This window comes from Mercenaria mercenaria, chromosome 14 (genome assembly GCF_021730395.1).
Source record: "Mercenaria mercenaria strain notata chromosome 14, MADL_Memer_1, whole genome shotgun sequence".
Lineage (NCBI taxonomy): Eukaryota > Metazoa > Mollusca > Bivalvia > Venerida > Veneridae > Mercenaria > Mercenaria mercenaria.
This window is the reverse complement of record NC_069374.1, coordinates 52,133,779-52,204,393: the sequence shown is the minus strand read 5'-3', so window position 1 is coordinate 52,204,393 and position 70,615 is coordinate 52,133,779. Positions and strand designations below refer to the sequence as shown.

General features: G+C 35.8%; 1 protein-coding gene across 1 annotated transcript; it reads left to right on the top strand.

The window, feature by feature from the left end:
* The first annotated feature begins 19,525 nt into the window (after positions 1-19,525).
* Positions 19,526-66,242, top strand: LOC123527597 (protein dispatched homolog 3-like). Its single transcript, XM_053522627.1, has 18 exons — positions 19,526-19,671; positions 25,634-26,183; positions 29,550-29,686; positions 30,425-30,818; positions 33,894-33,990; positions 36,515-36,786; positions 39,504-39,664; positions 40,339-40,481; positions 41,414-41,592; positions 43,581-43,745; positions 44,355-44,539; positions 44,946-45,117; positions 53,530-53,811; positions 55,082-55,122; positions 57,688-57,828; positions 58,538-58,670; positions 59,494-59,654; positions 60,695-66,242. The coding sequence occupies exons 2-18, from the start codon at positions 25,661-25,663 to the stop codon at positions 61,064-61,066; spliced, it is 3,558 nt and encodes a 1,185-aa protein (XP_053378602.1). The 5' UTR covers positions 19,526-19,671; positions 25,634-25,660; the 3' UTR covers positions 61,067-66,242.
* The last annotated feature ends 4,373 nt before the right edge of the window (positions 66,243-70,615 follow it).

Here is a 70,615-nt window from a genome sequence, read left to right as displayed (position 1 = left end):
ATCTATTAATAAGGAATATGCTATAATAATTGTATGCAGTTTTTAAGCGTTGAAGTAAAACCTGCAATAGCATGCGGTATTAAATGCAGAGAAGGGGATATTCTGGCCAGTCAGAATTCATATATTTATAGTTTATATAATAAACATATAGACTGACGAGGCCTATGTGATGCATGTATATATTTTTTTCATATATTCAACTAATTTTATATAAGTACCATTTAATTCTTAGGCAAATCGTAATATATTGCTAGTAAGTTCTGCGTAAAGTTCCCATACAAAGAAAACACGAAATCCCATCAATATTTTTTTCAGCCTTAAGAAGATAATTTAAATAGGATAGTTGTAATAGTGACACAAAATTGTTATATATACTCCAGACAGACATATGCATATGGTACATTAACCCACTTTGCTTTGCCTAAATCACGGGGCGTCATGGGGGTAATTGGGACATTTATATGAAGGGAAATGAAAATGCCATTATTATAGTAGGGCAATTGTCTTGCGTAGGTTCCCATAATGCTTAGCAATATGTTAAACATGGCTAATGGTATTTTCCCGTTATCAATCAAAATATCCCTGTCATTACAATAATAACAATCCTTAGAGCAAATGAACAATAATGGAGGCAAGCTGTTGCTACTTTGCTCTGAGATTTGAAATCAACTCTTATGTTTTTAACACGTATAACTATATCAAAATACTTCTTTGCACACAACTTGTTAATAATCCAGATTTAAACCAGATTTAACTTTTCCCACATAAAAGAGAAAAAAGAATTTGCGCTGCTCCGAAAGCGAAGCATGCCCTGCCTACTCTTCCATAATTAATAATTTATAAAAAGTATAAACGCTAATAGCATTTAATTATTCTTAGATATAATCAAAAACATTCTGCACTGAAATTGAAGGGTAGCCTGGTTTGAAAAATATCGTTATTATATTATGTCATATTACACTTTTAAACACGAGACTGAAAAAATCAACAATCGCCATTGTTTAAAAATTATCACTGCCAGCACACAGACTGGTTTGCTAAAAAAAAATCAGGATAAATGATATCTACGACTAGACTGGTTCTGATTTATACGTCTAACCAGGGGTAATCAATTACCAGAAATTAATTACATTTTCTCGGGTAATTGAATGTAATGCGTACTTGAACATACCTTTAATAATAAATAATATCAATTTGTTGATTACATTTACATGTAGTTATTTATTACTTTAATTTACATTTAAAGTGTTTCTAGTGCTAGTAATATGTCAAGTCTAGTCAAAATATTTATTGGCATAAACATATTTACATGTTTTTCGCCAAAACTATCATTTGGCGGTTTGCTAAACAGAAGTAAATTGAAAAGCATGACAATTTTTTTACAAACATGGCAATACTAGTCATAGCATGAATATAAGAAATATACAAATGTATGTACCGTATTAAACACATTAACTTAAATTCTTTAAAATTAAAATCAATTAAATTGCATCATGTATAACAGTATAATAACTTTACAGTATATATATAAATTAAGTACATCAAACATTATCATTTCTAGCCCTCATAGCAAGATAAACAAACTTCGCAACAGAAACAGACTTTTTTGATGTAGACATCAGTTTTCTAAATTTCATCATATTTGGCCATGTATAATAATACCTGTTCAAAAGACGTGATCTCAGATCTCTGTATAAAGGACAAACTAACAGAAAATGAAACTCTGATTCAACTTGATTCAAATTACATCGACTACATACTCTTTCAGATCTAACAACATTTCTATAACGACCTTCTTCTTTATGAATAAACTGTAATGTTAATTTGCCAAATTACTGACTCCAGGTTTATATCGATATGCCAAATAAAACTCGTAATTTCGTAACTTGGTTATCAAATAAAAAAATAAAATAAATGAAAAACAATAATAAAGAACAACAACAACAACAAAACAAACGAAAAAAAATAAAATAAATAAAAAAACAATAATAAAGAACAACAACAACAACAACAAAACAAACGAAAAAAAAAACGGTGTATTTTCATATCTTAAAATCATTCAGATAAGAAATGGAAAGGAAGAAGCCTAGTGATTTTAATGTTCCAACCACAATGAAAGATTATTTTCCAGCTTTATTACACTACACCGAATAAACTCGAACCTGATATTTCCTGAACTTGAAAATGATGCGCTTGATGCTATAGTTGTTAAGAACTTTCGCAGACTATTATGGCTTATTTTTTATTATGTTTATTAACATTAAATTTACGCTGAAAGTCTCTACGAATATCTGGAAGAATTTTGTTTAACACTGCATGTACATGTTGCTTTTTCGAGGGTTGTTCAAATTATATTTATAATAATATACCTCCAACAAACATAGCAAACCTGAAGCTGTTATTCAATATTTTAGTTGGACCTTTTAAAAAATAAGTTTGTTAATTTAAGGCGTAAGAATTCCGGCTAATGTCAGAAACATGTAGGCTTGACTCATAAACATACATCACTAAACTGTCGCGATCGCGTGATCGGTACCCCGACATGCGTGATGATGTTTCGATCGGGCTTTTCGGCATACCCCGCATGTGTACCAAATTATGTGCACGCAACTAGCCCGACTGAAACGAGTATAAGTCAGGTGAAGTATGCGCACCGGGCGAAATCGGGACACAAACGAGGCACCTAACATCGTCTTACCGTCAAAAGTATTTATATTTTCATGATCATGTTTTTTTCAAACAATAAAAATATTTTCATAGAAAACAGAAAAAAAAACGGTTTCATTGTGACATTCATAAATTTATATATTTAACTGGTGCATGTAAATATAACACAATTTTTTTGTCATTAGTTTCTTGAAAATCAAAAATAGGATATGCATTGGTATAGAATGTCTTGTCAAGTTATCAAACTGTTTTGGCAATTTCATCTTAAAATTAAACTGTGTTATCTGGTCAAATATGCGGAATGTTTGTTTGTTAAGTTTTATGGTTAACGCGGTTTTTCAACAGTATTTCATGTAACGGCTGGCAGTAGACTAACTAGTTTTCTTGGATTCTGTGCCAGTACAAATCTGTTCTCTGCAAGTAACTGCCAACTTCCCCACTTGAAGCAGAGGTGGAGGGCGAATGATTTAAGACAAAATCGAGCCGTCTTTTGAAAATGATTAGTTTTTGTTCTCTGGTTTATTAATTGGCAGTGACCGTTCTGCTCAGTATACAAATCGAAATTATAATATATATTTTTAGACGCTGGGTATAATTTGACTTGGTTAATTATCCTTGTTAGATAACGTATGAAACCTTGCTCTTCCTGGTTTTTCTCCATCATTGAACCTGGAACAACTGATACGTATTAGACCTTCCTGATTTAACGAACTTGAAATTAATAATAATCTGATTGGAGATACCTCTTCAACAACAATTATTTGAATCCGTGTCGCTATAGTGCTTTATTGGCAAATTAGCAATTTACCCGGTAGGCAGTCTAGGTTAGCCGCCACCAGTAATTATTGATTATTAACCATCTGTTGCTACAATCTGTTTGACCAGTATCATTAGCATTGCAGAATGCCAGCACGCATTACACTCAGATCTGTAAAAGATCTGCACTGGTCGGTATGACAGATGAACTTTTCAGGAGAAAGTGCTGCCAATGTATCAATTAGTAAATGCACATATGAGCAAGGAAGAAAATGTGTGATAGATATTCATACAAAAACATAACTTGAAATATATTCACTCGACAAAGCAATACCCGCTGAATCAAAGCTATATGCAGATCTTTTGTAAGTATAGAAAGCAACCAAGCAAAATAATGTCAGAGTTTGTTCATAACAGGTAATGAAATACACAATTTTTGTGCCGGTGTAATGAAGTATTTCGACCCCCATAGAATAATGACCGGTCACTATGACTCCCCCACGTGAAGTAAACTGAACCTCACGAAGAATATTGACTCCCGTAAAAAAAACGACCCCCGGTCATTTGGTCAAATTTAGTGATAACTCATGTATCTAAGGCCTAATTGCTGCATATTATGCCCCCACTCGGGGGATAGGGGCATACAGATTTGCCCTTGTCCGTCCGTCCGTCTTGACCATTAGCCCCAGATACCATCACTTGACACAGAAATCAGAACATTCCGCAACGGGAAAAGGGATTCTATTTCTAGACGTTGTATCTTGGTGTATACATTTTTTTTTCAGGAAAATAACAATTCACAATACGTTCACAAAACACACCAGTGTCAATAATCCCTGCAAACTTCGGTATGAAGTAATTCTTCAGAAGAAAACTGCACAAGAAACTGCTAGCATAGAACTTAGTATTAATAAAGTTGCAATACTTAGCAGTGGCAGTAAAGTAAGGTAGCGGCAACAATAGAAAGTAGTAGTAGTGGCAGTGGTAGTGGCAGTGGCAGTAGCAGCAGCAGCAACAGAAGCAGAAGCAGCAGAGGAATAAGTGACAGCAATAACAGCAGCAGGAGAAGAAGAGGTAGATGTACAAGACGTATTAGTGGAAGCAGGTATAGAAGTATCAGTAGTAGCAGTTGTAGTAGTAGTAGTAGAAGTAGTAGTAGTAGTAGTAGTAGTAGAAGAAGAAGAAGTACATGTAGTAATAGCAATAGAAGTAGCGGCACTAGTAGTAGTAGTACAATCAAAATGTTAACTATTGGTAATGGAGGGTATTAGAGTTGTAAATCTAGTAAAATTGTCCGTTAGGTTTGGCGGGGATCACTTTTTAATAGATATTATCGTCGAAAGTCTTTTTAGGAGCCGGTGTTTTACACGGAAAGAATAACTTTTTTTAAATAGAATAATGCCCGGGAATCGATATTGTATGAGAGTTCGAATGTAGTAATTTCGGCAGTGAGTATTTTACATGGAAGGAGTCACTTTTTCTATAGAATAATAACCGGGGTCGTTATTCTATGAGATTCGAAGGGAGTCGTCTTTAGGGAGTCAGTATTTTACTTGGAGGGGTCAGCTTTTCTATAGAATAATGACCGGGGGTCGTCATTCTATAGAGTTTTCAAAGGGAGTCAATTTGTAATAAGGGGAGTCAATATTTTACAGGAAAGGAGTAACATTTTCTATAGAGTAATGACTGGGGGTCGTTATTCTATGGGGGTCGAAATACTTCATTACACCGGCTTAAGTGAAATTCATATAATGCAGATACATGGATCCATTATCACAAGCGACTAGTACAAAAAGCAGCATTCACAGTCGGTATTGGAGATTCATTTCCTATCGTAATTCCCTGCAATTCTCATTTTTCCCAATGGCCATCAAAATAATAGAATTCCCTCCTATTACAGACTGTGTCTTTGAGGACTGGACTTGAATTTGATGTACTGTAGTATTTTCAGCAACCGTTACTGTCAAGATGATCAGTATTAAGCATGAGCAGTATTAAAAAATAGAAATTTAAGATAGCTGCTCAGTGTCACTCTAAACAATACTAATTAAGTTCTACACACAGAGACTGAGGCTAACTGTCCTTTCCTTTGTTACTTATGGTGCTCAGCTCAAGAATAAATGTCCCTTGAACTTTATAAACAAAACTGTTATCTGACCATCAGACGCCGAGCTATGAGATAATGAGACTTGTGAACAAAGTACAACATATATAATAGTACAAAGACGCATAACAATTAAAAGTACTGCAATTTAAACAAATGAGCCAGGGTACATCGCAAAGCATATTAAACAGCATTTATGGGGTAAGCCTAAATTTGTAAAGTGTAATAAGGATCTGAACAAGAGATATTGCATGTCTGGACCAGGAGAAAGCATTCATTCTTGAACTGATCAGTCAGTGAGTTCCGGGCATACTGTTCGCAGTTGTATATGCCAGAACGATAAATTGGCGAGTGTTCTGCATAATTTCCTTATTTCTTATACTTACCTTTCGTTTGCTATTAATAGCAGAGCTACCGGCGCCGCGAAGCGGCGCCGACAGCGTCGCATTACGGTTAGACGTATGAAAAAGAAAATGAACAGAGAGATCTAACTGTGTATACTATCGAGTTGAAAATTCGTGGTACTTTTTGGAATCGGTGTTGTTCGGATTTTTTCAAGTACATTATGCACATAGTAATTAATCAGTAAACACGTCAGTAGACGCTTACTGTTTACGGTTGACAAAAGCGTCTCGCTTACTGCTTTGAATATTAGCAGAGCTACCGGCGTCGCATTACGGTTAGACGTGTGAAAAAGAAAATGAATAAAACTGTGTACAGACATGACTATCGAGTTGAAAATTCGTGGTAAGTTTTTGGAATCGGTGTTGTTCGGGTTTCTTCCAGTACGCAATGCCCATAGTAATTAATCAGTAAGACGTCAATAGACGCTTGCTGTTTACAGTTGACAAAAGCGTTTCGCTTACTGCTTTGAACGTTGAATAAAAATGTAAATGAGCGCCTGATAAGAAGAATTTAGTGCTAAATACATTTTCTACGAAGAAAGAAAGGTAAAATACAATATTTTCAATGTGAAACGATTTTCGTCACGCTACCGCAACTGAAGTTTATTATATATACTTATATTTGTGTTGATGACGTCATACTTCCACACTGGTGCAGTGGTTAGCGAGGTCGCGTTGAAATCCAAAGGTCGGGAGTTCGATCCTCACCAGAAGCTTCTTTTTTTTTTTAATTTCTTTTTTATTTCAGGTTTTTTTATTTTATTTATTATGGGTTTTGAAAGTATTGTAAAAATAATAAAGTCATTCATGTGATATTTAACAAGTGTTTTGTTAGTGATGTCAGGTTCCAATGTAGTACTGTCTGTAGCCTACAGTAGTCAGTAGATAAAACTTTTTTTAAAAAAAAGGTTTTTGGATCAAAATTTACAGGCATTGAACTGTGAAAAGCACAAAATGCTCTTCTCCCTGTTAACATATATTTCATCCACAAGCTTAAAAATCACTGACCAGAGTTTATTACTAGGAAAAAAACTATTGACTATGAATTATCAATAAACATCAAAAAGGCTCCTACTAGTATTTACCATTCCTAATCTGTATCAGTTGTGCTAAAAGATTAACCATAAAAATGTTAACTTCGCAGTTCAGTAAATAAAACAGAAGTTTTCGAGAATTTCGGCAAAAAAGTGATTTTCTCTGGGTAAAATTCTCATCATTTACATGTACAAAGCTAGACTTTTGGTTTTTAAACAAGCTTTGTACATGTAAATGATTTTCATTCTCCCATACCAGAGGTCTATCATAGCAGTATTTTGCCTTAAAGTTGGACACATTATTCCTTCTAAAAAGAACTGTAACTTTCTTTAGATTTAATCTTAATGCATTCTAGGACATTCATTCAGAAATCAGGAATTATCATTAATTCATGAAAATTTTAATAGATCTTAAAGAACATAAACTTCCTAAAACGGATCCATAATTCCAGGTCATTCCAGCAGCACTCCTTTAATTTTCAAGGGGCACTGGTGATTTTTCAAGGGAGCTCTGCCTTCTAGGTAGCACCTAAGTTCATATTAGCAGAGCTACCGGCGCTGCGAAGCGGCGCCGACAGCGTCGCATTACGGTTAGACGTGTGAAAAAGAAAATGAATAAAACTGTGTATAGAATTACTATCGAGTTGAAAATTCGTGGTAAGTTTTTGGAATCGGTGTTGTTCGGGTTTCTTCCAGTACACAATGCTCATAGTAATTAATCAGTAAGACGTCAGTAGACGCTTGCTGTTTACGGTTGACAAAAGCGTTTCGCTTACTGCTTTGAACGTTGAATTAAAATGTAAATGAGCGTTTGATAATAAGAATTTAGTGCTAAATACATTTTCTACGAAGACAAGAAAATAAAATACAATATTTTCAGTGCAAAACGATGTTCGTCACGCTGTCATAACCGAAATTCATTATATATACTTACATTTGTGTTGATGACGTCATACCTTCACATAGGTGCAGTGGTTAGCGAGTTCGCATTGAAAACCAAAGGTCGGGAGTTCGATCCTCACAAGAAGCATTTTTTTTTAATTTTTTTTTTTCAGTTTTCTTTTTTAGTTTTGGAAGTATTGTAAAATAGTCAGTAGAAAAACCTTATTTTTTCAAAAAACAAAAAAAACAAATATGTTTCGGGATCAAAATATACATGCATTGAACTGTGAAAAGCATTTATTTTATGTTTTTCGGTGGTTTGTCGAAATATAACGGTGAATTATATCCTGATAAACTCACTGGCCACTCAGTGAAAATTATCAAATCTGATACATGGATTAATGTCAAAAAGTTTACCGAGCGTACTGAAAGCCGGAAACAATATGACGATGACGTCGTTAAAATGACGTCATCTTTGCGATGCTTCCTGATAAAATTTCCCGCAAATTTCGACATTTTATTGAAATAAACACAACAAAAGTAGAGTTTTAGACATAAGATAAACAGAATAATTGTTGGTATCGATGTAATATCACGGTAATTTCACTCGTGAACACCAAAAGTTGTTATTTTCACTCGTGGCTGCGCCACTCGTGAAAATATCACTTCTGGTGCCCACTCGGTGAAATTATAACGTGATATTACACCGAAACCAACAATTACCCTCTATATAATGCTCTTCTCCCCGTTCACATATATATCATCCACAAGCTTAAAAATCACTGACCAAAGTTTATCACTAGGAAAAAAACTACTGATTATGAATTATCAGTAAACATAAAAAGGGTTCCTACTACCATCCCTATTCTTTAGTGCTAAAAGATTAACCATAGACAGCTTACTTAGCAGTTCAGTAAATAAAACAGGGCTTTTCGAGAATTTCGGCACATTTCTCTAGGTAAAATTCTCATCATTAACTTTTAAAGATGGCTAACATTCAGTCAGAAATCATAAATTATCATTAATTCTTAAAATTTTAATAGATCTAAAAGAACATAAACTTCCTAAAACAGATCCATAATTCCAGATAATTCCAGCAGCACTCCTTTAATTTTCAAGGGGCACTGGTGATTTTTCAAGGGAGCTCTGCCTTCTATGTAGCACCTAAGTTCATATTAAATTTTGTTCGAGAGCATTTACCGTTCGAGAAACGAGAGTTGGTTCCTACAGTAAAAAAGTAGCAATTATCACGCGGTAGGGTTAGAGTGCGAAATGGAGTCCATTTCGCGAAATGGACTTCACGTCTACGAAATGGACTTTTATTATTTATTACGACTATAATTTTCAAGACATCTGTATTTTCTAATATGATAGATAAGAGTTAAACCTACATGGTCATTTTTGATAATGTATCTTATATCTAATGTATCTTATATTCTATCAATGATCTCCCCCAACAAGTCGCCTCCAAGACACGACTGTTTGCAGATGACTGTATAGTGTATCGGCAAATTGACTCTCCAGCAGACTCGCTCATCCTTGAAGAAGACTTGAAGAACTTGGCTGCATGGGAAAAGAAGTGGGGAATGTCATTTCTTCCAGAAAAGTGCAGCATTCTAAGAGTACATAGAAAAAGGAAACCATATATTCACAACTACACTCTCAAAGGTCACATCTTAACTACGGATTCTGTAACAAAATATCTTGGAGTACACCTTACATCAAACCTCTCTTGGAACACCCATATCGACAAGATCAGTAAAAAAGCAAACAACACCCTTGGCTTCCTCCGCAGAAATCTTCGTATCTCCAATGAATCAGTAAAAAGTAACACCTACACCTCATTAGTTCGACCTCACTTAGAATACTGCAGTTCTGTTTTGAATCCATACACTACCAACCTGACAAGCAAACTGGAAATGGTACAGAGAAGGGCGGCGCGGTACGTCACCAACCGCTACCATAATACCAGCAGCGTGACATCCATGATGGACCATCTGGGATGGGAAACACTGGAAACAAGACGATCAAAGGCACAGCTCACCATGTTCTTCCGAATTGTTAGTAACCTTGTAGACATCAGAGAAGAAGACTACATGACACCTGCGAAGTCATCCACTCGCTCAGCACAATCTCTAAAGTACAGGCCTATCTCAACATCTACCGCCTACTACAAAAATGCATTCTTCCCCAGAACCACCACTTCCTGGAACAGCCTACCTGCATCCACTGCAGAGGCCCCCGACTTAGTATCCTTTAAGCGGCGGCTGGCCAACCTCTCTATTTAATTTTGTTTAGGGTCCCAGCTGTAAGTAAACCATAGATGATCCTCGAGGCTGTGTCAGCAGTGGCCACCATAACTGAAGAGGCTTGGGGTGAGGCAGGCGAAAACGCAGCTGGGAAAAACTGTTATATTCTTCTATCTTTGAACTTACTTACTTATTTCTAACTTTTCTACTTTTCAACCCACTTCTTACTTTTTCTGCCTAGTAACTACCCATCACATAATAGTCAAGAGTGACTGCGCTGATGTAACACGTAGATGTAGATGTAGATATCTACCTAATTCAATTTCAAGAGCATGTGAACTTAGTCTAAAACATATAAAGTGTTTATGTAATGTATCAATTTTCAAAACATCTAGATAAGTTTCATAACAAAATTCAGTTTTGTATTTCACAGAATAGTCATAATTTTGGCTAACTACTAATAGAAACATGCCAGTTTTGTACGTACTGATCTCGTAGACGTCTTTTTAGACTATTGAAGTAATTAATATTTTCATCAAAATCACTTAAATGTATGAATATCCTAAATTTTCTAACAAAAAGTTCATACAATATCCCCAACTTTTTCTATCCGTGTTGTTACATAGTTCAATGTACATAGTGTTAATAGATGTACCAGCATCCTTTTTAATTTTTAACCAGAATTTAATTGCTCTTTCCTTAGCTAAATCAGACAGTGGAAATCTACCAAGTTCATCGCAAACAGCTTCGTTTGGTGTTTGTTTTCGTACGCCTAATATTTGCTTACAGAATCTAATATGTAATTTATCTATTTCCTTATAGTTGTATGCCCCCAAACTTCTGCACCGTACAATATAATTGGTACAATCATACAGTCAAATAGGTATAATTTTGTTTTAATATCTAAAAGAACTCTATCAAACTAGGTCAAAAGATTATGATACGCTTTTAAAGCTTGGTCTGACATTTTCTGATCCACACCACTTTTTTATCCTATTTCTTAACATGAATGAAAATATTTTCGACATAACATTAACTAGAGTAATTCCTCTATAATTAACAGGATTATGCGTATCTTCTTTTTTGTAAATGGGAACAATGGCACCTTTAGTCCATGCCTCCGGATATATACCTGTATCGTAAATTTTATTAAAAATTGTACATAAGTAAGGACTTATAAATTGTTATACATCAATGAAAAAATCTGTCACATTGTTGTCTAAATCACAGCTTTTATGTTTCTTTAAAAAAAGAAATAGTTTTAAAAATTCATCAATTGTAAAAGGCTGATCCAATTGGTCGATATATAGTTTTTCATCTCGAGACTGAGCAAACGTATCCGCATCAAACTGACTTTCTGCAGATGTAGACATGTTAGCAAAATGGTTCTTTAAATCTTCAATGTCGGCATCAGTATTTACAATCTTTTATTTACTTTTAAATTTTTTAATATATCTCCAAAATTTTCTTGGCGAGCGGCGACCCATATTAGATAATTTACATTTTTCTATAACAAAATATATAAGCACATCTAGCTTTACGCTTTGTTTTGTTACATTCCGACTTGATGAAAAGGACAGTTTATTATTTTCAGATGGATTTAACTTGAAATTAGTCTTGTTTCGTAGGAAGTTGTTTTGCAATACGACAATAATAGCATTTCAATACGAAAGCAACACTACATAGTACATCTTCTATCTGCTCAATACATGTTGTGAGTTAGCTTATGTTGCCTTTTGAGATAATAAACATATTGCTTACATACTAATTTACAAGTTATTTGTCGCATTATTTCAACGCTATTGCTTTATCATATGACACTAAGTACATGTAATTGTTTATTTATCTTATTAACAGGCAGGTACTAGTAAAAAAGGGCTGAGCAAACTGAAACTGGCCGTGAACAGAGATATCTTGTGGATAATGAATCAATGAGTGTTGAGTTAAGGTTTTGGTGTTGTGTCGAGATGATCAACAATAAAAACAAAGTTCTACGACATAAATCGTACCCCAGACTAGTGTTAATTTCCCCTGACTATGGCAAAGACTGTATCGATTGTACTAAACCTGGTTCCTATTCATCAGTTTGGTGAATAATTGCAGTGTTATCTCTCCTAAATATACCAACAGAGACAGCGTATCCAAATGTAAATGGTAGCAAATATATTGCCTTCCAGTCCCTGAACACTTCATTCAGGCCACCGTTTGCAGATCCAGAAAAGGGCGTATAACCATTATGCAGGCAAACACGTCGGTACCTAAAAGAAATGCTTTTGGAAAAATGCATTCCAACATCAGAGAAAATAGTGGAAATCATTTTGTGTCCCTCATTTATGTTCTTCGTCAGTCAGCTCAGCAATATGAAGTTATTACACAGCCACAAAGAGGTTTTTAGCATCTAGCACACACTCTTTGTTCCGGTCTCCAAACAGATTCGAACCGTTCGTAAATGAGGATGTCCACATGCCTGAAACAGATGCCGTAATGGGTTCTGATCCGAACGGACAGTCAGACAATTATGAATATTCAGATACTTGTGGTGAACCATACATACGTGAACAGCTCAGGGAAACCGATAATCATGACATTGATGAAGAAATCATGCCGTCGTCTTCATCAGATAAATTTGAAAAGAATGAATAGCAACCACAGACGAGGAACTTAAACATGAGAAAACCCAACTGTCTGAGGATAGATAGATAGATAGATAGATAGATAGATTTATTTCGATAATTGAGCAAACATAACATAGTTACAATACATGCATATAATAAAATTTATAATCACATATATAAGTTGTCATATGAAGTAATGTGTTATAAACTATGTCAGGATGACACAAGAAAGAGAAAAAAATCTCTTATTTCCATTTTGGTCCTTGGTACCAATGGTCTGACATAGAGAGGCATGAAACATTAACATGAATATATATAAAAAAAATTACTGAGTTCATTATTATAAAATAACGTATATGTTATGCATATGTAATTACAATTGCTCAAATTAATTAATTTATGATTCTTAATTAAACGAAAGACATATGAATAAATAGACACCAATATCATATCAATATCACAGTACATTGTGAAAATATAATTTCTTTAAAAAAATGCATTACAACCAGGGACTAGATAACAGAAAGAACACATAAGTTCAGCAACGAAGCTTATCGTTAAGAAAGTGGTCCTTTACCGCCCTTTTAAAACTAGATATGTTGGGCAGTTGTCTTATGTGGGGAGGCAGCATGTTCCATAACTTGCAGCACAAGTAGGAAAAAGACTTTAGACCAAAACCTTTAACTTTCGGTGGCACAAATGACCCATTTTGGCTAGATCTAGTTTGGTATGCGTGAACAGAATCCTGTTTAACGATATGATGACCCATGTAATCAGGGGATTGACCATTTTTTATTTTAAAAACATGACAAAGAGTAATTTGTTCAACTCTTCTGGAAACGGGTAACCAGTCTAGGGAAATAAAAGGATGTTGTTCAATATGACATCTGTGTTCCAAGTTCAATACAAATCGAATCAATTTATTTTGTGTAACCTGTAGTTTGTCCTTCCAAAATTTTGTTAAACCAGGATACCAAAATGAACAAGCATAGTCAAAATGGCATTGAATAAGGGATAAAACCAAAAGTCTTTTAGTATGTTCATTAAGATAGGCCTACCTTCTATAAAGAAATTTTAACCTGGCATTAGCTTTCTTAATAATGGAACTAGCCATAGATTCACCAGTTAAACTCTGATCTAAGGTTGCACTCAAGTATTTGACAGCTGAGGTAGGATTAATATTTTGACCATTACACTTTATATTAAGGTCCCTATTTGTCCTAAGTATAGGCTTGGAACCAAATATAATAGATTCAGTTTTACCCAGATGTAGAGACAATTTATTATCAATTAACCATTGACTAACCATTTCAAGATCTTTAGCTAGATCATTTTCAATAGATGACTTAGTTTTACCGGAGACCATTATAGCACAATCATCAGCATAGAGTAACAGTTTATTTTTAACCACTGCAGACATATCATTCACATAAATTAAAAACAAAAGAGGCCCTAGTATTGACCCTTGCGGGACACCACAAGTAATTTTACAAGGCTTAGAAAAGGTTCCAGAGACATCTACAAGTTGTTGTCTGTCAGAGAAATATGATCTGAACCAACGTAATACATCAGAGACGAGATAACATTCAAGCAAACAATTCGTTTGAATCACTGGAATGAAAATACGATTGTTCCAGACGATGAACACGATGAATTCTCAGGTTGGCCTCTCGGGAACAAATTTATGGACCTTCAAAACACCACCAAAGTCTTCAAAGAAACCTAGGTAATACTGGACGAAATTCCATGTGGAAGGAAAGACTTTGTTTTCGACAACACAGGCATCATTGAAAACCGAAAATTATGTAAACAATCAGAAATATGGGATGAATTTGGTGCGTGGAAAAATGCGTGTTCAACACTATCAGTCTTCATATTTATCAATAGCAAGCAGACTGACTGCAATCGTGAAAAGACAATGAAAATACTGTAAGGGAAGGCAGATAAACAAGAAGCGCGAATATATACTACTAAAACCATAACCGAGCGAGGAATTGATTTTGATTGTGCATAGATTATATAAGACACTTCCTACCTCTCCAAGTGGGAAAAATCAGTTTGAAAAGAAGAGTAACTTGGTTAGGTAACAGCCCAGTGGTGGGAAAATGATGGTGATTATAATGATGATAGTGAGATGAGTTTGAAGATGACTGATGGCGATGACGCTTGTTCTTGTTATAAGAACAAAACGGACAGTAAAGGATGGATTAAGAGTCAATTGAAGTTAGAATAGCGTGAAAAATGTTGAGCGAACAATGAACAAAAAAGACCAATAATGACAACGAGAAACAAAGATAAACCAAATGGAAAACGTTAAAGTGGCGATAAACATGGAATCTCGTGAGAATTATCACACGCACAATTCAGCGGATCAAAATAATCTGTATCGAAGAATAACAAAAAACTCATGTATTTGTTAAAATTGTAAAACATATAAGCGTTTTCAGCATCCTGTACACTGATGAACAAATAGAAGACATAAAAGGATTTATTATAGAGATTGTGGGTGTGTAGATAAGACAATCTTTGAGATTACCATGTCATCCCTACATGTTACAAATACCTTTTAGTAGTAAGGAGAAAAGCAAATGACCAACCAATATGTTCTGGACCAGCATTTGTTCATACAATTTCCTCGGCGGAGATATACTCTTCTTTCATGCACAAAATTGCTGACAATTTGTGTGACCCAGAGAAAGCTTTTCTTATAATTAGTAATGATGAGGGATATGCATTCAAATCAGCCAGTTAATCAGCCATGTTTCCCTGGTTGCACTCACGTTTTGTGCACGCACCATCTGAAACAAAATATGAAGAGAAAGATAGCCAGTTATTGATGAGGTATTGATGGAAAGCAAAGACATAGATACATACAATAAACGAGTTGGAAACGTTCAGACGAAAATTGATCAGCTTCATATGTATTCTACTGGAAACAATCTAGATCATATTTTGACAATAAAGAGTTAATTTTACTCAACGAACATGTACTCAAACTTGCTGAAAACAAGAAACATCCACCAATTGGACTAACAATTATTCGAAAAGTGCAAATCATATTTTAAAGTCGACAACAAAATGAAAAGCACAAGAATTACCAAAATTTATTGAAACAATGTACATTATAATAGAAGGTGAAAAATTGAGCGTGCTAGGGCAATAAGAAACAAAGGAAACTATTAGTTACATTCAACACACATCTGCTCGACATCAATCGCTGGACCAATATGACCTAGGAACAGCAAGACAGAAGGATAAGTAAGTCTTTTGAAGAACACTGCAAAATAAAATTTCTACCGACAGACATAGAACGGTCCGAAAACCACCGTTAGACGGCCAGAAAAAAAAACCGTGAAGAGAAAACGTTTAGAACGGTTAAGAATTCCTGCTAAACGTAAATGTTTATAGGACGGTCTGCATGACAGACCGACCCTGGTGTGAAGAACACTTTGATTTTTGACTGAAATTTATTAGCGTTCATGTCATTATTCATATAATATTGCTTTGAATATACAAACAGTAGATTTTCATCATGTACGTGTCCATTAATATTATCTTATTTTTGTAACGTCATTTCATTAATGCTACCTTTTGCAGTGATGTGGTTCATGATTATAAGATTCTTTCACTGGTTGTAGGTGCAGATGGGAATTTCCGGCCTCGAGGGTAACTGTTTAGGCGGTAACGAGGTTCCTACCGAGTTACCGCCTAAACAGTTACCCGAGCGCCGGATATTCCCATCTGGACCTATAACCAGTGACAGAATCTTTTTCTTGCATACCGATATAAAGATATAATAATAAAAATAAAATCGGTCGAACGGCTTTCTTTTTAGAACTATTTCTTATAGCAGCGTATTTAAACAAAGCGCGGGAAATCAACGTCCGTAAACAGGAAAGACGTCATGACGTTTCAAAGACAAATAACAATGTTTAGTTCCGGTTTTGTTTTATCAGTTCCAGCGTAACGTTATGATTTTTTTTTTATAAAACAACGTGTTTTGAATCGAGAAATATACTATCAGGAACAAAGAGGAACTGTCAATGTATTGGATTTTTATTCCGTTTTTCGAAATAAAATATAAATAACTACATAAATCTTCTACATATATGTAGTTCGTAATACGTCATTTAAAGCACGAGAGTCATCTTACACCCTGGGGTGTAAGATGGATTTTTCCAGCACCGGTAAAAATACAGGAAATCCCCGTCTGGTATGCAAGAAAAAGCCGATATAGGACGGTCTAGCTGACAGATCGGTCGTAGCAGTCGAAAATATTAATTTGAATTGTGCATGAAATCATTGAACAATTCTACTTGTGAAGGTTATGTTACTACATACATCAACCGAATATTTCAGTAGGCCTGTATAATTATGTAAAATATTTATGTAATATGTAGCCGAAGATGTTTCTCTGAATACATGTTGAATTGAATGATAAATCTGAAGAAAGATATTTATTTAAAAGATACTGTTAACATTGAAATTAAAGTCACAGTTAAGAAAATAAAAGTCCGTTTCGTAGAAGTTTGACAAAGAAAATACTCATTTCGGTGGCAGTCTTAATAAATATTAAAAATTATGTTCTTAGTAAGATAGATATATTATTAAAGGTGACCGACATATAGGTTTACCACTTATTTTTCATATTCATTTGAGAAAATACCGCTATCGTTGAACCTCAAGTCACAATTACGATAATAAAAGTCCATTTCGTAAAATTTTGACAAGAAAATATCACTTTCATATGACGCGGTCGCAATAAATTGTAATTATCATCATCACCAATATCATCATCTTCAGTGATCGCCTCACTTTAAAAGAGTTTGTATATACTCGCGATTTGATTAAAATACTGTACATGCGCAGCCGCAAGGTACAACTATCTACATACAAAAGACTAAAAGTCACTCAATGTCTTAATATTTCCTAAAACAGCCTTAAAGCTCTGTAGCGTGGGCTGATTTACGGCACATAGAGACAGGCGGTTCTAAAGGACAACTGGAGATTTGGTTGATCTGTTGGTTGTGGATTCTGGCTGATCTTGATTGCCATGGAGGAGGAACAGGAATAATGTTAACAATATTATGTCTAATTTTGTACAACATAGTTACTCTGGACATACTGCGTCTGTGCTGAAGTGTGTCCCAGCAAATGATGTTTACGTCAGTTATATTTTGTGTCTTCAATGATAAGGTACTGTATCAAAAGGCTTTGCGAAATTCAACAAGTTTTCAAAGTATGACTGTTAAACTGACTGGTCCATAACTTGAACTTAGATGCTTACTACCCTTCTTAAAAAGAGGTGTCACCTGTGCTTTTCTCCACATGGCTGGTAGTGGTTCACATTGAATAGACTGATTAAAAGGTGTTGATATTTAAGTTTCACATAGTTCTTCTCTGCATTCCTTTAACAACATGGGTTTTATACAGCCTATACCAGGAGACTTCGATGTTTCCAACATGGACAGTTTTTCCTAGCATTTTCAGGAGTTATCACTATAAGTTGTTCAATGGTTTACTGAAAGGCTTATCTTCAATACTGGGTATGTGGGATAAGTCTCATCTGTGAAAACACGTGCAAAAGGCGTTAGCAAGTTCAGCTTTTTATGTGTTGGACGACGTTAAGCTACCAGTCACTACTTTCAAGATCCCTTATTCAAGATTTTGTTTTTAGTTGAGCCCGAACATAATTCCTGAACGATTTAGAGTCTGAATTGATATTAATTGCAAGTTCCATTTGGAAGTTCAACTTAGCAGTCCTACATGCTCGTGTTGCCTTGTTACGGACTGTCAGCATAGTTTTGAAAGTTTTGTTTGACACGGCACATTATATAGGATTTCCATGCTTTCTTTTTCTCATGAATTGCTAGTAAATCCTCTCTATTTAACCAAAGTTTTTTCGACCTGTTTGAGGGTTTTATCCAGTGTACATGTTTGTCAATCGAAGCATTTATGGCAGACAAAAAATCCCAGAATTCTTCTATGTAATCACATACAATTTTTCGCCAGTTATCTTTCTAGGTCTCTCACATAGACTTTTAATCACCCTTATAAAAGTTTGGACGTGGATGTTCACTTAGTTTCTGCATACATGTAAATTTAAATGAAAATTGTGAGGCATGGCCACTAGCACCGTTTGGCGTAAAATTTCGAGATCAGTTAACATACCAAGTTCGTTTGTAAAAGTCAAATCACACTGCGACAATGATTGTCGCACAGAATGCCTAGTATTTTTACGCACATGTTAGTACAGAAATAAGTTCTTATTAAAAGTTTCAATAAACAACGAAGAACTGTGCTCAACACTATCGTTTTACGTATGACTGTAGTTCTAAATTGCCTGTTCAAACCACCATAATTATATTCACCGACTATAAGAATGTGAATCCTTCAATTTAACTGCCTTTGTTAAAAGTTCATTTAGCTTCAGATTATTATCAAACGACGATGAAGGGCTTCGATATACATTCCTTGTCAGTAGATTGTCACCATCTTTAAAGTTTAACACGGATCCAGATAGATTCGTCAAAATGAAAACTATTTCACCTATCTAATACTCGTCCTTCTAGAGTTGAACGAATAATATAATCATAACCGTCTGTAACAAATATTTCAGTAATAATAATATTAACAAAAGTGACCAACTTATAGGTTAACCTAGGTCATCTATCATATAAGTTTAAGAAAATATAGATATCAATGAAATTAGTGTCACAAGGCCACTTAGTAGAAGTTAAGTCAATTTCGCGAAATGAAATCTATTTCACGAAATGGACTCCATTTCGCACTCTATCATATTCTCACGAAACAAAGTTTTTACATACCACCGCTTAAAGGAAAAATAAACAAAAGAAAAACGTCAAAACAAAGGTCTTTGTTTTAAACAACCTTATTTGAGTCCATGGGCAGACATGCAATATCATTTATTTTCAACAAGTTCACTTTACTATAATTTTTGTAAGTATTTCAGTTGGATGTCATTTTTATTAAGAAAATCTGTCAAGAATTTCTCTTCCTCATTCATTACTCATTTTAACCAAATTGATTTTTGATTGTTTAGAGAGTAATAGAGATATTCAAATTATGACACAGAAACAACATATTCATAGCGATTTTTCTAGAGCGAAATAGCAGGGTGCAGTGCCCTGCCTTTTTTCTTAGCGGCACCCTTCAGCATACATGTCGTACGTCCCGGATTGTCCGGGATTGTCCCGGAAATGACATACTCGTCCCGGTGTCCTGGACAGTATTGAAATGTCCTGGAAAATTAAAAATACAGAAAACAAAAATAACCCCCCAGAAAACTAGATTTTTTGGTCTCTAAATTGTTGAATTTTACATTAATAAAACACAATAAACAGTCCCCGGTGTCACATTGTTTATTCCTAATTATCCGATATCAGTTTCATGCCCTCGAGCGGGACACATGTTGATTAAACCAGCTCCGATCAACACTCGTATTGAACGCGCCCCGCGATCTTTTGATGACCCAGATTAATTTACAGTCAGCTATTTTGATATTTATGAATTGACAGAATTATGCAATCAATAACAGTTTTATGATAATTTAATATTAGGAACAATAGCCGAAAATCTGGTTGTTTTTAGCACGTAGGCGGTGAAGCTACATGTATCCTTTATGGAAGAAATGGCTGAAAATGGTCAGTTAAACGATAATTATTTTAAAAGGTTGTTATCTTTTAAAACGTAGATTGATTGTCACACATATTCTAAATTAAAAGTTTGACTATTGAATGCCTTTGCCGATCGATCCATGAAAATTGACCCAACCCGAAATATTTTATATCGATTTTATCTAGGCTACAAGATTTATTTTATTCCTTTGAGGATTCCATTTTATTAATGATTAGATAAACGTTTAAGCTTTAAAATGATACCAAAAAGCTGGATTCTAAATCACGATGACCAGGTTAATTCTTCGTATGTAGTAAGTCTCCTAATTCTGTTCACCTTGGGAACGCAACCAATTCACGTGCCGAACTATAGAGGTGAATTACCCTATTTACCTCCCTTAGAAAGCTAGACGACATTTGCAGCAAATTATTCCTAAGCGAGTGAACAATGTTTATCTCCCGAAACTACATGTAATTTTATGATATTTATGCAAGAAACAGACGAATATTAATGTCACGGTGTATGTCCCAGACAAAGGGTAAAAATCCCGGAAATTTTAACTCAGAATCCCGGAAATGTCCTGAAAAATTATGGCATGTATGCCTTCAGCCCTAATCGCCTCCCTTTGCCTTTCTTCACTGCCCTTTCATCACCGTCATTTGACCATTCAGCAGTTAAATTAATTATATCTAATGAAACTACCAATCACCTGTCAAAATATCAGATGTTCCAGATAAATGTCAGTCGATATGCAGACCTATATGACACTCGCAGACTACACACAGGTGCAGTGTATAAATTGCACGATGTGTGTAATACTATGCAGTAACGGTATACCGTAATTAAAAGATTACAAGACAATGACTGACTGAATCATAACAAATAGCAATTAGAGAGGTCTGGAATCAAAGCAAACTGCAAAACAATAAAAAGGAAAAAAATAATTTTAGAACAAAGTCTGCTGCTTATTAAATTAATTATCGGCAATTAGCGTGACACCTTGTGTCAGTTTTGTTGTTCACAGTTTGATATTGTTCAAGATAATACTCGATCTTTAATTTGTATTATAAATAATAACTATGATTTTTCCATATTTCCTTCATCAAAGTACAATTAAATTTTTATGAAATTAATTTTGCTTAAAAAATAAACCATTCGATCTTTTATGAAATTTAATGGCAATGTTAGATTTTAGCATAGACAGTTAGTGCGAAAAGTAGTTTCCCTTCACCAAAATGGCGAAAATCGTAAACAAACTTATTTTTAAGTTGGAAAATTGTCTATACTTGTGTATAATATGCACCCATGATTCGGTGGTGGGGTGGGGGGGGGTTGAGGTGGCCTCTGGGTTAAAAAAAAACAACAAAAAATATGTGCATTATACAAAAGTATCAACGGCATGTTCAGTAATATAATGAATGTACATTTATCAGAAAGCTTGCAATAAATTTGAATGAAAAACCATTATACTTACTTGTCTGTATGACATGATTATCATTGATATAATAATAAATACTTGCATTTTGTTTTATAATTGCATTCATTATTTTTGTCTTGCAAGTTTTCTTGGTTAGAAATACCATAAAATGTTAAGTTCTGCTTAAAGATTGTATTGCATAATTTACAATGTAACCTACAGTATAATAACTTAAAATGTAGACATTATAACCCCAAACCATGGATCTACCTTATGATTTTTGTAAAAGGATTGCAACACACTTGAAAATGCACCCTGCCCCTTTTTAGCATTAGAGGTCTAAAAAAATCCATATATTCAGGCTAAATGAGATAAAATATGCAAGTGTTTGTTAGTTTTCAATTACAATTGTTAGCAGAAATAAAAGGAAATGTGGGGCCAAACAAAAAAGGGAGTGTCCTGGTAACCGGACCACTACTAGACTCAAATTTCGATGTACTATATTAGTATGCATAATATGAATTAAGGCAAAGCCTCAAAGCGAGCTCACTGAAATCGGGTTTAACTAAAAAATATATATTATAAAGAAACTATTCAACAGAAAGTGAAGACTCATGAGAACCTATTCACTTAAAAACAGCAAGTTTACATTTTTGTGTCATCATACCTGTTTTAGTGATTATCATACTTTACTTTAAATTTATGAGAAGACGGTATCATGGTGACGTCTTTAACTATTCGCCGCATTCTCATGGTGGTTTTATAGTTATTAATGACAATATTTTCCATTTTCTGTCCATTGTTTTATCTTTTAAAAAAATGTAATCAATTTACTTAGAACTGGAAACCTTCCTTACATGATTTTTGAGTGATGAATAATTTTAAGCAAAAGTATGAAGTTCTGTATTAACTGCGGAGAGAACTACTTCCTGTCCGCTAGGAGCGCCTTGTTAGTGTCCGGTGCGAAAGTTTTGAAATCAAACACTAAGTGTGAAAGTGACCTTGCGTTACCATAAAGCTCGATTCTTGAGCTCACTATTACTAGGGATTTTTATGCCCCCAGCATCTACTGATGCGGGAGGCATATAGCGATTGACCTGTCCGTCCGTTTGTCCGTCTGTACGAGGTTAACCAAATGGGATCGTTTCGTCTAGCATCAATACCCCTTACCAGAATGACTTGATACTAATGCAGATGTAACCTGTGACCATTCCTTATCTTCAGACATCACCTTGACCTCATTTTGGACTTGGGTGCAAAATCTATCGACAAGGATGCCACTTGGGGCATCAAGCGTGTATTGAACGCAGCTCCTTGTTTAAAATTTATCTTAAAGTTACTTTATGGTACATTTTATGTAAACATTTTTATAAACAGACAGGTCATCGGCAGATAGAGCTTAAAAGCCCAAGCTTTTCTACAGCATTGGCACTTATATAGTTACTTGGCATTTTTGGGTAGTTCTGCCTATCTTCAGGTGGCAAGTTTTGATTTTTTATCAGAAATGTCTTGAAGTACCCATCTTGCAGTAGGAGGTTAAATTTAAAGTGGATTTAGGGTTTTATACCATCAGACTATTCTGAAAGGTTGTACATAATATATGTCATGTACCATCAACATGACCATAATGTCAATACATCAGGCCGTAATTAAAAAATTGTTTCTTTGCAGTAACAAGACCCAAAGTTCTTTTCTGTGGTTAGGTAGTTAGGTAATTTTTTTGCATATACTGATATAGGGATAAACAATTTTTTCATTTGACTGGCCAGCAAAAAAAAGTTAGGTGGCAGCGATTTTCTCATGTAGGTCGTGTTACCGCAAACAAATATTTCTGTAATGATAATCCTCAGTATTGCGTTCAAGGATGACTGCCAAAGTTAATATCACTAGTGTTGTTTTGTAGGGTAACTTAATTTTATTGTTAATGATAATTAATAGTTACTATGGCGTAAAAAAAATTGTTTCTGGTATCCCGACCTACCCTAAATTTTTGACCCAGCCCTAAATGTTTTTTTTGGCCTTGGAGAATATTTTTTCAACTTTTTAACAAAACCTTTTAAAGGTTGCAAAACTTCACTTTTTATGCTTTAAACCTGGTCAGTACTTACTGATGCTCTAAATGCATAACCCTCTTATTTGTATTAATTTTTTGACATAAAAATAATTTTCGAAAAGTCTCACTTAATAAAAAAATTTCAAAAAAAATAAATTTCTAACCTACCTACATTGTACCTTAATTTCTTTTAGCATGTTACTGGAAACAAAGATATTTTTTTAGGCCTAAAGATACCGATAGTGATATCCTATTTAAAATTTTGCCAAAATACATATCATGCGTACATTACTTTGCTATCAAATACATAATTATTCAGTTTTGAACTGTCTATGGACTGGGCTTGTGGTGGCTAGGGCTATCTTGAATTAATGATGACTTCATCCACATTCATTTGAAATCATGAAATGTGTAGAGATGAGTAGTTTTAACCCTTACCTTGCTAAATTTCTATAAGGAACTTGTACATCTTTCAATTTTGACAGTACCATTAACTGTTAAAAGGGGTGTTTTACCAAAACAATACTGACTGAATGGCGAACAACGCAGGTTTTGATCAGACAGCACAGATGTGTAAGCTGATCATGATCTACACTGGTCACAAAGGCAGAATCAGTTGTGTCCGGCATGATAAGGATTAAAGATAGATGTCCCTAATTGAAGAAGAGTTGGTATTTGGTTTTGGGGTCGACTGGTCAGAGGGTCATGGCCGAAATGACATTGACAATGTAAAAGGTCAAAGATCAGTAATTGAAGAAGTTTTGGTCCAAAAAAGGCCGTATTTAGTAGGATAATTGTCAGTGATCACCAGATAACCTCTCTTGTTTTCAGGTACAGTAGAACAAAGGTCAAGGTCACAATACAGCTGTTACAGTAACTGTTAGTTAAAGATAGAAAAACACTTTTTATGCCCCCGGCATCTACTGATGCGGGAGGCATATAGTGATTGTCCTGTCCGTCCGTTCGTTCGACAGTCCGCCCGTACGAGGTTAACCAAATGGGACTGTTTCATCTAGCATCAATACCCCTTACTAGAATGACTTGATACTAATGCAGATGTAAACTGTGACCATTCCTCATCTTCAGACATCACCTGATCTCAGTTTGACCTTGACCTTGAACTTGACCTCGTTTTGGACTTAGGTTGCTTTGTATCGACAAGGATTCCACCGGGGTATCAAGCGTTTATTGAACGCAGCTCCTTGTTTAAACTATTGGAGTATGTTTCAGCGTATGACTGTCAAACTTCATAGGATGATTACTTGCGATAAGGAAATGACCACTGTTATTTGGGATTTGCTTGTCAAATGTGAAGGTTGTTGTGACCTCCAGGGTAAAAATTGTTTCTTATTATAAATAGGAAGAGAATGGTTGGGTTATGGCCATTGAATTATTGTCAGAAGATCTATGGTCTTAAGTCGAAGGGAATAGTCATAGTGCTTTCAGTAGTATGGAGCCTTGGTGATTTTGGCTGAAGGACACTAAATAAGCTGTTGAAATAACCCACCAACATTTAAAACACAAGCCATCTCTGAGCAGTAAACCTCTGGTCTGTAACATTTCCAGGTTGTGTATTTCTTTAGATATAATAAATTTAAAATAAGTGAAACCTGTGTGTGCTCACAACCTTTTCATAAAGTCATCTTTACATATATTGTTGCTTCACAGTTGTCAACATCAGTACTTGTCAAAATCCACCAGGCACTGTCATCAGTGTTAGGGTGCAAGGTTAAAAGGTCATCTCAAAAATTGTGAAGGCTGTGTAATACAGGATCACATGATATTATTCTAAACCTATATTTTTTACCATACAGATGTTGAGATGAGCAGGTGACTCAAGGATGGCTGGAATGTTTTCCCAGTCCAGAGACTACACACCTCTAGACGATAGGGAAGAGTTTGACAATGATTTACCACTCAACTACATCATCAACGATGATGCAGATGATGAATTTGGGGATGATGAAAATGACGGGCGATTTTCATTTAGCAGGATCGTGATTCTGATGAAAAAGTTCAAAATACCGAGGATTAATTTTGAGTACTTCGGTGTAAGGTTTAGAAGGATCCCTGCAAAGTCAAGGAGAACATGTCTAGATTTGGTTGTGTGCTTGCTATGTATGTTGAGCATGCTGGCCATTTGTGCAAGACTAGGTTACCATGCACTTTTCGTCTTGAAACCAGCACCGGTGATTGATAAATCATACAGGGCTTTTAGAATTCCAAACCATGAAGCGTCGTTGAATTATGGAGCTCTCCAAACAGCGAAAAAGAATCACACACCTTTTTCAAGACTGGATATGAAGAACTTTGGCTTGTTGTATCATTATCACAGGTCAGGCAGAGGGATAAAAGATAACATAGGTAAATATAGCTTCCTTTGCTTCTTATATTCAGTTGAAAGTCTTATTTTCTTTCAACAATATTGCCAAAATAGTTACTGCTAATATATGGTAGACTGTTGGCATTATAATTCCCAAAACCTATGCTCTCAACTGAGATCTAAGGTACGAATAAGTTTGACTGTGTTTGACTCCTTGAAGTCATGCGAAGTATTATACCATAAAAACTCGAATATATTACGTTGGCATGTATATTACGCACCTGCGATCTTGTATCAAAATCTTGGGAAAAACATAATTTACACTGGAAAATAATATGCATTAAAAACCTGAGTTTTTTTTGGGGGTTTTTTGTGGCTCGCGTAACAAGGTCTTGGCACTCGCTGATAAACCAATTACGGACATCTAACAATATCCTCGATATTTACAGGTACTCTGAGAACATGACACTTTCTCAGACTGTCAACATCTCCTCAACAAGCTTTATACAAACAGTTCATAATTATGGGCACATCAAAGGAGAAGTTAATTTGCATTTTGTTTAACAATGAATGGTTGGCTGTACTGGTCAGTGGTCAGTAATAATTAGCTTGGAATACAGAAATAACAAATAAACCATTTTGATTGCATTGATTTGAACAGCCTCTGAAAGAAGTTGTTTTTACTTTAGCTGAGAGCCGCAAAATTCATGCTGGTTGCAAAGCCACTACGTTTGTTTTTTCTTGGCACTGCCCGTTATAAGTTATGATCGAATGGTGTAACAGCATGGTAGTTTTGAAGCTGGTCTTGAATTTAGGTCCAAAGTTGGCAAAGTATTTCGGGGTGGTATTTCCCATCCCAGGAAATACCCACCAAAACAGCGAAAGTGGGGTATAATGATATATACTGTCTATAATATAGAATAACACTTTAATGAAATCATTTCAGAAATGATATTTATAGACACATTGTTAATGAAAGCAATAACACATGACACTTGATACCTATCCATAGCAAAGGTGAGCAAAATAGTAATAGTTCAAAAGTTGCTTTGCAAATACCACATGTATTATTTACAAGATTTTCACAGTTCTTCAGTTACCACTCGAGTTTCTTCACTCCATCTCGACATTTTGTAGCAAAAAAACAAATTTTGTTGCTATGGCACTGCCCAATCTGTTCCTCAATTTTGTCAAAATATCTACTGATTAATGACTGTTAAATTTAAGAGTTTTGATAGAAAAGACTGTAATAATTATTGTACATTGTACAGCATGGTCAAATCCCTAAACAAGGCTAAATTACAGTTAACAGCTAGCTAGAAAACAGCTGAGATATTAATTTGATAGCAATTGATTTTTGGTTGCAAACTTAACACACTGAATCTGTCTAGATTTGATAGATATATTAGCACCTTGTTATTTATTATTGTTACAACAACAATACATTGTACTAATCCACCGACAATTTTTGACAGTGACGTAATTTTGTCAACAAACTATAAATAACCACGGTATATCCCCAAACGGCTGTATACTTATAATAGATAGAAATATGTTCTTATCGTATGAGAAACTCTAAGTAAGGTATAGCCCAGTGGATGTGATGGCTACTTGTCACGCAAGCGATGTAAGTTCAAAACCAGTGATAGGCGAGGTATATTTTATGTATTTCTTGTATATATATATTGTTTGAAAGACCAGTTTGATTTGGAAAATGTTTTTACATTTTTTCTTGTTAGTTTTATGGGTTTTTTTAATTATCAATCATTTTTTTATTATGAAGTATACCAAATGTTAATGCAAGATATAACTGTCTCATCGTCAGTCCATTGTGCTTTAGAATAGATATTGCTTCTTCGTTATTCTGCAAAGGCTCGTTAATTACAGTTAAAAACGTGTTCATAGCCATTTAAGCCATTTTATATGGACGGATGTTTTCTACACAATTTATTCTGTACGCATAGTTCGTGAAGCACTAGAAAATCAAGATAACTATATAGTTGAATAAGAAAATATCGTGCGGGAAAAAAGTTCCACCGGCCGGATTCGAACTTGGTACTTTTCGGTTACTACGACAGCGCCGTTATCCTCTGGGCTACGTATCTATGCAGGCTATAGGCAAAGAAACATAATGATAATCCAGTACAATATAAGGTAAAAATTGGAAAGTAAACATAATATGACGTCACTGTCAGGTATCCCTGGTCGGATAGTATAATTATTGTAAACTGCTATGTGGCTAGGCTTAATTATGACACTTAACAAGTTGAAAGAACAGAAATGCAGTGGGCTGAAGGCTGCAATAGTTTTATCCCGGAACTCGGCTTATGTCTGTTTTTTCCAGGACCCATGGACGCGCTGTGGGTACAAACAAATCAGTCTACAAATAGGTTGTGCTAAGTAGCATTGAAATATGTCAAAATATTAAACCCACCTACAAACACAAATTCAACCTTATTTTATGAATCCAATACATAATGGCGTTAACATAATTATCTGTCTTTAGTAAATAGTATCAGTTTGGCTCGCCGTTCAAAGAAATATTTGATGTATTAAAGGTTAAACTTTATATAACAAATCGGCGATTTTGTACCTACACTGACTTGGGAAAACCCAGTTCCGGACTAAGGCTATTTACTATTTTCTCGCAATTTCATCTTCAAAATATTTGATGAAAAAATATTGTTTTTACCTTATAACTTTTGTCATTGTATCAATTACTTTTTAAAATGTAAAAGATTCAATGAACAAAATTTATATAAAAAAATGATCTGATTATGTTTGTAAAACCTTTTTTTTGCAAGGTACTAAATATCACTGAGTATTTCCCAGTAAAAGGCAGTATTTCCCGGGAATTCCCAATAAAAGGCAGTATTTCCCGGTAATTCCCAGTAAAAGGCAGTATTTCCTGGGATTTCCCAGTATTTCGCACCGTCCTGTCTTTTATGAGTATATTTCCTGCTTTTTTGCCAAAATTGTTTGAAACATATCACTAACTCATGGAATCAGAGCAAATACTTTGATTCTGACTAAATATTCCTAAAATCTCAAAGTAAAAGTGGCCTGGTAATTTGGGTATGCATTTTATCCTGCTGTTTATGATTATTATCATGCTGTTTATGATTGTTATCATGCTGTTTATGATTATTCTCATGCTGTTTATGATTATTCTCATGCTGTTTATGATTGTTATCATGCTGTTTATGATTATTCTCATGCTGTTTATGATTGTTATCATGCTGTTTATGATTATTCTCATGCTGTTTATAATTATTATCATGCTGTTTATGATTATTCTCATGCTATTTATGATTGTTATCATGCTGTTTATGATTATTCTTATGCTATTTATGATTGTTATCATGCTATTTATGATTGTTTTTTATTTAAACATGTATTACTTATAGATGACACAAAACTTAGAGCTCAAAGTAGATTACGAAGAGACTGGGCACATATTTCAAAAAAGCGGAAGAGACGAAGTGCGATTAGGAAAAGACAAGCTCAGCAGTGGAGTCAGTATTACCCAGCCTGGAAGATGCAGGTAACAACTTATTCAAGACATTTAGGCTTACTTCAGCTGTCCAACTATAGGTCATGGTTGTTGTTAAGGAATTTTGGAAACCCTTTGCCTAAGCCTCCTTTGAGTTAGCCTGAATGAAAACCATCTTTTCAAATAATTGGGTTTCTTCCCTGATCTTCCACTGCTTAAGCCATAAGACTGGTTACAAGCAAAGTTAGATCTGACCAATGTTGAATCCCCATAAATCAAGAAGTTAAACATGCACCTATATATTGTCAGCTCCACTGAAAGTAGGCCAAAGAGTTAAACTGACTTGACTACACAAACATATTTTTCATAAAACTGACATGATAAGAAAATGTTATATTTTGTTGTCAATGATTTTAGCCTTTTAATACCCTGCTAAATTTCAAAAATTGTTTCATCATTCAAATTGGACAGTACCACTTACTATTTGAAGGGGTGTTCACTGGAAATTGACTGACTGAATAACGAACAATGCAGACCATAATCAGCTGGCAAGGCAGGTTAAATTTTAAGGTTCAACAGATTTAAAGATGGCCCAGCTCCAGATTTATGTCAGTTTTTCTTTTAAATCCATCATTTGTTAGGAATTGTTTATTTTTGTTACTTGTAATTTATTAAAACTAAAAAAAAGAGTGTTTTTTTGAGTTCATTGCATTATTTACGATTCTAACATGTAAAATCATGTTTATTTTAATTAAAACACTACAATATTATTATCGTTATTGTTTTCAGGTAATTTTCATGACAGAAAAAGGTGAAAATATTTTTACAAAAGAGAGGTTGCATCAAATCCATGACATTGAGAAGAAAATTTTAGCGCATGAGAAATTTTCAGAATTCTGTTTTAAAGACGTGAAGGACAGTGTGATAAGCGATCCGGCTGTGAAAGCTATAAATGGTTGTGCCCCTTTGAATTCCCTCCTTTCATACTTCTTTCCATCAAAAGACAAATCAGGGAATGTGTTTTATGACGGCCTTGGAGAAAATATGGATAATATAGACAGTGCTTTAAGACTAGCGATGACCACCAATCATTTCTATTACTACGTGGATGATAAAGTGAACAGTTCAAACAGGAAAAGTCAGCTGCTTAGAACAGAAGTATTGTTTGGAGCTCCGTTGAAAGGTCAGTGTTTTTTTTTAGCTCACCTGAGCACGAAGTGCTCAAAGGTGAGCTTTTGTGATCACCCTGTGTCCGTCGTCGTCTGTCCGTGGTCAACAAAGAAAAAGCTAGTTTACACTGTAGAGGCCACATTTATGACCATAACTTAAAAACTTAGTCAAAATATTAATCTTGATGATCTATAGGTCAAGTTCCAGGGTTTTTTCTTCCTGTTTTGGGAACATAGCCTATACCCCCAATATTGGGAATTTTGACGCGTAAGTGTTCCAAATTGGGAAATATTTAGTCCCATAGGATACAGTAAGGATGTGTTTAAGTAATTTCTCATACACTTGTTTCACATTGTACAACCTCTTTAAGATACTACCATTACAAAATTGTTCATAATTTGGTCAATGTTTGTGCAATTTTGATGAAATTTTTTTCAGAATGTAGGATTGGGAATTTTTGCACTCATTTTGGGAAAAATACATACTTTTTGGCATTGGGAATATAGCCCAATAACGGCTATAAAAACGGCCGAAAAAAAACCCTGAGTTCAGATCTGGGTCAGGTGGGGTTTAAAACTAGGTCACTAGGTCAAATCAAAGGAAAAGCTTGTTTACACTGTAGAGGCCACATTTATGATCATATCTTAATGAAACTTAGTCAGAATGTTAATCCTGATGATTTGTGGGTCAAGTTCAAATCTGGGTTATGTGGGGTCAGAAACTAGGTCACCAGGTCAAATCAAAGGAAAAGCTTGTTAACACTCTAGAGGCCATATTTATGACTGTATCTTCATGAGATTTAGTCAGAATGTTTATCTTGTTGATGTTTAGGACAAATTCGAATCTGGGTCATGTCGGGTCAAAAGTTAGGTCACCATTTCTAATCAAAGGAAAAGCTAGTTAACACTTTAGAGGCTACATTTATGACCACATCTTAATGAATCTCGGTCGGAATATTAATCTTGATGATCTTTAGGTCAAGTTTAAATCTGGGTCAGGTCAAGTCAAAAACTAGGTCACTAGGTCAAATCAAAGGAAAAGCTTGTTTACATTCTAGAGGTCACATTTATAACTTTATCTTCATGAAACTTAGTCAGAACGTTATACTTGATGATCTTTAGGTCAGGTTCAAATCTGGGTCATGTTGGGTCAAAAATTAGGTCACGGGGTCAAATCAAAGGAATAGCTAGTTAACACTTTTGAGGCCACATTTATGACCATATCTTAATGAAACTTGGTCAGAATGTTAATCTTGATGATCTTTAGGTCAGTAGGTCAGGTGAGCGATACAGGGCCTTCATGGCCCTCTTGTTTTTTTGTTTTTTTAAGTTTATGGGGAATGGTGGTAGGGCCCATAGGGAGGGGAAAGTTGTGCTGTAACCACTTAAATAGGGGGAAAGTTGTGTTGGGATATAAGTAATATTTTACATAAATATGTTAAACTAAAAAAGAAGCTGATTCAAAAGCACATTATCATGTACATCTAGAAAGGGTTTTGTTCGTTAGGATATGTAAACAAAAGTATATTTTTTTAGGGGATTTTTTTTTTAGAAATAGAGGAAAAAATTCATACTTTTTGGACAGGGGAATGGGGCAGAATTTTCGGCCCCCAAAACGGCCTAAAAACACTGAAAGTGCAATGCTGCCTATCACTTTTTCTTGTTTTCTCTACTTTTCCTCCTTTTCCTTTTACATGTAGTTACATTTTGGTATTTCTTATAGTGGTGGTCTAGTGGTTAAGGTGTCAGCAGCTCAAATCGGGGGATCGTGGGTTTTCGGGGGATCGGGTTTAAATCCCACTAAGGTCATGAGACTCACGACCTCACTTCATACAACACCTGTACTGGTTTTTCCAGGAAGCGGACTTAGGAGTTGCTCTTTTATGACGAGCAAGCTATAACAAATTAGTAAAAACTAATAGTGGGCAGCTGTTTTCAAGATGATCTGTAGTGAATGGGTTTGGACCATTGACTTTTCCAATTTTGATTATGTTTTTTTACATTCCATTTTTGCGTTCCTTGCCAGTTAACAAATGTAGTGTAGCTTGTACAAGCCCATGGATTTCCATAACAACACAGAATGACAGTTTTGGATAACACATAACAAATCTTACAAGTTGTCATTCCAGATGTATTACCTTAAAGCAATGCATTTCTCTAAAATTGTTAATGATTGTAAGATCCGTTTTGTGAAATTCGACCTGGTTAATATAACTTCTTGGCTAAAAATTTTTTCAAGGCATTTTCTGAAAATTGCCATTTTAAGCTATTAAACAGGGAATAATTGAATTCGCCTTAGCGGCTTTTTACATCATAAACAAAATTACTATTTGTGAGTGTTTATTTGCATTTAATACTGAATTGTACTTCCTTGTTATTTCTGAATATCATTTTATGTCAGTCTGATCATGAAAGGGTAGCTTTAATTTATGGGTTCTACTGCGAGTCAGTACTGATCACACAGGTTTTTTTAGGGCTTTTTGTCAAGCGCGCTTGCAAGAGCGAAGACGTAGTTGTCCAAATGGCTGTTTGGTGTATGTGTGTGCATCCGTCCATCTGTGTGTTCATCCAGATTTCTTTGTCTGGACCATAACTTTGACGTGCATGGAGCAATCTTGTTTATATTTGGCATAAATGTTAACCACAGTGAGATGGAGGGTCGTGCACAAACTCCAGGTTCCTATCACAAAGGTCAAGGTCACAGTTGGAGATAATCAAAAATAGTCATTGTAAAGATAATAGAATTTCCCCCAATATGACCAAAATGCCCAAAGTCAGGGATATTGTTGGTCTTCCTAAAATTCTGAAAAAGCTGTATAGTTGATTTTCTGTACACAGTATTGGATTAAAGTGACTGCCTAAACTGGATATAACTGAATGCAGAATTATCTGAAAATTAAAACACCCCAGATATTTACTCATCTTCTTTTCAGATTTGGGTGAAAGAATGGTTCTGAGCAGTAAAAATGCTTGACCTTTCAATGGTATTTTAAAACTGATTTCATTTCCAGCAGTATAATATCTACACTTAATCTTTTGTCAGGTGTGTAAACTTCTTTCAGACATTTGACTTTTCCTTTACATTGCAGGATATGTAACACCATACACCAAAAGGAGTGAGCAGAGCCAAAAGTTTAAAGAGTTTGTGGTCACTTATATTGACATCCTGTCAAAATCCTCTACAAAGTAAGATCTATGAATATAATGATTATCTTATTTCCTTATTATATTGTAACTAGATTTCATTGTTGACTAGTTTATTCAAGATGGGTATGGCAGGTACATTAGTGTTGAATAAAATATGTTTGTATGTGTATTCCTGTATTTTCTTTTTTTTTGACGTTTGTTTATTTCTTATAGTTTCAAATCTCTCATACTTTTGTTAAAATGTGAAAATAAAAAAACAAAACAAATTTGATAGCACTGAAAACAACAAATTTAAAACTCCTGGTATTTATTTCATCTTATTTATGGGATACCAGAACAAGATCTTCCTGTCACAATTTTTCCAAGGTAGGTACCCAACCACTCATGAATAGGCCTTATGTAACTGAGGATATTCCTTTACTTTAAGTGCTGAAAAGTTGCAAATTGTCATAATAATTTATCCAAGCAAACAACAATGAAAATTAACCCTTAATACTTTGCGACCAGTGTAGATCATGATCAGTATGCACATCTGTGCAGTCTGATCAAGATCTGCACTGTTTGCCAGTCAGTCAGCATCCTTTTTGTAAGCACCCCTTTTAACACTTAATGGTACTGTCTGTATTGAAAGATGGACAAGTTCGTTATAGAAATTTAGCAGAGAAAATGGTTAAATGGATAAAGATGTTGTGTAAAAAACACACACACACACACAAAAGTATAAGCATCTTTGTTTCATATATATTTCTTTAGTAGCTGGTTATATATATGATATAGTGATGCTTATGTAAACAAACAGCTGCCTGTCAAAATATGTCATCTGTCACATAAAATAAACATTATCACACTGTTAGGTCAAAATGTAGGTCATAAAATAGTAAACAACAATAGAGGTAGGGCAATTTTACATTTTTTATGGTAAGATAATAGTTTCTGACAGGATTTGCAATTAAATGTAGCATATATATAAGATATAAATATTATTTATAAGCAAGCAGTATATTATTTATAAATTACATGTTGATAGATGATGTCAGCATGCTTAAGGCAAAGAAAGTGTGGTTTATCATGCAGTTGTTATTTTCATTACATGTAGATATATGTGTGGCATATGTGGTTTTGTTTGGCTTGTGAGCAGTACATCTTACATGATTAAACCTGTCATCAGGAGAAAACAATACATTTTGCATTTCTTCTCCCTATTCAGTTGAAATTTGCTTTAGTTGCTCATAGTGACAATTTTCATTAGTGTGACAACTTGTGTAATTCTGCCTGCAATATTTTAAGAAGTATGCCCCTTCTCAATATGGAAATTTTAGTTAAAGTTTAGATTAAATTCCAATATTTTCTTCAGTATTAATTATTTTCGTAGAAGATAGTCAGTTGAAGCTTGCTGATAATGACACTGCATATTAGTGTGACAAGATGAGCAACTCTCCCTGTAGTATATCCAGAGTGATGCTCCTTTTTAACTTAGAAATCCTGGTTAAAGTTTTTATCAAGTATAATGTCTTCTTCATTACCTAAGATATTCTGTTGAAACTTTATATACTCCCAGATAGTGACAATTTATATTAAATATTAGTGTTACAAAATGTGTATTTATTTACCTCTTGTTAACTTAGAAAGCTTTTTAAACTTTACCCTGCTAAATTTCTTAAATGGACTGGTCCATCATTCATTTCGGGCAATACCATTTATCATTCGAAGGGGTTTTCACTGAAAATTTACTGACTGAATAGCAAACAGTGCAGACCATGATCAGCCTGCACAGATGTGCAGGCTGATCTTCGTCTGCACTGGTCGCAAACGCAGAATCACTTAGCAGGCAAAAGGTTAAAAGTACAATACCATGTTTCTAACCATTGCAGATACTATGTTACAACTTCATACTTATCTTTAAGGTATTAATAACGCAAGGTTACGCTTCAAGTCCTAAAACTCTTGCATGAATTTTAACAAAATTATCTCCCTTTTTGAACCTAAAAATAAGGTATTGCATACAAATTGCTCTTGCCAAAGACATTGCATATTTTTAATTGAAACTTTATTAATGTTGCAGTGATTTGATTAAAACGCGAAAGGCACATGTCCCATAACTTTGATTGTGTTTTATCAAAGTTTTGCCCCTTTTTTTCGACTTGGAAAATGCATGTAGTTTTGCATGGAAATTAATATTTCCAAAACTTACGCAGATACTTGCTTGAAGTTTCACAAATATATTGGGTGCAGTTTTAACTAGACCATAGCTTAAAGTCCAATAACTCTTACAATAATTTGGGCAGTATGCCTACTTGTAAATAGAAAATCCATTATACTGACAAGCCTTCGAATATTCAAGCATGCTGTCATAAGATAGCTATAGCTTTTCATCATCATTAAGTTACTTTTTTGGGCACATTTTCATCAGCAACTTGCCTCTTCCTTTGGGATCATAAGTCACATGTGGTTCTGGAACAACTTTTGTTAGAAAAAAATTGGAAACACTGTCAAGATTACCCTTACCAGAGAAAGATTTTGAGAAGAAAAAAAAACTTGAATTTTGTCTGTTAAACTTTTTCAGGGATGTGTCAGTGTTGTATGGAGGACAGGAAATATTTGACTACGAGGTGGAACAGACATTCTGGAATGATGTTAAGCTAGCTGTCTACGCCTTCGTAGCTATATTCCTGCTGATGCTAATCCTGACCTCCGGCTCAATATGGCTAACATTCTGGGGTCTCATCAGTATATTACTCAGTGCTCCACTAGCTATATTTTTCTACCGGGTTGTGTTCAAAATAGTGGGACTGGGGATATTAAATGGTGCTGCAGCTTTTGTGATCATTGGTATAGGTAAGTTTGTATTACTTGATCTATTTTGGTGTTGTCTTTATTCTACTGGCTGTATTTTTTCTACAAAGATTTGTTCAAAATTGAAGCACTAGTGCTAGGCCATAGCCTTAGTTGCAGAGACAACTGTCGCCATAGCCGTGGAGATTGCCATAACAGCTCTAAGGTCACATAGACTTTTCCTTAACCCAAGTCATAGAGACCTCCACTGTGTCCCAAGTCAGATATCACTGCTTTAACGCTAGTAATATAGAGATCCACTACAACCATTGTGATATTGGTATAGGCAAACTTGATCATGTTATCCATTGAAGGATCATGGTGTCAGTGCCATACTTGTTGTATTTGCAGACTGGGTTGTGTTAGATATTCTAACACTTTTAAGATTTTCTTTTATATAAACAAAGAAGAATTTACCCTGTTATGGTGTATTGTCTTATCGATTAAAACATGTAGAAGGACCTACTTTTGGCTATTATACCTAAAAAGGATTCCAGATTAGTATACCTTCCTGGTGTAGTTCGAACTGGTTAGAATGGAAATAGATTTTAGTTTTGCGTGCTTTGTTGGCAAATAAAACTGTTTGCCAGGTTGACCCAGTGGAGGGTCCACCCCCACCTGTCACCATGGATATTATCCGCAAGGCTCTCAGCAAGATGAAGTGTGGCAAAGCTGCAGGCCCCTCGGGCATCATAGCTGAGATGTTGAAGGCTGCAGGTGAGGAGGGCATAGATTTGTTAAGAAAGCTGGCGGAAGTTGTCTTTAGTAGTGGTGTGATCCCCAAGGATTGGCAAGAGAGCTACATCCTGAACCTCTACAAGGGTAAAGGTGATGCCCTCGACCGAGGTAATTATCGAGGCCTTAAGCTCACCGACCAGGTTATGAAGTTACTGGAGCGTGTGTTGGACAGTTTCATCCGTGGTATGGTGGACATTGACTCTATGCAGTTTGGCTTTGTGCCAGGCCGAGGTACAACAGATGCTATCTTCATCCTACGCCAGCTACAGGAGAAGTACATAGCTGCAAACAAGCCACTTTATATCGCGTTTGTCGACTTGGAGAAGGCCTTCGATCGTGTACCAAGGAAAGTCCTCTGGTGGGCACTGAGGAGTCTGGGTGTTGAGGAATGGGCTGTTCGTGTCATTCAGGGTATGTACTCTGATGTAAGAAGCCGTGTACGAGTCAACGGGCAGTACAGCGAGGAGTTCGGAGTTGAAGTTGGAGTTCATCAGGGATCTGTCCTCAGTCCCCTACTTTTCATCCTCGTACTGGAGGCTCTGTCACGCGAGTTCCGCACAGGTGTGCCTTGGGAGCTCCTGTATGCAGACGACCTAGCTGTGACCGCCGATTCACTGGAGGAGTGTGTCACTAAGCTGAAGGCGTGGAAGAATGGTATGGAAGACAAGGGTCTGAGAGTGAACATGAAGAAGACCAAGTTTATGATCTCTGGCTCTGGTCTGGATCTTCTGCGAGACTCCGGTGCTTTTCCGTGCGCGGTCTGTCGGAGTGGTGTTGGGGTAAACTCCATCGAATGTTCCAAGTGCAGACATTGGGTTCACAAGAAGTGCAGTGGCATCATTGGAAGACTGAGCGCCAATCCATCATACGTATGTCCTAGATGCTGTGGCCAGGCAAGGCCAATTGATGGTAGACCAGTCACTCAAGTAGATGTGGATGGTACTCTGCTTGACGTGGAAGCCGGTTTCTGCTATCTTGGCGACATGCTGTGTGCTGGTGGAGGCTGTGAACTTGCCATCATTTCCAGATGTTGTACTGCCTGGGGAAAGTTCAAGAAACTCCTGCCAATTCTGACTTCCAAGCATGTATCCCTCAAGACTCGTGGAAAAGTGTTCAATGCATGTGTCCGTTCTGCCCTACTGCATGGTAGTGAAACGTGGGCGCCTTCTGCTCCAGATTTACAGCGGCTCCGTCGAAATGACATGTCAATGATCCGATGGATCTGTGGCATCAAACCCAATGACGACGTACCCATAGCAGCACTGTACGCAAAGCTGGGGTTACAGGAGGTGACAGAGGCTATTCGTACCAGACGCCTGAGGTGGTATGGCCATGTCATTCGTGCATCCTCATGCATCAACTCGATCTTGAGTATGTCCATACCAAACTCCAAAGGACGTGGGAGACCTAAAAAGACCTGGTTGGAATGTGTCAAGCGGGACTTGAAGGCTTACAACCTTGACAGCTTTGACCCACATGACAGAGAAGCATGGAGACTGGGTGTTAAACAATCTAGCCACCTGCTGCCTACCCTAGTTACTGGGACACCCGCAGCAGTCGACAAATAAACACAGGATATGATGATGAATGATTATGCCCCCAAAGGGAGGCATGTCCGTCCATTCATTAGTTCGTTCGATCGTTCGTCACAACATTAACTTTTTGCATGAAGGCACTTTACTCGTGAACCACTGCATCCAGGACCTTTAAACTTCACATGCTGATAGTACTTATTGAGTACATGACCCCTACTGACTTTGGGGTCACAAGGTCAAAGGTCACCAGGTCAAAGGTCAAGGTGCTGCGGGGGCATTTGTCACCATTAGTGACAGCTCTTGTTCTTTCAGATGCGACGTAATTAATCACTCAGGCCTTAGACCTTTGTGATTATATTACTATGCATCTGAAAATAAGGGTAAATTCATCTTTTTGTGCCAGAAGTATATCTTTCTTGCTTATCAAAATGACATTGTGTATTTCAGGTGTGGATGATGTATTTGTATTTATTAACATATTCCGTCAAGCAGATCATGTTACTGATCCAAGGGAGAGAACTTTATATACCATTAAAACAGCGGGAAAGGCAACGTTCTTTACTTCGTTTACTACAGCAGCAGCCTTTGCTGCAAACATAGCTTCTATGGTAAGGACCTGTTTGATTATACCACTGTAAACAGAAATGATTTTGCTGTTTCTCAGTTAAGAAAATTTGACAAGGACAGTTTATTCTCAAATTTGACTTTCAGAATGACAGTATGTTCATTACATTTTGATATCCTTGAAATTGTCGCTAGCTAAATATAATTTTTTAACATTATTTTTTTAGATCTAGATGCTAACAGTAATATATAGGTAAAAGTTTCAACTGGTGGAAAATGTAAAATCTTGCAGTTACAAACATTTCTAGATTTACATGTATAGTATTCTGACAGTCTGTAATTTTCCCATTTAGGTAAATTTTTTAAAATTTATGAGTTTAAGCTTAACTGTTTGTACTTTTAACCCTTAACCTGCTGACATATCCGTGCAGTCTGATCATGGCCTGCACTGTTTGCCATTCAGTCAGTATCTATTTGGTAAGCACCTCTTTTAACAGTTAATGGTACTTTCCAAATTGAAAGATGGACAAATTCATTATCGAAATTTAGCAGTGTGAGGGTTAAACAGTTAGGGCTATCACTTTTAAATTAGGAACTGGTGTTTTATGTTGACAGGATTGTGTCCCCAGAAGGCTTCAGACTGTGACTTAATTTGACTATTAAATACATAGTATTTATTTGTATATGTATGTGATATTTAAATTTGTATTTATTTCAGATTCCAGCTGTTCATGATTTTGGCTTATTTATGTCACTGATCGTCGCTAACTGTTGGGTCACTGTGATGCTAATTATGCCACCTGTTTTATATATCTGGTACATCTCATTCCGGAAATGTGAGGCTACAATTGCTAGAGCCATGTAAGTATTTTTTAACCAAGTTTCTCAAAATTGAAAACGTAAGTCTTTAGATTGGCAGTGACAGGTGATTTGGCGATTTCAGACCCATTATGTCTGCTCAATAACTTCAGTTTGAGTCAGGATAGTGAAATGAAACTTGGACTGTAACATAAGATCAAAAGGAATTTTCTTTGTGTCTGGTGTTTCAGTTTTGTGGAATGACATAAGTACAGATCCATGATTTAACCAGTTAAAGTTATATTTCATTTATTGTTGTTTTCCATATTGTATACCATTTTGTATGTGATGCACTTAAACACTTATCATGCTGAACACGATTGAGTCTGCCTTTGTGACCAGTGTAGATCATGATCAGACTGCACTGTTCACTATTCAGTCAGTAATCTCTATGTAAGCACCCCTTTTAACAGTTACTGGTACTGTCCAAATTGAAAGCTAGACTAGTTCATTATAGAAATTTAGCAGGGTAAGGGTTAACCCTTGCCCTCAGATGTTGCAAATTTTCATTTAATTACCTTGGTAATGAATAGATATGTCATGTATCTTTGACCATTACCCTGCTAAATTTCGATAATGAACTTGACCATCTTTCAGTTTGAACAGTACCATTAATTGTTTTAAGTGGGTGCTTACCAAAAAGATACTGACTGAATGGCAAACAGTACAGATCATGATCAGACTGCATGGATGTGCAGGCTGATCATGATCTACACTGGTCGCAAAGGCAGAATCAGTTGTGTCCAGCATGTTAAGGGTTAATGACACAGAAAATAATAGTTGATATTTAAAGTGTTATGTTTAGCTTCCTGTCTGTGCTATAATTTTACTTAATTTGATCTGATGTGACAAATGTTATAGTCTGTAACCATGGCAACTCAGGTCAAGCATCTTTACCAAAGGCGGTATTTATGTTCATTATGTTTATACTTCAGTTGTTGTTGTTTACCATCTTGCCTGTGCTGCAATTTGACCTTGCCCTCTGATGTGGCCCATTTTATGGACAGTAACCATGGCAACACAGGTCAAGTGGCTGTACAAAGGGAGGTAACAGTTGATGATGAAGATGATGATGTCCCCATGCTGTCAATGGAAGCTCCACTTTTATATGTTGGTAAGGATATATGGTCACATTTGCCCACTTTATTTTACCTTTGTACAAGATTTAGCTCAAGAAAAATTGGCAGGCTAGAGCTATTTGCAAAGCTTCAGTTGGTAAGTTTTGAGAAGTTGAACCATTTAGTTTTCTTCAGAATTTTGGATATTGAAATTATAATTATTGCATGGAAAATGGTGTGACTAGAAAGTTGAGAGGTCAGATCAATAAGTTATAACCAGATTTGGACCAAACTTTGTCAGAATGATGTATTGGTACCCTAGTTTTGTCCCCCTTTTGAATGAGTTATGGCCCTTTGTTTATTTTTATAATTTACATAGATTTATAAAAGGAGAAACTTTGAAAATCTTCTTATCCGAAACCACAGAGCCTAGGGCTTTGATATTTGGTACGTAGCATCATCTAGTGGTCCTCTACCAAGACGATTCAAATATAGCCCCGCCCCGGGGTTCACATGGTTTATATAGACTTATATAGGGAAAACCTTTGAAAAACCTCTAGTCCAAAACCACAGGGCCTAGGGCTTTGATATTTTGTATGTGATATCATCTAGTGGACTTCTACTAAGATTTGTTCAAATTATCCCCCTAGGGTCAAATGTGGCACCGCTCCGGGGGTCACATGGTTCATATAGACTTCTATAGGGAAAAGCTTTTAAAATTTTCTTGTCTGCAACTTGCAGATTTGGACCACATGTATAGTTTTGAGTGGCAAGATGAGCCTTGACATGAGTTGACCTTGACTTTGACCTAATGACCTACTTTCACATTTCTGTAGCTACAACCTTCAAATTTGGACCACATGCATAGTTTTGTGCACTGATAAGAACTTTGACCTTGACACATTGACCTAGTGACCTACATTAATATTTTTAAAGGTACAGGCTTCAAATTTGGACCACATGCATAGTTCTGTGTTCAGAAATGAAATTTGACCTTGATTTTGACCTAGTGACCTACTTTCACATTTCTCAAGCTACAGCCCTCACATTTGGACCACATGCATAGTTTTGTGTACGGAAATGAACTTTGATCTCGAGATTGACCTAGTGACTTACTTTCACATTTCTGAAACTAAGCTACAGGCATCAAATTTGAACCACATGCATATTTTTGTGTTCTGAATAGAAATTTGACATTGATTTTTACCTAGTACCTACTTCCACATTTCTCAAGCTACAGACTCCAAATTTGAAGTACAAGCATAGTTTTGTATACTGAAATAAACTTTGACCTTGAAATTGATCTAGGGACCTACTATCACATTTCTCAAGCTACAGCTTTCAAATTTGGACCACATGCATGCACAGTGTTGTGTACTGAAATGAAATTTGACCTTGATTTTGACCTTGAGCTAGTCTTGAAATTTGGAATATTCAAAAATGGCTCAATGGTGGATGCCAAGATCACTCTGTGATCTCTTGTTTATTTGTATAATGCGACTCTGTCAGCTGTGAGGTCACGACTTAATACTATTAAAAAGCACATAATTCATCACCTTGACACAAAGAATGATTAAATGCCTTAACATTAAAATGCTGTTAACCTTCCTTTAGGCTGAAATGGCTGTGGATTATGATTGTTTACTATCTACTGCATTGTCCGATATTTTCATGAAATTTTGAAACTTCCAGGTTATTTGAGGTTCAATCTATGCTTAAGCTATAAAATTTACCACTAAAAATAATTATAGTCAGAGTTTTCCTGGACTGTTATTTTCACAAAATAAGCAAAAAAACACTAAATTAGGGAAGGTTAATCATGCAAATATTTCTTATTTTTCAGTGGTAGAAACAAAGGAACAGAGTACTTCTATGATTAAAAAAAGATCTCAGCAATGACCTTAGCAGTCTCTTTAACCAACTTGATTGGTAGTTTTGAATAACTTCTGAAATCTTATGTGTCTGATAGTTGTTATTTTACTATCCATTTAGCAAGTAATTTTAGCATGCATATTTATATGTCCATTCATTTCTTTCTCTTTAGATGATACCGAGGATGAAGAGTTGGTTCATGTTGACCCGGACCCTCTTATGATCCCGGAGGAAGAGACTGTAGAAAAGACAGATGGTCAGATGGGGATCAAACTTCAAGCGTTGCTGTACTATGGATTGGCAAAACCTATAATAAAAGTCAGATGGATAATTCTAGGTAAGATTTAGTTTATTAACCCTTGTCATGCTGGACATGATTGGTTCTACCTTAGCTACCGGTATAGGTCATGATCAGCCTGCACATCCGTGCAGTCTGATCATGATCTGCACTGTTTGCTATCATTTTGGTAAGCATCCCTTTTAATAGTCAATGATACTTTCTGTCCAAATTGTAAGATGGACAGGTTCATCAGAGAAATGTAGCAGGGTAACGGTTTAGATGGAGAACCAATATGACTGTCGGCAATTTGATACTTTCTATGAAAAAATAAGTTTGAATACGTGACAAGTAAGTTTTTATGCCCGCGGTTAACCGTACGAGGTTAACCAAATGGGACCGTTTCATCTAGCATCAATACCCGTGACTAGAATGACTTGAAACTAATGCAGATATAACCTGTGACCATTCCTCATCTTCAGACATTACCAGACCTCAGTTTGACCTTGAACTTGACCTCATTTTGGACTTAGGTTGCTTTGTATTGACAAGGATGCCAGTGGGGGCAGCTCCTTGTTTTAGGCATACAGGTCATCTCCAAAATCAGGAAAAGGTAACAGGTTTTTGCAGAAAATTTCATACATATATTTGTGTATCATATGTTTTCAGGTATATCGTTTGTATTATTCTGTGTGTCAGTGGGTTTGATGACACAGTTAAAGACATCCACAAAACCACCTCAGTTCTTTAGAGAGGACACCAACATGCAGAAACTGCTTGATCTGAAATCCAAATTTAGTGCAATAGATACCGTAGAATGTTACGATTGTTCAGCCATATACAGTGTTGGAAAGGTAAGTAAAACATCTAAACAAGTTTGTTGAGGTCATTTTAGAAAAAGTGTTAAAATGTATTCAAAAAATTACTTTTCAAGCAGAAGCCGAAATAGAATGAAAATGTGAATGTTTGGGATGTGTTAGGAATATTTTGAAGGAACACATTAAGTAATGGTTACCATAGATACATAAATGTAGGTAAAAGGGCCTCCCATATGTCAGTGATTTTCGTATGTATAGATAAATGAATTTATGTTTTCGAGTATACCATACTTATGTATAAAATATATCATTATGGTTTGGTTTTGTTTTTAGTATCTGTAATATGTAAAAAGGTAGGCATTTTTTATTTAAAGTTTCTATATTTACTCTATTATTTTCTTCTCTTTATATTATTTTCTTCACTTGTTTAAATGTATTTTAGCAAAAACAAACGATACCTACATCAGAGGCCCCAACTTTACCTTGGACAGAGCCGACAACTGAACCACAAACTACCACAGTACAACCTGTGACAAGAAAAGTACCATCCACCCATCATCTAACTACAGCAAAACCTCCTAACACAACCACTAGAAAACCTGAGGTGATCACAGGTAGGTGGCATTGTTAAAATAAAAGACAACTTTGTTGAAACTTATTTTGTTTGATGAATTATCTGAAACAGTTCCATGTTGTGAAATAATTTTCAAAATTCATCAAACATTACCAAAGTTATACACATAACTAGCTAGCAAAAATTTGCAGTCATTTTGTTAGCTCGACTATTCTTTTGGACTTTGAAAATCCTGGTTAAAGTTTTGCGTGCAAGTACATACAGCTATTACCAAAAGGCATATAGCTTTGAAACTTATTTATTCTTTTTCTAGGTCAATTACCAACCTCACTGGGTCAAGTTCCATTACTCTTAATATATATTTTGAGCAATTTATGCCCCCTTTTGGACTTAGAAAATTCTGAGCAATTCATTTACAGAACCATAATCATGATAATTGAAATACTTTTTGAAGTAATCTGTAATGAAATGAAAGAATAATATACAGTTGTTGCATAAGATCATGCTCTCGTTAAGTTTATCGGCATTTTACACGCCGATTGAAAATTTTCAAAATGGCGGCGGCTTACAATATTATTGATTGACACTGTGGGATATTAACGCTGAAGTTTGACAGACGAGTAGGCGGGGTTGACTATGGATTTATCGATAATTTAATCTAGAATATGCATCAAGTTTTACAACTTTAAGTAAACAGATAATAACTCGCTGAAAAACTCGGCGATTCGGATTTCGCCCAGAGGCGATAATTAGGCGAAGTGGCAGACTTTAAAGCGACGATATCGCTCAAATCGCCTTGTAGGATGATCCCTGCCCAAAACTAATGCAGATATTGAATTGAAACTTAACATGTTTCTTCGGGGTTATAAAACTAGTTGATAGCATCAAGTCCCATAACTCTGATATGCATTTTGTCAAATTATGTCCCCTTTTGAACTTAAAACTCTTTTGATATTTAACATTTTGGGTAATAATTTCCTGCTTCTGTGACAATATTTCGAATAGTCGAGCTTGGCTGTCTTACGGACAGCTCTTGTTTCCATGGTAATAGAACAAAGGCAGTGGCTAGGTAGCCGGTTCCGGCTACCTAGACCAAAGGTCTAGGTAGCCGGTTCTATTATATATGTACATATCATATATGAACACAGAAGTCAAGGTATCCGGCTTTAATAAACTTTATTATAAAGGATCATTATATAAGTTAAATAAATTACAATTTTGTGACTTATTATTTACTAAAAATATGTGATTTACTTGTTATTTCGCCGTATTTACGCACTCGTATGATAACGGCCGATATTATGATATGTTATCATTAAATGAACAAAGTGTCGTTATCGTCGTCGCGTGTTTTAAATGGCAATGTTTATTAATTAAAAGTAAACTTTTTAATAAATTTTTGTAGTTTGTTGTAAAATTGAAAAAAATAAAATTTAAAAAAATTTATAGATGATTTCAATTGCCGGCGATCCTTTAGAATTTAGTCTTTTGATATGTACATGTAATTATACATTTCACATTTATCACGCTACCTTAGAATAAATGTTCAAACAAACAATTAGAACCAATCAAGATCATTGACTTATAGACAAATCGGCGAAGAAATTAATAAGTAATTAGTTAATTAATTAAAGACGCACATAGAAGTGCGAAAGAGATGATTACTTAAAATTTTCACTTAAAAAAGGCATAGGAAATGATAAAACGCCATTATGTTCAGTAGAGCCGCATCATTTTATGTACAATGATACTCTTTGTTTTATCTTTTCTTAACTGTTTGTTTTGTTTTCTTTAAAGATTGAATCAGTGTATCTTGAATATGTATTGAGTACATTCTAACGTAACAAAATTTCCGCCGATATGATATAAGTGCGTAAATACGGCAAATTAACAGGTATTTAACACAAATAATAAACAATAAATCACAAGAAATGTATTTTATTTAACTAATATAATGATCCTTATAACCCTTTATAGATACAGTTTATTAAAGCCGGCTACCTTTACTTACATGTTTCATATACGATATGTATATAGAGCCGGCTATGTAGACTAAAGGTCTAGGTAGCCGGAACCGGCTACCTAGCCACTGCCTAGAACAAAATGATGTTTTGATTTTTTTTAGCTCACCTGAACCAATGGTTCAGGGGGAGTTATTACAATAGATGGATGGTCTTGCTTCTAGCATCAAAATTTTTACATCTTACATCTTTGAAGTTGATGGCTAGAATTACACCAGATATGGTTGCTAGCATCATGGCTCTCTCAAGTTTATAAAAATGGCTTTGCTTGACTGCTCTTAGGAGCCGCCTTAATTTGGAATAAAAACTATAAATATTTTTTTTCATGAACCACTTAATGAATATTTATCAGACATGGTCAAAAGCAAGGTCAAGGTTAGATGAGCAACTTAGGGCCTCCATGGTCTGCTTGTTTTGATTTTATGGTTGTAAAGTTCCAGAATATGAAATTCCAGTGATAAAAAAATTTCAGTTAATGGTAAAATCATAAACCGTGTGTGCTCAAGAATTAGATATATTTTCAAAGAAACAGCACAACTTTGTGTTGTTGAAATTAAATAGTGTTACAGTAACTGCTTACTACGTTTTACAGGTTTTTCTAGGAAATGCTATCAAGTTTTCCCCACTGACCTTAAAATTTGAAGTTTACCATTTTTAATAACCTTATTTCTTAGCTCACCTGTCACATAGTGACAAGGTGAGCTTTTGTGATCACCCTTCGTCCGTCGTGTGTGTGTGCGTGCGTCCGTCAGCAATTTCTTGTCTGCACGATAGTGGTTTCATTTATGATTTTATTTTAACCAAACTTGCACACAACTTGTATCACCATAAGATCTCGGTTCCTTTCTTGAACTGGCCAGATCCCATTATGGGTTCCAGAGTTATGGCCCCTGAAGGGCCAAAATTAGCTATTTTGACCTTGTCTGCACAATAGCAGCTTTATTTGTGATTTGATTTTTACCAAACTGGCACACAACTTGTATCACCATAAGATCTTGGTTCCTTTCTTGAACTGGCCAGATTCCATTATGGGTTCCAGAGTTATGGCCCCTGAAAGTACCAGAATTAGCTATTTGCCCTTGTCTGCACAATAGCAGCTTCATTTATGAGTTGAATTTAATCAAACTTGCACAAAACTTTGTTGCCATAAGATCTCAGTTCCTTTGTTGAACCGCCAGATCCCCTAATGGGTTCCAGAGTTTATGGCCCCTGAAAGGGCCAAAATTAGCTATTTTGACCTTGTCTGCACAATTAGCAACTTCATTTATGATTTGATTTTAACCAAACTGCACACAACTTGTATCACCACAAGATCTTGGTTCCTTTCTTAAACTGGCCAGATTCCATCATGGGTTCCAAGTTATGGCCCCTTAAATGTCCAAAAATTGGCTATTTTGGCTTTTGCAGCCATATAGAGACTTCATTTATGGTTTTTATTTTATACAAACTTCCAAAATATCTTCAACAACAATAAATCTTGGATTCCATGACAAATCAGATCCAATCGTAGTTTCCAGAGTTATTTTATATCTGATTACCTCCCCTGATTGTAGTCAAAATGGATTTATATCAGTAAGTACTTAAGGACTTATTTGAAATTTCATTATTGTCATTAGTTGGACCTAGCCAATCAGGGTAGATAACTATGGACTGATTTTATGTCAAATTACCTCCCTTTATTTCAAGTTAAAATGGGTATTTCTCCGTAACTAATGAAGATACTGATCTGAAATTTCATTTATGTCAACAGATTTATTTGGCAGAGCCTTCTTTTGTTAACTTGTAAACAATAATTTTCTTTTGAATTACTTCCCTTTTACGTTACTATAAATAGCCTATTTTTAGTAACTTTTTAGCTCACCAGTCACAAAGTGACAAGGTGAGCTTTTGTGATCGCGCAGCGTCCGTCGTCCGTGCGTCCGTGCGTCCATGCGTCCGTCCGTAAACTTTTCCTTGTGACATCTCTAGAGGTCACAGTTTTCATGGGAACTTTATGAAAGTTGGTCAGAATGTTCATCTTGGTAAATTCTAGGTCAAGTTCGAAACTGGGTCACGTGCCTTCAAAAACTAGGTCAGTAGGTCTAAAAATAGAAAAACCTTGTGACCTCTCTAGAGGCCATATTTTTCGCAAGATCTTCATGAAAATTGGTCAGAATGTTCACTTTGATGATATCTAGGTCAAGTTCGAAACTGGGTCACGTGCCATCAAAAACTAGGTCAGTAGGTCTAAAAATAGAAAAACCTTGTGACCTCTCTAGAGGCTATATATTTCAAAAGATCTTCATGAAAATTGGTCAGAACATTCAACTTGATGATATCTAGGTCAAGTTCGAAACTGGGTCACGTGCCTTCAAAAACTAGGTCAGTAGGTCAAATAATAGAAAAACCTTGTGACCTCTCTAAAGGCCATATTTTTCATGGGATCTGTATGAAAGTTGGTCTGAAAGTTCATCTTGATGATATCTAGGTCAAGTTCGAAACTGGGTCACGTGCCATCAAAAACTAGGTCAGCAGGTCAAATAATAAAAAAACCTTGTGACCTCTCTAGAGGCCATACTTTTCATGGGATCTGTATGAAAGTTGGTCTGAAAGTTCATCTTGATGATATCTAGTTCAAGTTCGAAACTGGGTCACGTGCCTTCAAAAACTAGGTCAGTAGGTCAAATAATAGAAAAACCTTGTGACCTCTCTAAAGGCCATATTTTTCATGGGATCTGTATGAAAATTTGTCTGAATGTTCATCTTGATGATGTCTAGGTCAGGTTAGAAAGTGGGTCACGTGCGGTCAAAAACTAGGTCAGTAGGTCTAAAAATAGAAAAACCTTGTGACTTCTGTAGAGGCCATACTTGTGAATGGATCTTCATAAAAATTAATCAGAATGTTCATCTTGATGATATCTAGGTCAAGTTCGAAAGTGGGTCACGTCTCCTCAAGAAGTAGGTCAGTAGGTCAAATAATGAAAAAACCTTGTGACCTCTCTAGAGGTCATATTTTTCATGGGATCTGTATGAAAATTGGTCTGAATGTTTATCTTGATGATATATAGGTCAAGTTTGAAACTGGGTCAACTGCGATCTAAAACTAGGTCAGTAGGTCTTAAAATAGAAAAACCTTGTGACCTCTCTAGAGGCCATACCCTTGAATGGATCTTCATGAAAATTGGTCAGAATGTTCACCTTGATGATATCTAGTTCAAGTTTGAAACTGGGTCACGTGCCGTCAAAAACTAGGTCAGCAGGTCAAATAATAAAAAAACCTTGTGACCTCTCTAGAGGCCATACTTTTCATGGGATCTGTATGAAAGTTGGTCTGAATGTTCATCTTGATGATATCTAGTTCAGATTTGAAACTGGGTCAACTGCATTCAAAAACTAGGTCAGTAGGTCTAAAATTAGAAAAATCTTTTGACCTCTCTAGAGGCCATATTTTTCAATGGATCTTCATGAAAACTGGTCAGAATTTTTATCTTGATGATATCCAGGTCAAGTTCAAAACTGGGTCACATGAGCTCAAAAACTAGGTCACTATGTCAAATAATAGAAAAAACGACGTCATACTCAAAACTGGGTCATGTGGGAAAAGGTGAGCGATTCAGGACCATCATGGTCCTCTTGTTTATTATTGGCCGTAGGGAAAAACCGAGACCACTTTTCTGTGGTACAACATGGATGGTACCTCCAATTTTTAGGTGTATTTTAACATATCTGTACCTTGTAAGAATTTTGTTTTTCTTTTTGGTTAAATTTCTTTCATTTGTTGTTCCTGTCCTTTGGACTTAGATATTTTTTCTGAAGACCTTCTTGTCCTCAAGTGCAATGATAACAGGTGAGCGATATAGGGCCATCATGGCCCTCTTGTTTAAATTCAGCTTGTCTGTAGTAAACATTTAAAAGTTGATGAGTAATATCATTATACATATTGTTTTTGCCCTGTCTGTCCGTCTGTATGTCACACTTCATTTCTGATCAATAACTGGAGAACCATTTGACATAGAATCTTCAAACTTCATAGGGTGGCAGGGCGTATGGAGTGGATGGGGGTCACTCCATCAAAGGTCAAGGTCACAGGGGACTGAACAAGGAAAACCATTTCTGATCAGTAACTTGAGAAGCACTTTACCCAAAATGTTGAAACTTAATAGGATGATTGGTTATGCAAAGGAGATGATCCCTATCGATTTTAGGTTCACTGTATTAAAGGTCAAGGTAACAGGGGTCTGAACATTGAAAACCATTTCCAGTCATTAACTTTAGAACCACTTGACCCAAAATGTTGAAACTTCATAGAATGATTAGTCATGCAGAGTAGATGAAACCTATTGATTTTGGGGTCACTCTATTAAAGGTCAGGGTCACAGGGGCCTTAACATGGAGACCCATTTCCGGTCAGTAACTTGAGAACCACCTGACCCGGAATTTTGAAACTTCATAGTATGATTGGTCATGCAGAGGAGATGACCCCTATCAATTTTAGGATCACTCTATTAAAGGTCAAGGTCACAGGGGCCTGAACATGGAAAACCATTTCCAGTCAGTAACTTGAGAACCACTTGACTATTGATTTTGGGGTCATTTGATCAAAGGTCAAGGTCAAATAGGCCTGAACATGGAAAACAATTCCCCGTCAGTAACTTGAGAACCACTTGACCCAGAATGTTGAACATTCATAGGATGATTGGTCATGCAGAGGAGATTACCCCTATCTTTTTTGGGGTCAATCTGTTAAAGGTCAAGGTCACAGGGGCCTGAACATGGTAAACCACTTCCAGTCAGTAACTTGAGAACCATTTGACACAGAATGTTGAAACTTCATAGAATGATTGGACATGCAGAATAGATGGCCCCTATTGATTTTGGGTCAAGGATTGCAGCAGATAGAAAATGGAAACTCATTTCAGGTATATAACTTGAGAACAATTTGACCTAGAACCTTTAAACTTCATAGGGGGATAGGAATTACAGAGTAGGTGACCCCTATTGTTTTTTGGGGTCACTCCTTCAAAGGTCAAGGTCACAGGGAGCTGAACATAGAAAACTCTGTCCAATCAGTAACTTGAGAACCACTTGATCCAGAATGTTGAAACTTAATAGGATAATCTGACATGCAGAGTATATGACCCCATATAATTTTGGGGTCACTTGATCAAAGGTCAAGGCTACAGGAGCCTGAACATGGGTATCCAATTCATAACTTGAGATTCACTAGGCCCAGAATGATGAAACTTAATGGGATGAATCGACATGCCAAGTATGTGATCCCTATTTCAGCCAACCATCAGTGTCTCTTTGACTCGCTATCCCCTATTAACTTCTTGCATGTATGACTATGCATTAGGGAGACATGTGCTTTTTAACAAAAGCATTGTCTAGTTTTGATATCTGTTAATATAAATAAAAGAGAAGTTTATTTTTATGCTCCCGACGGTGGGCATATTAAAATCGCACTCTCCGTGTGTGCGTCCGTGCGTCTGGTAAAGTCTTGTCCGGGCTGTAACTCTTCCATCCATAAAGGGATTTTGAAATAACTTGGCATAAATGTTCACCATAATAAGATGAAGTGTCGTGCGCAAGACCCAGACCCCTAGCTCCAAGGTCAAGGTCACACTTAGAGGCCAAAGGTTAAAATGGTCTGTTTCGTGTCCGGTCCATAACTCTGCCATTCATTAAGGGATTTTGAAATTACTTGGTATAAATGTTCCCTATAATGAGATGAGGTGTCATGTGCAAAACCCAGACCCCTAGCTCCAAGGTCGAGGTCACGCTTAGAAGTCAAAGGTGTTTCTTGTCTGGTCCATAACTCTGCCATTTATCAAGGGATTTGAAAATAATTTGACACAAATGTTAACCATATGGAGAAGATGTATCACACTTATGACCGAGGCCTCTTAGATCAAGGTCACAAAATGATATGTGATTTTTTGCGAATACAATTGTGGCATTCTTGGGCCTACTTCGGGGGCATTTGTCACCAATAGTGACAGCTCTTGTTTGCTCTTAGGCCTTAGGTCAGTGCAAACATATTTACAAAACAACAAAATACAAAGAGTAAAAGTCATGGTAAAGAAACAGAGATAGAGAAATATTCTGTTTTTGGTACCATCAGCCTAACACTACTGTGAAATCATTAATATTCGTGGGGGACTAATTTTCGTGGATTTCGTGGTTGAGTCAAACCACGAAATTTAATCCCTACGAACAAGTAAAATTCCCATTCATTTTATGTTCAAAAGATGAAATCCACGAATTCATATCCCCACGAAATTGCCGGTTTGAACAAAACCACAAAATTTCATGCCCACGAAATTAAATGATTTCACAGTATGCAGTACTGTTTCCAGTTATCCTACCAAACCTTAGGAGAAGGTTAGGATTACACCAAAAATCCTACCTTTCCATAGTCTTTAATGCAGTCTGATTTCTTGTTCTTATAGCAAAACCAACAGACCATCAGCCATGGAAAACAATACCTCCAGAGCCCAGTTATCCCACAAAACCAAAAGAAGAGGCCAAGATCACACCAAAATCTCTTCCTGAGGACTTCGATGTTTGTAAGAACAGGGACTGCAGTCACCCAAAGGAGCGGCCCTTGCTGGAATCAGGGGCCACAGTGTATGTTGTACTGGGTGTGAAAAATTTTCATTGGTCGGCGACAGATGTAGAGCATGTCATGTCAAGTAATGTGGTACGGTTTATTATTACTTTGAATTTGCAAGGTGCATACATATAAGATGTGCTACTGTGAAGTAATTAATATTTATGGGGGGCTAATTTTTATGTTTTTCATAGTTTGGTCAGTCCACAAAAATAGATCCAAACTAAAGTATAAAATTCTCATTATTTTACCTTTAAAATCAGTAATAAATTCAAGTCGCCACAAAATAGTTGTTTTTTTTGGACAAAAAACACAAAATTGTTTGCCAGTGAAGCTTAATGATTTCAGAGTATTTGCTTTGTATGGTAGATACATAGGATTTATTTGCCAGCTCTCTTAGCTTAGTAGGGAGAGGGCAGATTTACGGATCTCGGGGTTGTGAGTTACAGCCCTGGGCAAGGCATATGTTCTCCGTGACAATTTTATAAAAGACGTGTAAGAAATCATTTGTCCTCCACCTCTGATTCATGTGGGGAAGTTGGCAGTTACTTGCTGAGAACAGGTTTGTACTGGTACAGAATCCAGGAACACTGGTTAGGTTAACTGCCCGCCATTACATAACTGAAATACTGTTGAAAAATGGCGTTAAACCAAAACAAAACAAACATAGGATTTATTCAGTAATTGTTCAGTTACTAGCCATATTTCTCGTGTTTTATAACATGATGCGGGGGCCTCCGTGGCCGAGTGGTTAAAGTCGCTGACTTCAAATCACTTGCCCCTCACCGATGTGGGTTCAAGCCTCACTCGGGGCGTTGAATTCTTTAAGTGAGGAAGCCATCCAGCTGGCTTACGGAAGGTCGGTGGTTCTACCCAGTTGCCCGTTTGTGATGAAATAATGCACAGAGGGGCACCTGGGGTCTTCCTCCACCATTAAAGCTGGAAAGTCGCCATATGACCTATCATGTGTTGGTGCGACATTGAATCCAACCAAAAAAAAAAAAAAATAACATGATGCAGTTTTGATGTTTACGAATGTTTTGAATTTGTGGATAAATCATCCAAACTACATTACAAGCAAGTAGTACTATCTTACCTATTCTGAGAGACCTTCTTTTAAAAAATACTACCTCTTTTTTTAAATTTCAGACAGTTTTTCCGAGTTTTTGCCATGCGGAAAAACTTGTCTTACCATTGGGTAAACAAACCGCTTCTGAAATTTTTATAACAAATGCGTAAATTCAATGCACTATAATGAAATAGACTAAAAAGAAAACATTTGTTTTATTCTATTTTTTCTATTAACTGAAAATACAGAAACAAGAAAAAAAACATCACTAGTTTAAGGAAATGAGGAAATATCGGGCCCTGGCAGCGTTTTACTTTAACAGGCAGAGCCTCATTACCACCTAAACAGTTACGCTTGAGCAAGGTATTTCCATATTCACTTTCAACCACTGGAAGATTCTTATATATTTATTCCCTGATTATCCCATTATACACTGGTTTGACTATAAAGTAAAAACACAACACCATTTATTACAGGGACAGGGGGAATTTGACAGCATTTTTCATCACTGTTAAACTTAAAACACGGGAGTAGGGGAAAGGGCAAAGCGTTTTGGGAACGTGTAAACAGATACCACAAAAACCCTGGTCAGGAATGGCAGGCCCGGGTTTTTACCCATGGTAATATGATTGACATAAGGAGCTCCCCAAGAAAAACCAATAATGCATGTGCAACCACATGGACCCGGACCACCTGTGCATCTAGGCAGTATGGTCAATCCATGCTGTTAAATTTAAAAGCATTGCTATTGGAAGCTTTAGTAAACAGCAGGATCCAGCCCAGACGCGTAGCACAGGCGGGTCTGATCCAGCTGTTCAAATGCACTATTTTTTTCTCGGTGGGGCTCAATTATATTGTTCATGTATTTTTCTCAGAATCAGATCAGGGCCTCCGGATATTAAGCCATTGTTGCCTAATAAGACCAACTCATAGAAGGGTTATAAGGTATTACAGTTGGATGGAATACTTGAATACTTGAAGTGGACTGAAGTTAGTCTTAATCACAAATTAACTCGAGTGATACATGTTAATTTATATGATTTCAAGCTGTCTTCGAATAGAAAAAATAATCCTTAAAATTGTTTGAGTTTTTCAATATTAAAACCTCTATGAAAAAATCAAACCAAACAACATTACACATCAAATTTATTGAAAAATGGGCAAAAAATCTATTTCGATTAATGCCATATACAGTCGGGAAATGTTGCTGAAAACGTACAAGAATGCAGAATTTCCCTAAAGTGAGCATATATACAACATCGCAACCAGCCCATGCTCTGGGTGGCCTCACAACCATGGCACTGCTAACTCGGTCGCTTTTGCTTTTGAATCATAAGTACTAATTTTTGTACTCAGTAATTTCACATTTGTTTAAAAACTGTTTTTTGGGACCAAATTAAAAAGGGTTGATTTTATTCGATGTTTCTTTTAGAATTCAAATCAGTATCCTTTTAGGGGAAGTTTTTACTTACTTGTGGAGAGTTTTGCACAAATCGAAATCAAAGAAAATTGTTTACAAAACTGCAGTAAAAAAGTTTAAAATGTTAAAACCAAAATTTTTTTATCATTTTCTTTCAAAATTTTTAAGCTTACGCCTTCTTTTCAGGGGAAAATTTAATGCCGGTTATAATGAAAATTTGGGTTTAGAATCTTAAAAATTTAAAATTTTTCATGTCTGCTTAAAATTTTTTGTACCCCATTAACCAGGGGGAAAACACAACTTTTGAATCAAAGGTTGCAAGTTTTTCCTGGGCATGGGAATGTTTTTTTAGAGAAAATTTAAAGAGGGGTTTTCCCACCTATCATTCCTCACCACGGGGGGAAATTGTCAGTTATTTTAAAAAAACAATTTTTGGGTTTGTGCGATTCCCGGGGGAAACTGATTAATTTACTGGTTACAGTTTACATTACTGAAAATACGTTTAAAAATATCTTAACCAAAATCGGGCAAAAAGAAGCTGCGAAATTTCATAGGAAATGAATTTCTTAGTTCTGTCAGCTTTTCTTAACAAATTACATTTTTATCTTAAAAGTTTGAAGCAAGAATTCATACCCCACGGGAAAACGTTTTTTTAAAAAAAAGAAACCCCCAAAAATCTGACCAGAAAATAAAAAATTTCATATATTTTACAATAACATATTACATTTTGCAGATTTAAATAGCACCCTTTTGTGCCCAAAAACGTTCAAAAGGCACTTTATGATAAAGGAGGGGCTACTCATTCACCCAAAACACTCTCGTTAGAAAGACCAGAGTATCTTAAACCCAAAAGACAGATAAGACAGAGGAAAACCTTTAGGGGAAAAACCCTTTTTGGGCTAAATAATCTAGCTATGCAAATAGATAGTCGGTCTTTAAAATACCAATGCGCACAGATCTTGGTTGGAAACCTTTTTTCCCGGGAAAGAACCAACTGGCCTCTTAGTAAGATTGGAAACACAAGAGCATCTCAGAAAATTCCATTGCCTGGACCAGGATTCAAACCCCAGACCTCTGAATTGATCATCAAGCATATTACCACTACCCAATGACCTCAGTATAAAGTGTTATTTTTTCTCCCACCACACAGTGGTGGGGAAGAATTTGATTTACTCCAGTCTGGTGTGGTCAGTCCCTTTACAAAGCTTGTCTCACCTAATCGAAAAATTTTTTTATCCGATCTTAACCCAAAATTCAAAATGTGGTTGACCATAAGACCACGGCCAAGTTTTAGTAACTAGCCAAATCCGCCCAGGCACTTTTGAATAAAGGGCCCTGAATTTCTGATTTGGGTCCACTCATCAAAAACCCTCTATGGCCCCCATCAGTCCATCTAAGAAATAGCTTTTTCATAGGAACCATTTGTCTGAACAATCCAACAGACAAGGCAGTTGTGGGAGACATGTGCTTTTCTCAAAAGCATCTCAGTTAATGTTCTATTCTTGTAGAAAACATCTAAGAGTAAGTCATACTTTGAGGCATACAAGGAATACCTGCAATGGGAAGATTATCTCAAAGAGGTGAAAAAGGGGCTGGACCCCAGTAGCCCGCTGAATGATCTGTTCCAGACGTCAGAATTCTGGCCCGAGGTTTGTCACATTTTATTGTTTCTTTTATCGATACTTATTAAAATAAAGAGTTATGTTATTTATTTCAAATCTGTGTATAAATACCACACTCTTTTGAAGCAAAAATAGTCTTAATTTATTTGGGTTAGATTGCACTGTAAATGTTTGAGTTAGAAATGAAATACCAGACTTTGGCATCACAAGGTTTTCATTTATGATTTGAAAGTATCAAGGCTATTCATTTAAACTGAACAAGACTGTTGGTACATGTAAGAATGTATTGCTCCAATGTTATATGTTAAGAAAAGAAAAATGGGAGAAAAGAGTAACAGAACGTTTTGCATTAGAATGTTGAGGGGTAGATGGACTTTATTCATTGTATATATTTAATAAGTATTGGACGAATACATATAATAAAGTACAGTTAAAAGTCTTAGTTTGCCATTTGGGTTTATTAGGCCGACATTAGTTTAATTAATAATGATTGAACTTATTAAACCTTACCTTGCTAAATTTCTATAATGAACTTGTCCACCTTTCAATTTTGGACAGTACCATTAACTGTTAAAAGGGGTGCTAACCAAAGAGATACTGACTGAATGGCGAACAGTGCAGATCTTAATCAGACTGCATAAATGTGCAGGCTGGTCATGATCTGCACTGGTTGCAAAGGCAGAATCAGTCATGCTCAGCATGATCAGAGTTAAAATATAATAATGTTATTTTGCAGGTATTGATGGAAATTGTTGCAGTGAATAGCGCCATCTATGGAGTAGTGTTGTCCATGGTTATATGTATGGTGGCGGTTGTGTTGTTTACACGGCATTTTATGCTGCTTCTGGTAATCTTTATAAGCATTACAGGTAAGTTTTAAGAAATGATTTATTTCAAACAGTGATTTTTGTGTGAAAAAATCATTTTTTGATCTAAAATGTGAGGTAGAGGCCTCCCTGGCTGAGTGGTTAAGGTCGCTTACCTCAAATCATTTGCCCCTCACCGCTGTGGGTTCAAGCCTCACTTGGGGCATTGAATTCCTCATGTGAGGAAGCCATTCAGCAGGCTTACGGAATGTCGGTGGTTCTACCCATGTACCTGCTTGTGATGAAATAATTCACAGAGGGGTACGTGGGGCTTTCCTCCACCATCAAAGCTGGAAAGTCACCATATGACCTATAATTGTGTTGGTGCGACATTAAACCTAGCATAAAAAATGCTAAATGTAGGTAACAATTACACAGCTTTCACAGCATTTCTTCTCCATTCTTAGTAGATGTCTAGTCATTAGAGTTAGTTCAAAACTTATGCAGGTCATAGGTCATAGATTGTGTTATTTTGTCTAAGCCAACATGAAATAAAACTTATCATATCTTATCCCTTGTACTGTAATTTGAGAAATTTTCGCAAGGATATAATTTTCACTATATTTGCGAGGCCCTACATTTTGCAAAAAATAATCATCATGTAAGTATTTACCATTCGTATAATTCTAATTCAAGTAGGATACCATTTTTCGATTTCGCGAATATTAAATCTCGTGATCTTACTCAGAATATGTGATTTTACAATATTAATGAGAAATTGTTTAGTCCAAATCATCAGCTGTGCTTGCGTATATTTTCAGTTGTTGGATATGGAATGAAATTGCAGAGCTTCAGATGTACATTATTATGTATTGTTTTTATTCAGAAATGGTGTGCCTGGTTGTTGGAATATTCTACGTCCTTGGATGGGAGATAGGAGGAGTTGAGGCTGTGTCGCTGTCAATTTTAGTCGGCTCATCAGTAGATTATTGTGTTCACCTTGTTGAAGGCTACATTCTTGCTGCTAAAGCTTGCCCAATTAAAGATGTAAGTATACTTGAATTTGTTTAATTGACATGCGATCAATTTCTTGTGGTGAGACCTTTGTTTATTGATATTTTAGCTTGACTTTTCGAAGAAAAAGTAAATCTGTTGCATTCGCCATGATGTTGGTGTTGCCACCGCTGTAAAAGTTTTTGATAAAGTCAAATACCTCTGTTACTAAAAGCTATTGACTTGAAACCTAAAATAGTTATTTTCTATCAAAGTCTACACCAGGAGAAACAATCCCAATAACTTTGATTGAATTTTGACAGAGTTATGCCCCTTTTCAAATTAGAATTTTTTTGTTAACTTTTTTGATTAAGTCAAATACATGTACCTGTTACTATCAAAACTTTTGATTCAGAGTCGAGTACTGAGAAAAGTTGAGCCTGCTGTCTTACAGACAGCTTTTGTTTGAAAAAGTACTCTCACAGTTTATGCCTGTGGGGTAGGGGCATATATTTCCTGTAACAGCTGGTCTATGTTGTTACGACAACTGGTCTATCTTGTTTTATTTATGAGGTGGTGTCTCTTTGGTCGTGTGGTTAAGGTCACTTTCCAGTGTAAGTCGGAAACCTTGCCTAGAGTGCATCATTCTTAATGTGAGGAAGTTATCCAGCCGGATTACGGAAGGTTGGTGGTTTTTCCCTGGTACCCATTCATATGCCTGAAACAGTACTCCAAGAAGCACCTAGGTTCTTCAATCATTATCAAAAACTGGAATAGTTGGCATACGACCTAAATTGTGTTAATGTGACTCTCAAAAAAAAAAAGAACAACAGATGAGCTGCATCATGAGAAAACCAACATAGTGCATTTGCAGCCAGCATGGATCCAGATCAGCCTGCACATCCATGCAGTCTGGTCAGGATCCATGCTGTCCGCTTTCAGAGCCTATTGCAATTAAAGAAACTGTTAGCAAACAGCATGGATCCTGACTAGACTGCGCGGATCCATGCTAGTTGCAAATGCGCTATGTTGGTTTTCTCATGGTGCAGCTCAAATATAAGCTTGAGTAACTATTTCACATATCTCTGTTACAGGATTCTGCCAAAGCCAGACAATGGAGGACAAGTGCCACTTTCAGTCATATAGGCGTGTCTGTTATAAGCTCCGCCCTTACTACTATAATTGCTGCATTACCACTAACACAGACTACGATTCAACCATTTGCCAAGTTCGGACAGATTATCGCTATCAACACGTCTGTCTGCATTCTATACTCTCTCACTGTTTGTACTGCATTACTCAGTACGATCGCACCTGCATTCTTCAATCCATCATGGAAATCTACATTAAAATCCGTGCTTGGTACGGCATGTGTGATTGGTCTAAGCATTCTAGCTATGTTTATTATGTCAAAAGCCGGTCTCTACATACCTGGACCAAATGGAGGATCACTTTTCCCAAAATAGACGGTCATCATAAAAGTTTGTTTCTAGTTTCTAACATGATGCCTTTTCTTTATATGCTTAAAATTGTTCTCTTTTATGTGAGTAGTCCATGGCCTGTTTTCCTTTTTTCATACTTTTACTTCAGAGAATAATTATATGACAAGAAATTCTTGCCTTAAATTATTTTAGTTTTCAATTCTAAGGAAGTATCATTAAAAATAGTGTAGATTTGGTCTTAGACTTACCAGATTTTATAAATGGTACAACTTGAAAAATTTTATGTAAGTTATGCAGAATTCAATTCAGTATAAATGCAAAACTTTTATTTAGACTGACTGTTGTCATTTTATATGGAATTTTACCTGGGTCTTGTGTTGTAAAACTTTAGTTTGAACACCAGTCTCAAAATGTCAGCATCTGATCGGTTAATTCTAGGCTTGGTCTTGAAATTGACCAAAGACAAGCTTTCATTTTAAGTCTAGTCTCTAAAGTCAGTTTTGTAATGATATTCTTGGATGAAAAAAAAAGAATCAAATTTTCAACATTTTTATGATTTTATTAATAGAAAGTAGCTATAGTTATGATTTCATAGAAAGTAGAAGAATCTGATTCTAGTCTTATTAAGCAATTGGGATTGCATAAAATCTTAGAAAACTTTTATGTATACTTTTTTTTTTTTTTAAGAAATATTATAATCCATTCAGGGTTGTATAAAAGTTTTAAAACATAGTTAGTGATTCAGAATATTTGTAGGATTTTTAATGCGAGTCAAATTTTATAACTCAATAGATATAATTTTTCATATTAAAATTAGATAAAAAAATATACTATTTTGTGAAAGCATTCCAAAATGGCCATTGTAATTACAAGTTTTTTGTAAACTGTCAAACCTGTGGTAAAGATCACATGTGAACATAGGCCACCTGTGTGCACAAAAGTCACCTGTGAACAAGTATCTGAACAAAGACTGCTAGTGAACATAGACCACTTGTGAATATAGACTACCTGTGAACATACACTACCTGTGAACATAGACTACCCATAAACATAGGCGACCTGTGTACATAGACTACTTGTGAATAAAGACTACTTGTGAACAGAGACTGCTTGTAATTATAGACTATCTGTGAACATAGACTACATGTGAATGTAGACTACTTATGATTAAAGACTACTTATACAGATAGACAATCTCTAAACTGAACATAGACTACTTGTGAACGTAGACTATTTGTGAATAAAGACTACTTCTGAACATAGACTGCCTGTAATTATAGACTATCTGTGAACATAGACTACTTGTAAATAAAGACTACTTGTACAGATAGACAGTCTGCAAACATAGACTACTTCTGAACATAGACTACTTGTGAATAAAGACTACTTGTGAACATAGACTACCTGTAATTATAGACCATCTGTGAACATAGACTACTTGTGAACAAAGACTGCTTGTGAACATAGACTACCTAGACTAATTTTAGACCATCTGTGAACATAGACTACTTGTGAACAAAGACTACTTGTGAACATAGACTACCTAGACTAATTATAGACTTATGAACATAGACTTCCTGTGAACATAGACTACCTATGAACATAGACTACCTGTAAGCATGGACTACTTGTGAACATAGACTACGTTTATATGACTGAAAAATTGTTGAAAAAGACGTTAAACCTGAACACACACACACACACTTGTGAACAAAAACTTCTTGGTAATAAAGACTACCTGTGAACATAGACTACTTGTGAACATAGACTACCTGTTAATATAGACTACCTGTGAGCATAGACTTCCTATGAACATGAACTACCTGTGAATAAAAAAACTACATGTGAATATAGACAACTTGTGAACATAGACTACTTTTGAACCTAAACAACTTGTGAAAATGGACTTCATGTGAAAACGGACTTCTTGTAAACATGGACTACTTGTGAACAGAGACTACATGTGAACAAAAACTACTTGTGAACAAAAATCACTTACGAAAAAAAAGACTACCTGTGAATGAAGACCACTAATCCTAGGTGCTTTTTAACATGTTTATACAGAAAACCTGTAAGGAACGCCCAACTTTTTAAGTATCCCAAGCATGGCCTTGATACACAGGTTTGTCTGTTTACACATATATACTGCTGTCAAATGAATCTCAGTCTAGGATTTAGTATTTTTATATACTTTTTTATACTTCCTCATTGATAAAATTAAGTCAAAAATAAAAATGTAGATGATTCCATACTTGTATAGATACCCGTACTTGTATGATTTTAATCTTTAAGTTAGTAAGCATCTTGAGTGTCAAAATTTGGAACATTATAATATCCATTTATTTAGCTGTACAAGTGAAATTTGTACCTGTAAAACCTACACCTGAGGTTTTTAACAACTTTTGCATGAAGTGTGCAGTTTGATTAATATAACTGACAAATGTTAGAAGGCACTTTTTCATGTATAGAGTGTTACAACATGAACTAGCAGGTATAATATATGCAAGTACTGGTACATATAGGAATCTGCAGCAATGATAGAATCTGGGCTGTATACGGATTCTATAGTTTTGATTTTATGGTATGTTCTGAAATCAGGTACGTATTAATATGGGTGTTTTTTTTTTTTTCACCAGAAATGTTTTTTAAACAACCAGTAAGTAGATGATTTTCAAGGTTATACCATTGATAATCTTTCATGGATCGTGGTTGTTAAAGTCCTTAACTGAGACACAAACTGACAATTTTTTGTTGGCATTTTCATAAATCAGAGGGCAATAGTTTAAACTCTTGGCCACTCATGCAGGAGCAATAAAATTTTCAAGGAAGAGTAAAAATTATTACAGTTGCCCCTGCATTGGTTACTGCCATAAGCAGAAGTGATGGAATTCTGTTTGATAATTCGATAACTGGACAACAAAACAGTGATTTGTTAATATAACTGATAATACAGAAAATTAACCCTTAGCCTGCTGGCGGTTATTGATTCTGCCTTTGGGACCAGTGCAGACCAAGATCAGCCTGCACGTCCATGCAGTCTGATCATGGTCTGCACTGTTTGCCATTCAGTCAATATCTTTTTGGTATTAAAACACCCCTTTTAACTGTTACAGTTAATGGTACTGTCTAAATTGAAAGATAAACAAGTTTGTTATAGAAACAGCAGGGTAAAGGTTAAAAATAAATAAGACAACTGTATATCGGTTATTAAGAGTTTCAGTTAGAGTGAAAGTGGCAAGTCCAGACTACATAAGCCCTTACTTATTGTTTCTTCATCAATATATGTCTTTTTGTATTTTCTTTACTTTTTTTAAGAGGGAGTCTTTTTTCGGTGTTTAATACAACAGTTTCTTTTTTCGAGTCTTTCAAAATGTATTTGTGATTTATTTTTCATAGTGTTTTATTTATCTTTATTTTTGAAGAGTATCTGTAGCTTTTGCTGGCATTTATGTGTGATTGGTATTATATATTTAACCAGCGATTTAGTAAAAATCTTTACGGTTTGTACAGTGTCATATGCTAATGAATGTTTATACATGTTTTTTGTTGTTGTTTTTTTAAAAAAAAGACAGTTAATGAAGTGCAATTTCATTATTCTGAGGTTTGGGGATTATACTGATTTCACTGGTTTATTTCTTTTAATGTCATACGGCATTTGTTTGGGTTTCAGTCAGTCAGACTTTTTGTAAGAAGAGTGCAAATAATCCTGTTGTATAGCGTTACAGATAACTGATCGGACAGTTTGAAATTAATCTTATTAATTAGATATAATTTTCAACATTAATTTTTAACTGCAACAAATTTTTTCAACCACTGAAGGTAGATTGGTGATTTGCCAGTTTGTTTTTCTTTTGCAAAAATTGTTTAGCTACAGCATTTTACATGTACATTTAAATTATAGACTTTAAAATATAAATGAAATTTATAGTGTGCATAAGAAGAGAAATCACCATTATATCATAGATCTTATTTGGAGTTGGAGACCTCCATGGACGAGTGGTAAAGTTCTCTGACTTAAAATTACTTGCCCCTCACCAGTGTCGGTTCGAGCCTCACTTGGGGCATTGAATTCCTCCTGTGAGGGAGCCATCCAGCTGGCTTACGGAAGGTGGGTGGTTCTACCCAGGTGCCCGAACGTGCTGAAACAATGTACGGAGGGGCACCTGGGGTCTTCCTGCACCGTCAAAGCTGGAAAGTTGCCTTAAGACCTATACTTGTGTTGGTGCAATGTTAAACCCAACAAAAACAAATATTTAGAGTTTAATGTTGAGAAATCATTGATGTGGTGGTTTGATCTGCTTGTTTTTGGAGACGTGGGATGTAGTGTATGATGATGCTTGCATCTGTCTATGCGTCTTTTTGTGCGTCCCTGCAGCATAATTTGCAGCCAGAGCAAAACTAAAATACCATTCAAGTTACAGTCTTTAAACTTTCTATATAGGTTCATGGTGATTAGACCATTTGCAGAATGCAACAATCCACAGCACCCACCCACATTTACCCCAATCCATCCATATATTACCGGAAACCTTGACCCCCAAAAAAATCACCTTTAGTTTCTCGTGCCTTAGTATCCCATCACTGCTGCTGCACAAAAACCTTTACTTCCCTCAACTCCGCAAGCCCCCAACCACTCCTCTTCCACCCAACACCACGTTAACCGATACCTTTCTACCCACCAATTTTTTTTTTCTTTAAATTATCTTCTTTGATCTATTACTTCAGGTATATATTGTCCCTCATTATTGAGCTCTTGTTTAGAATAGTTTTTGCAGTGTTTTGTTTTTGTTTGTAGGTTGTTTTTTTTTTTTCAAATTAATAGTAAAGTTTGATATTTAACTCTGGTATTTTATGTTGGTGCTATGTTATATTTAAAGCCAGGTATTACATTTTATATTAATTAAAACAGGCTGTTTAACTCGTATGGACTCCCCTTTTGCATCGTGAAGTATTTTTTTAACTGTGTTTATTACAAGTTTGGATATTTTATCATATAACTTGAACAGTATCAAGAAAATATATACCTTTGTTCTAATAAGTGTTGTTAAACTATGAGCAGGTACTCACTGTGTAAATAAAACGCTGAATGCAAGGTATTTTGTTAACTTTCTTAAAATAGTCCCTATATTCTTTTCATCAGTATGATGTAATCGTATGTACATATATTTCATCCGTATTAAGTAAATGTTACATGCAGAAATTGGCTTTTCTCTTTCTTTTTGTTTTTTTGCTTAGATTTTATCGATATGTATATACATGTAAGTCATTAAGTGGTTTTCAAAAAAAAAAAAAAAAAAACGTATCAGTTTAGAAAAAAAAAGTTCAGACGGTTTAGAAATTGTTGATTACAGTCATAAATCAACATTTGTTTTTTCACTTTGATAAGAGTAATTTCAGTTGAGCAAACACATGCAAATGATTTCTACCTCACTTAAATCATAAACTGCCTGTCTGGGCATTTTCCTTTTGTATTCAGTACTGACTGTGAAATCAGTTATATTTGTTGTGGACTTTTTTTGTGGATTTTGTAGTTGAGTTAATCTGTCAAATTTAATCGCTATAAAGAAGTAAAATTCCTACAGAATTTATGTTAACCTTTTATTATGCCCCCCTTCGAAGAAGGAGGGGTATATTGTTTTGCAGATGTCGGTCGGTAGGTCTGTCGGTCGGTCGGAATGTAGACCAATCCGTTTCCGGATGATAACTCAAGAACGCTTGGGCCTAGGATCACGAAATTAGATAGGGAGGTTGGTCATGACCAGCAGATGACCCCTATTGATTTTGAGGTCAGTATGTCAAAGGTCAAGGTCACAGTGACCAGGAACAGTAAAATGGTTTCCAGGCAGTAACTCTAGAACGCTTGGGCCTAGTATCAGGAAAATTGATAGTTAGGTTGGCCATGACCAGCAGATGACCCCTACTGATTTTGAGGTCAGGTCAAAGGTCAAGGTCACATTTGCCAGGAACAGTTAAAACGGTTTCTGATCTTCTTGTCCAAAACCGTAGGGCCTAGGGCTTTGATATTTGGTATGTAGCAAAATCTAGTGGTCCTCTACCAAGATTGTACAGATTATTTCCCTGGGGTCAAATATGGCCCCACCCCGGGGGTCACATGGTTTATATAGACTTATATAGGAAAAAAACTTTGAAAAACCTCTTGTCCAAAACCACAGGGCCTAGGGCTTTGATATTTTGTATATGACATCATCTAGTGGTCCTCTACTAAGATTGTTCAAATTATTCCCCTAGGGTCAAATATGGCTCCACCCTGGGGGTCACATGGTTTACATAGACTTACATGTATATAGGGCAAAAAACTTTGAAAATCTTCTTGTCCAAACCAGACTATGGCTTTGATATTTTGTAATGTAGCATCATTTAGTGGTTCTCTACCAAGTTTGTTCAAATTATCCCTCTAGGGTCGAATATGGCCCCCCCCCCCCCCAGGGGTCATATGGTTCATATAAACTTATATAGGGAAAAACTTAGAACCTTCATGTTCATAACTTACATCATTCAAATTTGGACCACATGTATAGTTTCGAGTGACAAGATGAACCTTGACATGAATTGACCTTGATCTTGACCTAGTGACCTACATTCACATTTCTGTAGCTACAGCCTTCAAATTTGGACCACATGCATAGGTTTGTGTACCGAAAAAAACTTTGACCTTGTTATTGACCTAGTGACCTACTTTCACATTTTTGAAGGTACAGGCTTCAAATTTGGACCACATGCATAGTTTTTAGTTCCAAAATAAAATTTGACCTTGATTTTGACCTAGTGACCTACTTTCACATTTCTGTAGCTACAGCCTTCAAATTTGAACCACATGCATAGGTTTGTGTACCGAAAAAAACTTTGACCTTGTTATTGACCTAGTGACCTACTTTCACATTTTTGAAGGTACAGGCTTCAAATTTGGACCACATGCATAGTTTTTTGTTCCAAAATAAAATTTGACCTTGATTTTGACCTAGTGACCTACTTTCACATTTCTCAAGCTACAGCCTTCAAATTTGAACCACATGCATAGTTTTGTGTACCGAAATGAACTTTGATCTCGAGATTGACATAGTGACCTACTTTCACATTTCTGAAGCTACAGGCTTCAAATTTGGACCGCGTGCATATTTTTATGTTCTGAATTGAAATTTGACATTGATTTTTACCTGTTACCTACTTCCACATTTCTCAAGCTACAGCCTTCAAATTTGAAGCACATGCATACTTCTGTCTACCAAAATGAACTTTGACCTTGAAATTGATCTAGTGACCTGCTTTCACATTTCTCAAGCCACAGCTTTCAAATTTGGACCACATACACATTGTTTTGTACCGAAATGAAATTTGACATTGATTTTGACCTTGAGCTAGTCTTGAAATTTGAAACATTCAAAAATGGCTCAGTGGATGGCGCCAAGATCACTCTGTAATCTCTTGTTAGGTTAATAGGTTAAATGTCAAGGTCAGATTAAACCAGAATGGTAGAACTTTTGTTTACAGTGAGCATATAATTTCTGTTCCTTGTGTAATTACTGAATGCATCAAGGGGGGCATTTCGTGTTCGACGAGCTCTTGTTATGCTTGGCATGACTGATTCTGCCTTTGCAACCAGTGTAGATCAGCCTTCACATCCATGCAGTCTGATCATGATCTGCACTATTTGCCATTCAGCTAGTATCTTTTTTGTAAGCACCCCTTTTAACAGTTAATGGTACTGTCCAAATTGAAAGATGGACAAGTTCTTATAGAAATTTAGCAGGGTCAGGGTTAAAATGTCTGTAACTGCAGATTCATATACCCATGAAATATCCTTTTTTTCTTAAAACCATGAAGTTCCTGCCCACTAAATTGAATGATTTCACAGACTATTTAAAGCTTAATTTGTAGTGCAAAATGATACAATTGTATTATAGAACTATGTTTTGCCAACGGTACACAAATTATTTGAACCTGTATTGATGGTAGTTTTGTTGTTTTATTTATTTTAGTTGGTTGTAGAATTTTATTTTTTTTTGTTCTGGGAAGCAACTTCAATTATAATCTTTACAACAAAACATTCTTCTTTCCTCACAGCGCAAGCCACATTATTCAAAGAATCAATAGTTTAAAGTGTAGGTTACGATCATTTCACACATGATCTTTAGACTGTGTCTTCAGGCCTTACTTGGGGTATCAAATTCTTTCATGCTATAATGCTATCCTGCTTGCTTTTGAAGGTTGTTTTTATCCAGGTGCACACCTTTGCCCAAAACTGTGCCTGGAGCTGGGCCTTGGGGGTCACACCAGCATTATAGCTAGAAAATCACTTAGTATGATTTAATAGGAGTCAGTGCGACTTAAAATTCAAATGATATAAAATCAGAATTATAGAAAAGTGTTTGGAGTAAATATGCCATTTTGTGTTTTCAACGAAAAAGTTTTTAAAAAGAGATGCAGTGTACTTGGCTGTAGGGTACAATTTTGTCAACATTTTTGATTTCGTTGATTATCTACGGATAGATTTAGGAATTCAATAGATCCAATATGAGTAGCAACAGTTTCAGCATTCGTACTTTGTCATTAATACCATTATATGATTATCTGCAAAACTTAGCAGAGATCTGCAGCTGTGCATACCACACTTAAACATGAAGGTGTTTCAGGGTCATTTCTAATGTCAAACTTTACTTTTGATTGGTTGATTCTGAGCTCAGTATTTGAAATTGTCCAATGGGAAGTTTGCATTTTTGAAACTCGTTCCCAGATCCAGTTTTATAGTTTTAGAACTAATGTTGCAGATTCTGAAAAATGGATAAATTATCGAGTTTGACAATATTTTTTATAAAAGAAATCCAGTGTTTGAAATGTTTTGCTGTTTTTGGTGATACATGTAATTATATTGTAACCCGGTTTTATGTATCCTTGTACACGTGGTACTAACCTGTTTGGTGTGAATTATCAATATCAGAGTGATTTTAAGAAGTAATTTGAGCCACGCCATGAGAAAACCAACATACACCCCAGTCACACATACGGCACAGATAGCTACGTCTAGCTGTGCTGTACGGATTGGTACGGATTACTACTTTAAGGTACGACTCAGGTACGGATTGATACAGATTACTACGTTTCTATCCGTGGCTAGACATAGCTATCCGCGCCGTATGTGTGACTGTGGTAATAGTGGCTTTATGACCAGCATGAATCCAGATTAGCCTGCTGTTCGCGTTTTCAAATCCTTTTGCTTCTTTAGAGAAACCATTAGCAAACAGCATGGATCTTGACCAGACTGCGTGGATATGCAGGCTGGTCTGGATCCATGTTGGTTGCAAAGCCAATATGTTGGTTTTCTCATGGTGTGGCTCATTTGTCTTATTTGTTTCATAAGTTTGTACAAAGAAATCAATGTTTTAAGGTAGCAGACAAAATTTCCTTTTGACTATGTATTCTCTGTATGCAATTTTTGGCATTCTCGTAATATGAGCCGTGCCATGGGAAAACCAACATAGTGGCTTTGTGACCAGCATGCATCCGCGCAGTCTGGTCAGGATCCATGCTCTTCGCATTCAAAGCCTATTGCTATTC

Excerpts from the sequence above, each read along its gene's own strand:
- LOC123527597 (XM_053522627.1), top strand. The coding sequence starts at position 25,661 with ATGGCTGGAATGTTTTCCCAGTCCAGAGACTACACACCTCTAGACGAT. Across the intron at positions 29,687-30,424 it reads ACCCAGCCTGGAAGATGCAG|GTAATTTTCATGACAGAAAA; the intron begins GTAACAACTTAT and ends TATTGTTTTCAG. Across the intron at positions 39,665-40,338 it reads CTGCAAACATAGCTTCTATG|ATTCCAGCTGTTCATGATTT; the intron begins GTAAGGACCTGT and ends TATTTATTTCAG.